The 72,089-nt window shown below is 40.9% G+C and overlaps 5 protein-coding genes across 5 annotated transcripts; 3 read left to right on the top strand and 2 right to left on the bottom strand.

Moving 5' to 3' along the window:
- Positions 1–17,922: 17,922 nt before the first annotated feature.
- On the top strand, positions 17,923–35,631 carry LOC310994527 (von Willebrand factor A domain-containing protein 7-like; the record flags this gene model as incomplete). The annotated part of the gene is made up of 18 exons (XM_083983251.1): positions 17,923–18,140; positions 24,905–25,094; positions 25,817–25,953; positions 26,048–26,192; positions 26,311–26,404; positions 26,589–26,717; positions 30,186–30,372; positions 30,473–30,642; positions 31,222–31,334; positions 31,429–31,545; positions 31,635–31,808; positions 31,901–32,033; positions 32,148–32,300; positions 32,450–32,542; positions 33,536–33,807; positions 33,930–34,063; positions 34,948–35,107; positions 35,251–35,631. The coding sequence occupies exons 2-18, from the start codon at positions 24,912–24,914 to the stop codon at positions 35,629–35,631; spliced, it is 2,775 nt and encodes a 924-aa protein (XP_083839377.1). The 5' UTR covers positions 17,923–18,140; positions 24,905–24,911.
- On the bottom strand, positions 19,899–21,236 carry LOC310993915 (prostaglandin D2 receptor 2-like; the record flags this gene model as incomplete). Its single annotated transcript, XM_083982393.1, has 1 exon — positions 19,899–21,236. One exon carries the CDS (start codon positions 21,234–21,236, stop codon positions 19,899–19,901), a length of 1,338 nt encoding a protein of 445 aa, XP_083838519.1.
- Positions 35,632–40,894: 5,263 nt separating the features above from the next.
- Positions 40,895–47,463, top strand: LOC310989865 (von Willebrand factor A domain-containing protein 7-like; the record flags this gene model as incomplete). The annotated part of the gene is made up of 17 exons (XM_083977017.1): positions 40,895–41,080; positions 41,440–41,576; positions 41,663–41,807; positions 41,920–42,013; positions 42,169–42,297; positions 42,881–43,067; positions 43,166–43,335; positions 43,571–43,683; positions 43,778–43,894; positions 43,984–44,157; positions 44,242–44,374; positions 44,496–44,648; positions 44,798–44,890; positions 45,596–45,867; positions 46,122–46,255; positions 46,773–46,935; positions 47,083–47,463. 17 exons carry the CDS (start codon positions 40,895–40,897, stop codon positions 47,461–47,463), a joined length of 2,781 nt encoding a protein of 926 aa, XP_083833143.1.
- Positions 47,464–47,866: 403 nt separating this feature from the next.
- LOC310990156 (uncharacterized protein) lies at positions 47,867–59,703 on the bottom strand. The gene is made up of 5 exons (XM_083977427.1): positions 59,314–59,703; positions 54,673–54,824; positions 54,511–54,574; positions 51,884–54,396; positions 47,867–51,749 (listed from the first exon to the last, which is right to left on the bottom strand). Exons 1-5 carry the CDS (start codon positions 59,576–59,578, stop codon positions 49,887–49,889), a joined length of 4,857 nt encoding a protein of 1,618 aa, XP_083833553.1. The 5' UTR covers positions 59,579–59,703; the 3' UTR covers positions 47,867–49,886.
- A 304-nt stretch (positions 59,704–60,007) lies between these two features.
- Positions 60,008–69,092, top strand: LOC310993884 (uncharacterized protein). Its single transcript, XM_083982363.1, has 8 exons — positions 60,008–60,731; positions 61,527–61,657; positions 61,808–61,916; positions 62,739–63,896; positions 65,781–66,080; positions 66,164–66,306; positions 66,597–66,693; positions 67,639–69,092. The coding sequence occupies exons 1-8, from the start codon at positions 60,467–60,469 to the stop codon at positions 68,826–68,828; spliced, it is 3,393 nt and encodes a 1,130-aa protein (XP_083838489.1). The 5' UTR covers positions 60,008–60,466; the 3' UTR covers positions 68,829–69,092.
- Positions 69,093–72,089: the final 2,997 nt, after the last annotated feature.

The raw sequence follows: 72,089 nt of genomic DNA, 5'->3' as shown, positions 1-72,089 counted from the left end.
GGGGGGGAAATGGCTAAATTGGTTTTAGGACCTTGTTGCTCAGTCGTAGGCTGTTCCCTCCGACCAGGCACAAACCTACTGTCGGAAATCAAAGTGTATCGTTTTCCTAAGGAAACAAAGCAGCGCAACGCTTGGATTGCGGCACTCCGACGGGACAACTGGAAACCAACGACGAACTCTAGGGTCTGCAGCACCCATTTCGTTACCGGTAAGTTTAAAAAAAAAAACACAACACTGCTAATGATGTAACGGCATAATTTAGTAAGAACTTATGACAAGCCGCATCGGGGCCGAGCAGCCTGCTTAGACCGTGCTAGCCAGCACTAACGTTAGCCAACACAGCTACATTTAGTTAGCAGCTGCTAGCATTGCACACAAGCTTTGCGTCTGTTCTCATTTACGGTGACAAGGCTTCTTAGTATGTCCGGGATTGTAATGTTTGCAAGGTAACACTGTTGCTAACTAGCGCCAGCTAACGATTAGCTACTATGAGTTAGTTACCTATGAAAATAAAGCTGTTAAATAATTAATGCAAGCTACCGATAGCGTTAACTTGAAAATCCTGGGATGTCTGGTGTTATTATTCCAACCACTCACAAACTAACTCATTTTGTTTCAGCCAGTCCCTCCTGCAGGCATTTAACACATTATCCAACATACAGTTCAACTCCTTCATAGACAGTATAATGATGAGTTTAACATTTGAATAGTGCTTGATGGGTTTTCACTCAATGTTTAGAAATGATGCTAAATGTTGTTTATCAAGTTTACCCACAAACAGGTGACATTTTAAAGTATTAAACGTCGTTGTTGTTTAAATATGACAAACAAATTTGGTTGTTGACAGCTTAATAACTAATTTAATATAACAAGGAAGCACAGAAGTACAGATTCATAATAGGTCTATGTGTAGCTGTTGGGTGATGAGAAAGCACCTAGTCCCTTCGTCCCTACATTTTGGAAAAGGTGTAAGACTCTTCATAAATGTATTTAAATTTAAATTTATACTTTCTGTACATTTTGCAGGTAAGCCATCAGATGACCCTCTCCATCCAGACTTTGCTCCTTCAAAGCTGCCTCACAGACATCAGAAAGTTAAGGGAACAGAGAGATACTGGAGGTCAACTAATCGAGCAGCAGCCGCCGCCGCAGCCGCAGCCACCGCCGCAGCAGCCGCTCCTGGTGAAGTGAATTGTGAAGCTGGAAGCTCCAAGAATGAGACATCAGTTGGGACAGATCTTTCTATGAAAGATATTGAAGATCTGTTAAATGAAAATGCTGCTCTGAAACATCAAAACAAAGACCTGGAGATGAAGATAAAAACACACATGCAAGGTGAAATACAGCAGTGGTCTCCTGCATGTGACATAAAAAATGATAGCAAAGTCAAATTCTACACTGGACTTCCTTCTGCTGCAATGTTTTTTACACTGTTGACCTACCTTACAACAGCATGGGCTCCCATAACCTCAGGAGTGACACCAGAAAAACAACTCCTTGCTGTGCTGATGAAATTACGCCTTGGCCTGACTCATCAGGATTTGTCTTACAGATTCAACTGTAGTTGTGGTGCCATATCTGTCATTTTCCATGACTGGCTGCATGTTATGTCAGTACGCTTACATTGTCTAATTAACTGGCCATCTCGAGAACTTGTGAGGAAGAATCTACCAAATCTATTCAGATCAAAGCTCTTCAAAGGTGTAAGATGCATCATCGATTGCAGCGAAATCTTCATACAGCGACCAACATCTCTCAGTGCCAGGGCTGTAACATATTCCCAGTACAAGTCCCACAACACAATAAAATTTCTTATAGGAATAAGTCCAACAGGAGCTGTCACTTTCATCTCCAAAGCTTGGGGTGGGCGTGCAAGTGACAAAGTAATCACACAGAAGTCTGGTTTAATTGACGTCTTAGAGCATGGAGATGTTGTTCTAGCGGATAGAGGATTCAATTTTCCAGAATATTTTGCCACAAAAGGTGTGAGACTCCTAATACCAGCATCGACTCGTGGAAAAACACAACTAACAGGACTTGAGGTATCAATGTCTCGCCAGATGTCACGGGCAAGGATACATGTTGAACGCTGTATTGGCAAACTGAAGACCTTTCACATTTTGAAAAATACATTGCCAATCAGCATGATTAAACGCAGCACATCAGACAGCATGGCCACAATTGATAAAATATTACTGGTTTGTGCTGCTTTGTCAAACCTTGATAAACCCCTTGTCCGTTGAAGGTAACTTGACTGGCCCTTATGTGGGATCTCTGATGTAAACTGTAATGACTGTAACCAAAGTCTTTACAATATAGGACATTCTCTGCTGTAACAATATCACTTGTAATTCAGAACACAACTCAAATGTTTTTGTTTTTTAAACCCTCCTGTCGTCCTTCTGGGTCAAATTGACCCAATCTGTTCCCTCCCTCCTTCTGTCTTTCTTTCCTTTTTCCCTTCCTTCTTTACTCCTATCTATCCCTTTGTCCTTCCTTCCTTCTGTACTTCTTTCCCTTCGTCCCTCCTTCCTTCCTTGACCCAGGAGGACAACAGGAGGGTTAATGTTGTGGTCAACTACGTTTCTGAGAATACAGACCCCATGGACAAAAAAGGTGGGATACTGCTGTCCAACTTTTTTATTCATAGCACAAGTGATAATATGTAAACATTAGTGTATATACAGTACATCGGTCAACAAAGCAATTTAGTTTAAACATTTTATATGTTGTATTTGTGCAATTAGAAATAATGTTAGATAGAGTAAGATAAGATAAATACAATTCAGGTTAATAAATATTTGGATAATCATTTAGGTTTAAATATTAGATGGTGATATGTTTATTTTTATAAATGACCTTACACATTCATAAATGTAACATATACAGATCAAAATGTTAACGTTTCATATTAACAGTAAAAAACAAGTTAATAGTGTAATTCATTGCACTTGAAATGTGTGTATGGATAATTTCAGAGTATTTTGAGGCTTTTTGTTATATGTACATATTTAATTTCTGTTTATGCTGCTTAGGGATCTGTCTGTGTGAGTGTGGTTACCTGAGGAGTAATTTGGTCAGGCAGCATGCATTGCAGCCACACAGTATTTGTACCTCTCTTTTATGAACTCACTTTGTATTTTTCTCTTGCTGGATTAATGTAAGTATCATGGCTTTATTTTTGAAGTAAACTGTGGAACAGAACCAAGAAGATTGTGTTGAGTTTTTATTGTTGTTGTTGTTGTTGTCAATGTCGAGGGATGATTAGAGCACCAATCTAAGGCTTCTTTAATAAGGAACCTACAGATATTTTCAGATACTCCTAGAGAGGCGATTTTAACTTTTCTATAGCATGCAAGTATGTGTCTCATGCAGCGTTCCTTCTCATCTAAAGCTGCCTGCTCCATTACCCTGCCTCAAAAGAAATCCTGTGATGACCTTCACTTTTTACTGACACTGTGAACACAGCCATGCGGTAGATGGACGCCTTTTCAGACCAAGACACTGCAGGTGAAAAACACCCTTGCATGTAGCACACAGTGCAACACTGAGCCTGAGAACTCGTTTGCAGACACATGTTTTTTCAGCCATCTCCCACTGCTTTAGTATACGTTGAGTGCAGATTTCACGGAGGACATGTTGCCTGTAAAATACATCTAATTTTGCCTGTGTTTGCACCCAATACTGCTCAGAAAATGTTATATGCTGAATGTGGCACTGTTTAGTTGTCCAGACAACGAAATACGCTGCTCTTAACTTGCACAGTGCCATTTGTCCCTGTACCTGGGCAAAGTACATGTGGTCCTCTTTTAGTTGCAAGTTCTCATCAAGACAAAAGTCCTTTTTTCCTACTGCCTCAGTTATTGCCACATTGGAATATTTTGATGGGCACTTTATTTCTAAAACTGATGGAGGGCAACATAAGCAGTGGACAATGCCATCAGGGCTAGCTCCAAGGTGTGGGTTTTGAGGATGTACGACCAGGCCAATATCCTTGACAGCGAGTTTATTATGGTTTACACCCTCTAATGTTAAAAATGCCTGTCTGGCGTGTTTTTCGTTGTCTCTGCCCCAAGTAAGTGAAGGTGTGGTCTTGGTTGTTGTGTAACCCATGATATTGGACACAATTGTGCTTTGGGCTGTCTTACATTTTAACACCTGACCAAAGTGACTGGCTGTGATTCTGCCCTTCCTGTGCTCAAACCAGAGAGTACACAATGCCTGCCCAACTGTACTCTCCTGTAGCAGCTGACAGCTAGATGGACTAAACATTGTCGGCAGGTTGAGCATTACTGCATCCAAGTGTTTCTCCAGATCTGCACTAGGGAGATACTCATATTGTACGTCATACAGACGTGTAAGTGGACTCGGTAAGTCATTTTGAAATGTTGCTTCATCAAGCTCTGCCATGCCAGTCCCTGTGTCTGCCTTGTCTGCCTCAGTTGTAGTGTCACTGCTTTCAACCTGCATCAACATATGGGCTGCCTCTGCCTGATCTGCACTCCTGTCCTGCATTCCAGCCTGCTGATACTCTGCCTGCACCTCACCCTCTGATGCAGTATCTGTGTCACTGTCACTCATAATTGTGAAAAAAGCACAATCTGGGGCTTGTTCCTGTAATAACATAAAAAAATGATGCCAAATAAATGGTGAGATAACACCAAATACAATATTGTGATTTATTAGCAGATAATGACAGTTGTTAGTTTAATTGCAATGTCTTACAGGTACCTGCAGGATTTCATTTACCTTCAAAGCTGAAAAGAACTTGCTCGGTGAAACCTGAGCAGGTTCAGCTGATGGTCTGATTGGTCGGTCTTTCGTACTCATAAGTGCCGTTGGTTTAGAGAAATCTATTTCAGTTATTTGTTTAGGCTCGATCTGGAAATACACATATCCTGTATTAGCTTTAACACAACCACATTCCTTTACAGTGATCAAAGTCATTACCAGCTATTTCATCCTTAAGTTAACTTAAAATCAGTCAGACAACTCTGAAATAAGAACAAATAATTTATTGAGCATAAGCATAGCAAGCTGAAGCAGGACATAGGTAGACTATTCTTGAGCATGGATGCAGCACGTTTGGCATCAGGCTCTGTCTCAGTTATTAATTCCCTGAATAATGATGTGCTTTGACAGACATTACTGGAATGAAAGCAGACCCCCCCCCCCACCAGCAGCAGGGGATAATAGAGACAGAGCCCACAAGGGGATGCTGGGGAGTAGGTGGGTTTTTACAATCTATGGGCAGCAGCAGCACAGCAGCAGCAGCAGCAGCAATGTGATAGTGACAACAGCATGTTGACAGAGCAACACTGACAGCAGCAGCATAGCCAAGGATGAGCAGGTAAACTGGAGGGTTTAAATAATGGCTCTATTTGGAAGAGGAGAGCATGTGACTGATCAGCTGATATGGACGCAGCTTGAGTTGTCTGCCTGAACTAGCTTTGCATCATTTTTTTAAGGATGCTATGATGAAAAAGCAAACATTTATTCCACCTTTCTCTTTGTCTGCAACCAGGCACATGGTTCAGACGTCACTGATGGGTTATTTAGTCCCTCTCTCACAGCCTGCTCTACTGCAACCAGGATAGCAGCAACATGACTGCACACTTCACCAAGCCTAAAAAAGCATGACAGGGATCAGCATTTTAATATACAGTGTTGACTGGAAACACACTTTATATTGTTATCATTACTATACTTGCCCTGCCATACAGGTACAGTGACCACTAACGATCTCGCCCTCCTTCTTAGCGATGAACCAAGCCGAGTATGTTTTGCTTACTGTCTGACTGGCCCCAACCTCCCCATAAACGATGTGATAATCTTTATCCGTGAAGGACTGAATTTTCCCCACCTTTCCACTCAGAAAATAGTTGTAAGCATCCAGACTACGGTAAGCTTTCACAGCCTCTCTGCTATAAACACACGCAGTATCGACCAAGTAGTGGTACACGTCTGGGTATGTTACGGTTGGTAACAGCTTACAGTCTTCTCTAAAAAGCCTCCCTCTTTCTGTTTTGTTGAGCGGGTCCGGTAAATTAACATCTGTCGAAACCTTAAGTTTCTCCACATAACGTATTTGCTCAGCTTTCGGCAGACTCAATAAGTATTGACTAGTCATTATCGCGCATCACGTCATAGACGGGCTAACTAGCTAGCGCTGTCATACAAACCGGATGTTTACTAGGACCAGGAAAGTTCGCGCATGCGCAGAACCAATGTTATTGTTTTGACCGTTGAAACGGTCTATAGCGAACACCCAGGATTTTAGGGTTACAAACCATGGGCCTCCCACCCTTGTGTGGGATTCTCAATCCCCCTCCCAGACGACCCAGCCAGACTCCCCGCACCCCGGACTGCCCTCACGCACGGGTCTGCGATCACCAGTTACAGTGTCACGTCGCATGAGCGTCCTTGACAGGCCTAGAGTCCCGGATACAATCCAGGGAAACCAAATCACCTCGGATGGTCCCAGACACTTTCCGAGTGCTCAGGAGCGAAACCTCCCGAGACTTAAACCTCAGACTCATCTCTAGGGTTTTCGGGAATTTCCAAAAATATTCCCCAAAAGAATAACAAAAATCAAACTTACCCAGAGGGGTCCCAAACCCTTCCCAGAGACTGGTTACAGCCTCCACCGTGGTTCACCACGATCTCTTTTCCCAGATTCTCCTTTGCTCTACAGACAATGATCCAGACACAAAGGCCAACTGTCCGTTTTGTTTTAAACCCAATGTGCAGATGTTTGGTCAAACAGGGATCTGCTTTCCCTTTGTTTAGTCGAGGCCTCGCAGTTGTCCTTGTGCCTGGGTTGTCTGAGTCAAAGAACCAGTGTTGTTTTTGGCAGGCATTTTAGATTTAGTCTTAGTCTTAGTCTTTTTGACGAAAATACTTATTAGTTTTAGTCAATTTTAGTCATTTCTATATGTGATAGTTTTAGTCTAGTTTTAGTTGACGAAAACTCAACAAGGTTTTCGTCTAGTTTTAGTCAGTTTTAGTAAAAAAAAAAGTCTTTTAACAAATTAATTCAATAAAGGAATGGTTTTACACATAATGTTTCCACCCAATGGTTTATGGTCTAAGGATTATGCATTAGCCTACACACAGATAAAGTGGTAACAGTAGCCTGGTGCATTCAGTTTTTTTTCTGCTGGATTATATTTAAAATACGTCCATGTATCTTCTGGTCGAGTGACGGCAGGTGTGTTGAGCAGAATGTGCGCTGCATGCCAGGTGGTGGGTGTGACCACACAAGGATGAGATGCAGCAGCGTTGCAGATACTTGTTGATTTTTAATTGACAGGTTATATGCACAATAAGCAGAAATGTCGTGCATTTTGAACGTCTGACCATCCGTCAGCGCCGCGGAGCCGCTGCACCGCTGCACCGTGCCAACCGCGGTCACCGGAGCAGCTGATCACTACCTGCTGCACTCTCCCACTCTGATCACAAGCACCGGGCGTACCGCGGCTCGTCTCAGTAGCGTTGTTCTGTTGTTGACGGAGCCGTTGCTAAATCATGTGAAGCTTAGAGTAATGACAATCCATAATATGGAATTTAGAGGCGATCACAGCCCTACCACTAACATTTTCGTCTGTTCTCGTCTCGTCAACGAAAACTCACACACGTCTCGTCATGTTTTCGTCATCAGAGAGCCATGTTTATCTCGTCACCGTCTCGTTATCGTCATGAAACAAAGGTGTGTCAACGAAAATATTTCGTCATCGTTAACGAAAACAACACTGCAAAGAACTCAAAGCTGAGATAAGTCCAATTTCTCAGTTTTTGTTAAAGTCCTGCCTTCATCACGTCAGGGTCACCATTTGGAGAGTTCCAGTCCTTGAACTCGCGTGTTCGTTTGATGAAGTACGCAGGAGACGTTCAATTACAAAATTTTCCAAAATTTATTTATAAAAGAATCAACTAGGAAAAGAGATCGTGTACAGAGCTCCGGACCAGACTAAGTTTCCCTGACCAACATGCCGCAGCAGCATCAGTTCACGAAGTCTGATGCTGTCTCCTGTCCCTGTCCGGTTTTATAGTTACTGATTACACAAATGCAAGATATGATGTAATTGATGTAATGTGCATCCTCATTGGCTGGAGTCCATACGCCATGACCTCGTGTCTGACCCCAATCTCATGCTTGGCACTGATCAGCTGTTGATAGCTCCTATTAAACAATTGGGACAAGAGAAAGAGAAAAGGACAAGACACGCAACCCCCCGCATTCGTCAGCTTTTCCCTGCGCCAGCTGACTATCACAGTTACACTAGGTACGAAGACCAGATATCCCAATTGTTTATCAAACAACCAGTACACTCAGTCCCTGTGTGTAACTGCTACTTCCCCTGTCATGTGTATGTCATTATCTGGGCTGTAAGAGCAAAACACAGTAATTACGCCAATTATAGAAAAGTTGATTACATGCTTCATTATTAAACTGATTGTCACAAGCTTATATGTCTAAGGCAAATGTCAATATCCCAAACATTATAGCAATATATGATTTTGGGGTAAATATCACAACAATTCCCATGTTGACAGAGATGGTATGCCCGGCAGTAGCCCCCCGTGGTCCTATCAAAATTTCCCAGAGGAGATTTTCTAGTTCAGGATGCAATCTACATATCAACATCAATCAGATGCTTTACATGCTTTCCGGTGTTTAGTAGGAACAAAAATAACAGAGGGAAAATGTTCATGAGAATTTTGAGAGACTATTATAAAGAAATACTCTGGAACAGGATGTGGCCAAGTGTTTTGTAATGACAGCTTTCTGCAGCCAACAGCTTTCCCCACCTCAACTGCTATGCAATCTTTCGCATTGTTTATGCAGGGAAGATTGATTCTATGTTTGTTTCTTTCATCACAGCAGTGAAGGTATGGGAAAATGAACATTAACAGCATACATATAAATAATAATAAACAGAAGGATGAAAATTGCTATATTGCTAATTGGTCTAAGGGGAAGGGGAGTGACAAAACATATGCATGAAGAACAGCTATGACTACATTCCCCAAGCTCTGGGATTTACTAACAAATTTATATAGGAGTAACAAAGTTCAGATAGTGTTAGTCCAACAAAGTGAGGCAGCAACAAACAAGTTTGTGTAATGCCCCAAATACCATTAATCAACTGATGCAACATGTAAATTAAATTGTACCCAGGGGACAAATAAAGTGTTTTTGAATCTGAATGTGCAGAGGCTGGAAATGCTGTTTAGTCAACTCCAAAGGGAATGTTTAAAAACTCAAAGTATGCCTCCCTGTCATGTGTAGGAGTGCTTTCCTTTTGGGGTTTTGGACTGGAATTCCTCATGCTCAAGTGCGCCATGACGGAGAAGTGCTTGTGTTGACAATGTTTGAGCACAGATGAACTGCTCAACTTGCAGTCTTTAACTTAAAGACATCAACATCAAAAAACGGTCTGGCCATGGTCCCTGGTCTCTCTCTCTCTTATTTATTTATTCATTTATTTATTGGCTCAGGACTATGTCAAACAACATTGGCAGCTATCTAACAGTCACATAGACTTAGCTCCATTAATGATATTTACTATCATAATTTTTGTTACCACCAAGACATCTGTAACATTTTTGTAATTGCTCAATGACCAAACGGTAGTGGCTGGGATTTCTATCCGAGCTTAATGAATATCATTCAATGAACTACCTTGATGTAAGATTTTTTTTTTTTTGGTGATATTTTATTTTGTCACACTAGATTGTTATTTATTTTATACTCATTAATGTAATGTTTGGTTCATGGACCCATGTTTTATATTTGAAATGAAAAAAGAAGAAAAATAAATATTGTTTGTTAAGTATATTGTCTTCCATGGGTTTATGAAATTTTATAATGAGAGAGGGAACCTGACATTATCTATCAGCCACCCCCCCCACACACACACACACATGTCAACCCTCACACATGAGGAAATACCTAAGTATATGTAATATCTGACCTTTGTACCTGAACTCTGAAATGCTCTTAAGACCCCCCGTAACAGGACACTCAGGGAGCTTCCTCACAGGCAGTGTTTGGGTCGACCCAGTTGAACTCTAGGCCTGAGTGCGGTGCGGGTGGGCCAGTGTGAACACAGCTGTTCGGATGCACACCACAACACTCCCTTTAGGCCAGTCTCGGTGTAACTTCAGTTGAAACACCCTCAGATCCATGTTGCAAATACGCCTGAGGTGACGCAACCATGACGTCATGTCTTTATCAGAGTCAGAGGGTGCTGAGGTGAGCAACCAGGGCAACACAGCTCATTTCCCACGAACAGATGACACATCTTAGTCTGCTAAAGTAACAACTTCCTTCCCAATGAAAAAGCCAAAGATATGACACATTTCCCATTTTTCTTGGATTGACAGTAGGAAGCACTTCATCATATTCCCCTCAAACAGCAGGCCTCAACTGGATAATTGGCTTCTGTGGATTTTTCAGAAGAACCTGGAGTGCAAGGGAAATCTGGCTAAATGAGTAACCTGGTCTAGGGGAACAGGCAGTAACACTAAGTAGAGCTAGACCAGGGGTAGACAATAAGGGAAATTTGCCGAAGATCACTGGCCCCACCATTCTAACCACTGGCCGAGGACAATAGGTATCGATCCCCATATTAACGAAAAACAACATATCCCAGCCAATTCCTGCGGTCTCGCCATCGAGGCTGGAACTTTCTTATATACCGATATCAATACTAGTAAATTTCCACGATTCTTGACAATTACTCGATACCACGGTTTAAGAAGGACAAAAAAAGTGCTTCTAAATTCATCAGGCTACTTTATTTAATAAATAAATAATTGTTTCACATTAGACTTGTACAGTATTTAGCCTCCACTGTGGTTTAACAATGAAGTAAAAACAGAGTTAAAATGGTAAATATGCCTCAACACAAACATGAAGTTATGTAGTCATTACTTTTATCATCCAAGTAGTTCAGTGATATAACTGTTGTTCTCATTCATTCACGTTTAGGCTGTTTCCACAGATTGGTGCAAAACTGACTCATTGTTTCATTTTCAGCTCAGTTTTGCGTTTACACACGTTTTTTTTTTTTTTTGTTATTATGGTCTAAACGTCACGTGCACCACCGCTGTGGCGCACTCCGAACAGCTGGCGCCCCAGCGCGAGCTCTGGCCCGTGTGTAACGTTCGCGTCGGTCCCGACAGGACTCGACCTGACGCGCTGAGGAGGAGGGAAGTTTCATGGTTAAGAAAAAGGTTTTTATCGGTTCTTGTGATGACCTTCTATCAGCAGCAGTGCGTTCCGCGGGAGTGAGTGAGCGAGCTGCAGCTGCTTGCAGGTGGTGCTGACGTGCCAGGGCACAGTGCTGGCTGCGCACAGAATGTAGATGTCTCTGTCGTTGATCGGGTCGGGATCTCTTAGCACTAATTACCGAGACGATTTGACAGTTAGGATTTAATGTGAAATTAGATTTGTTTATTTACTTGTTATATTTTTTTCAAGGCATTATTTTCACTGGCCCGGTTTGGAACGTACTGGTGGCCCTGACGGTTTGAAAAGTACGTCCGGGCCACCGGGCCATTTATATTGTCGACCCCTGTTAGACAGATCTAAGGATTCAAGAAGTTCATAATTGCAAAAGGTTTATTGCCAACGTAAAGCACAGTGTTACGTCAGGGAGCCCAGTGCTTTAAGTAGGCCAGTACGCGCTGGTACGGAGTACTGGCACTTTTAGATTTAAGCCCCCTTAAACCCCCCTTTTTACAGCATACCAGAACTTCTCATGAGCTCATAGTATACCCTGTCCCGTTCTATTTCTCTCAATTTGTGATAGATATATACTCCTATGGCTATAGTGTGGAGTATGTGCCACATGCCTGTCCATCTACTCACGAGCATAGAAGAGCATTATACGTTTACTTGCAAGGAGGTCTCGCAGAGTCGAGACTGCCGGAAAGGATGTGAAGAAGAAAAAGAGGAAGAGATCTTGCGCAATTTGAACGTCACATCAACCCAAGTGGCAACCAAAGTTTACGTTTGATTCAGTACCAGTTGGTGTTGCCTTGTTCTTCCCCCTATTATTAAGTAGATTCATCCAAGGTTGTGAGCTGTGATGTGCCTTGCAGTCCAAAACTCTGACATTTCTGTTTGACACCAGAATACACTGTTTGCATTTCTGTATAAGATTTTATCAATCAATTATATAAATTTTTTCCTCCTAAGTATGTGTATTTCCAAGTTAAAGGCCCAGTGTGTAATAATTGGCAAAATCTGATTATATTACCCATGAATATATTTGTATCAGTGTATAATCGCTATAAAATATAATTTGTTTGGTTTACTTAGCCTTATAATAATTCTTTCATATATACATATTAGAGCTCAGGTCTTGTTTTAGAGAGTGTTGCTATCTTGCGCCGCCATGTTTGTACGCAGCCCGAATGGAAAATCAAGCCAGCCAGAGAGCACGTTTCGCAAGTTTCGCGTTCATAAATAAACCAACTAAGGGTGTTTTCACACATGTTTAGTGCGCACTCCAAATGTTAAAATGATACATTGTTTAATTTTTCAGTTAGTGCAGTTGCTTTCACACCTGCTTTTCGTCACTCGGGACCAAACTTGGAGAGCGTCATGTCTCCATGACTACCGGTTGAAATCTGGAAGCGCTGATTGATAAAAACTTTCATGATGGAGACTAAAGTAGGGCCAGTTGTTAGTAGCTCTGGTAATTTATTTCTATATTTAGTAGGAGCCCTAGGAGGGGTGCAAATATTCAACCTCTCACTGACACAAGCCACTGTCCTTCACTGCCTGAAATCAGCCACCATAATCCCTGTTCCCAAATCCACCACCATCAGCGGCCTCATTGACTTCAGACCCATCACCCTAAAACCCGTGGTCACTAAGTGCTTTGAGAGGCTGGTCCTAAAGCACATCAAGGACTGCTTCCCATCAGTTTGCCTACAAGACAAACAAATCCACCGAGGACGCCACCTGGAACATCCTTGGACTTCTGTTACAAATACGAATACAAATTAATTTGTCTGTGATCGACCATTCGCAGAAGAGTCTTCTGACAATTTGCAGAAGAGAAGACTCTTTGTAGCTACCTTCAGCCTGATGGCTTTCTTCGTCCTGCAGCGAAGAGAGAGGAGCTGTCCACCACCACTGTTTTCCTTGTCCATCAAGGTGTCATGAAGAGGATGATCCAAGTTATTCAGAATGGCCTCCTCCATCTTTAGTGTTCATCTCTCCACCACATCCCCCAGTGAGTCCATCAGGGAAACGTCATTGAGGTCAGTGCCTCAGGATGTTTGGCCTGTATCCTAGCAACGACTGCATGGAAAACTTTGCATTGAACTTGAGCAGCAGCCATTGGTGGGATGTACCCAATTGTTATGATTTTGAAACAATCTACTTTCTGAGTCCAATATCTCCGGCTCATCACTCTTGATGGGCAGAGAGTCATCAGAGAGACATTTCCCTTGATAATTGACGGCAGAAAGGACCCAGTTCATCTCCACTTCCAGGCCTTTAACCTTTACTAACCCTAGCATGGCAACCACAAAAGCACATCTTCTTCTCAGCTGGAATAGGGTGGCATCCTCCACACTTACTCCATTTTCAGGGAAAGTTAGGATGCTTTTCATCGACTACAGCTCGGCATTCAATACCATCATACCAGACAAGCTGGTCACACTAAACCTCCCTCCTACCACCTGTGCTTGGATTAAGAATTTTCTTTCTAACCATCCACAGTCTGTTAAAGTTGGTGACAAGCTCTTCCATCCTGACTTTTGGAGGCACAAGACTGACCCCCCCTCCTGACCTTGCGGAAAGGGTTTCCACCTTTAAGTTTGTAGGGATCCATATCTCAGAGGATCTATCGTGGTCAGCTGACATAACTGTCCTCGTCAAGAAAGCCCAGCAACGTCTCCCCCTCCGAGGGTCTTGAGATGGAACAAACTGCAGGAAGACCTTCTCATTTCAATTGAGAGAGTTTGCTGGTGTATGCCATGCCATCTGTATGGTATGCTGGCTGCACTGTGACTGACAGGAAGAGACTGCAGAGAGTGATAAGGTCTGCAGAAGAAGTGATCAGCTGTCCACTTCCCTCCCTAGACTATATTGCTAGCTCCCGCTGCCTCTCCAGAGCTACAGAAATTCTCAGTGATCACTTCCATCCAAACCATCACCGGTTCAGCATGCTGCCCTCTGGGAGCAGGTACAGGTCCATCAGGTCCAGGACAAATCATGAACAGTTCCTTCCCCTGAACAGTCATTACTCTAAACACACAGTAACTTAACACAATAATATCCTCAAGAGCTCATGTATGAAATGCAATAACTAATGGTATAGGAGGAAGAAAAATTGCAAACATGAACTACTGTAGGAACCAAGGACATGTCCCATACATAATTCCTCTTGCAGAAGAAGCTTGATTTTAGTATTCCTCTTTATCATCAAAAGTCTCTGCTTCAATGGTCTCATCTTGTTGTTCTTCCTCTTCTTCGCTATCTGCCTCCTGTGTGAGTATGTCAACCAGAGATGGAGGCATTAACATCCTAAATGACCTAGATCTGGTAAATAATATTATATTGTTAACTGTGTTTTTTATGTATCACAATAACATGTATACATTACAAAATGATTTTCACCAGGGATGGGAAAAGAATGAAGATGGAGTACTGTGGAGTATTACGGAGTACTGTGGAGTAGTGTGGAGTAGTGTGGACTGCTAGACCCATAATGCCTCCATCTCTGGTTGACATACTCACACAGGAGGCAGATAGCGAAGAAGAGAAAGAACAACAGATGGAAAAAAAAATGTATGATGATGAAGAGAACTACTAAAATCAAGCTTCCTCTAGAGGAATTCTATAGGGGACATGTCCCTGGTTCCTACAGTAGTTAATGTTTGCAATATTTCTTGCTCCTATGACCATAAGTTATTGCATTTCATACATAGTTACTAAATGGGTACATTTGGTGAAATTACGGTTTAGCACATGTGAATAAATCCTCCAATGTTCATTTCAAAGAGTGATTGAATTATTGCTCATGATAAGCAATAAGCACCATTTGTGCCAATACACTACTTAATGGACTAAAATCACAATTGAATAGGCGGATTGGATGCACAAGCATCTCAGCTATCCAGTCATACCCAATTCATGCAATTCTGTGACTGTTTATGAACCCCCAGTGTGCTAGTCAAATACACCATTTTGTATATAGGCGGAAATGACATATTTGTAGGCTACTGCATGCAAATTACTGCATGGTTCTCCCCCAAAACTGCATTAGATTCACACAAATTAGGTATGTCTGGATAGGGGAGGCCTGTAGGTACCCATATAACCCATTTCCATTCACATACATTTAGGTGACAGGTCAAGGGACCATTTGAAAACATGTTGATGGCTGTTTTTCCCTCACAAAATTTTCATCTGACTTTAAATCATTAGGTTTTTAGCTCACTTCCTGACAAGGTAGCATGACAAACTTGGTCACACTGGAAACCTGAGGTTGTCCCGAATAAATTGATATCTCTATCTTTGGGCTCGCTCAAAATTTGAGCGTGCTACTACAGTCTTTGAAAGACAGTTTTTTTTTTTTTTTTGTATTGAGTAGGTGTTTTCTGTATGTATTTTTTTGTTTTATGTATTAATGTATTTTATGTGTTAATGGTTTGTATTTGTCATTTATTATGATGAAAAGACCCCAGGAAGAATAGCTGCTGCGTGGCAAAAGCTAATGGGGATCTAAATAAACTAAACTAAACTAAACAGTCTGACTGCCATTCCTGGCAACAATTCCACAGGTATCATAGGGGTACTAAAACGTTACAAAAAACACATTTTGGACAGGTTTTGTTCTGGGGATCATCCAAATCTCTATTTTAGAGGTTCCAAGGATGCAAAAAATCCAGACTAGAAAAAAAAATAAGGGGGGTGCACGTGCACCCCTCCTAGGGCTCCTACTAAGAAGCTGCAGCAACAGCATCAACATCCTCACGTGGTTCTGGAACTGAAAGACCAGGTAATAATATTTCCTTTGGTTTAAGGTCAGTCTTAATTAATTATGACTCTAACACAATGTGTTTATGCTCCTCAGGAAACAGACTGTGGCAGTACCTTGATGCCACAGTGCAGGAGACACAGCGCAGCCACAATGTGGTTGCAGATGCTACAGTGGAGGTACAGAGTTATACCTGGCGGAACCCAACATTCTGAGGACGGAGGACCCCCTTAAGTACTGGGAGAGGCAACGCCTAATTTATCCAAACCTCTACAAGCTTGCTATTTATTTCCTCTGCACCCCTGCCTCATCTGTACCCTGCGAAAGGGTGTTCTCCAAAGCAGGAGAAATTGTTTCAAAAAGAAGAAATCGCCTTAAACCAAGCACAGTTGAACAAATCTTGTTCTTAAATAAAAATGGATAAACCCCTGAAGTTGCACAAGCACTTTCATTGCCCTCTTCATGTTTACAAGCACTTTCATTGCCCTCTTCATGTTTACAAGCACTTCCACTGCCACTTACTTTGTTAAAACACTGAAACAAACAGAATAGAAGTGTGTGAAATGAGTGAATATATGAACAATACATGAAATGCATTTATTAGGATCAATTTTTGTCTTTTACTTGTAGTCATTCCTATGGCTTCACTGTTACAACATATCTGGCTGTTAAACAGTCTTTGACCAGCAGGGGGGGTTGAGTGCACATGAGGCCTCGAGAAATGAACCTTTTTGTGAACCATTTAGCTGTGAGGCTAAAGCTTCATCTGCCCATCACTACTTCTTTCTCCTCTTCAGCACCGCTGGGACAGCTTCTTTTCATCTTGTTCTTTTCTTTACTTTTCTCTTCTCTTCTCTACTCTCCTCTTCTTCTCTCGCCAGTCGCCACTTCGCGCCGTTTGTTTTCGTTTTGCTGCTCTCTTCCTGGATCTGTTCTGCACATGCGCAGTAAGATGGACTGATCCATTGTAGTGGAGACTGAAGGGGGGGCCCCGACACACACATAATAAAATAAGCATTCTGCTGACATAGTAGCGAGAGGATTTTAATCAAAAACATAATTAAAGGGACAACGAGGAGTTTCTATTCGGTTCTAAAAAAGTCTCACGTTAATGTGGATGAATCTCCGCTACCCACACTTGTTAATGGGCCCATTTTCGATAAATATATCGTTCTGTCTCTATCGTTATTTTGTTATTATTAGTGGTGGCGGAGATGCTGGTCGAGCCGACCAGCGTTTTTTACTTTCGGTTTCGCAACGAGTCATGAGAATAACGCAGCTGAATCGCCGTTTATGGTCGGAACTACGACGGTATGTGAACCTCTTTGAACCTCTGACTTTAATTCTTGATGAATGAAAACATGAGTCTGTCTTGCGCCGGTCAAAATAATTTTACGGTGCGCGCGGAGGCTCATACGTAAATGTAGTGTGAAAACGCTTCGCTTTTCCAAAACTCCTCGTTGTCCCTTTAATGTGCGCAAATATGCCCGGACATGACATGACTGTTGATTGAACCCAGAACCTCCTTGATGTAATACAGCAGTCCCAACCACCAAACCAAGTTTGGCAACAGAAATATTTCATACGTCCACTGCCCACCCTCAATATATATATATATATATATATATATATATATATATATATATATATATATATATATATATATATATATATATATATATAATACAAATACACAGGCTATACAATACAAATGTCCTCAGTAGAGAATCAAACTGTGGAATGTGCAATTCATATGTGCCCACATCTACTGATTCTTGAGTAATCAGTATGTGCACTTTTATGAAGTTCTGTCGAAGTGCAGAGCTTAGGCAAACCAGATGTGTGGTAAGATACTAACTTCCTCACACCCACTTCCTTTTAGAGCTATCAGAGCAGCAAATTCTCATGTGTTTAAATGTGCGGTAACAAAACAGGAAAGCATTCTTATCAACACTGACATATAAAAGAGTTTCTTGCCGTCAGGTTGATTATATGAAAAGAAAGAGTTAAAGAGTTGAAGGCGTGGCAGCTCTTGAAACCATCCCCATCCACTTTTCAACAGAAAACAACATCTTATCTATCCGGATTCCCTCACGAGTTAGAGCCAAAGCATCTGTTGTTGGAAATCCAGGGGTAAGTACAACACCCAACCTATTTATAAAAGATTCATACTCTAACCACAGCTACAGATCAAGGGATTCATAACTAAGACAACTAACACAGTTATAGATGATCTAAAGCTTTATTCGAGCCTTTTTCAGCACTAGTAAAAAAACATTACAACAGTTTTAAAACACTCCATTACACATTTACTAAAGTTATACAGTTATGTACCTTACACTTTTCTCCACTGCATTGCTTCTAAAGCAAGAGTCACAAACCTCTCTTTAATCTGTTGCCTTACTCATTTTAAATATTTAGTGCAAAGGGCAACTGCTAAAATTGATGTGGCATGGCAAAAAATGCATCACACATTGAGAGACATTAATTTTCTATGCCACCTATCCATGTAGGGTCACTTATGCACGATGTATCACTAACACTACCTGTACCAACATGTTCTCTCCTACCTCCTGCAAGCCAAGTTGTATTTTTTTGGACCAGCTGCCTTGTGTGTTGGCCTCTTCTCATCTGGCTCGTAACATTCCGTTATTATCTCAGAGCGTGGTGAATGTGCAGGTCACAACTTGTCCACGAGAGCGTTTTGGAGTTGTTGGATTGTGTGTTTGATGAGGGAAACCAAGAAATTCCATGAGCCTCCGTAGCGTAGCATTGAGTAGCTTGTGGCTCTGCTCTGCCGTTCTAAAAATAACCTGCTCTGACAATTAAGTGTAACAAACTAAACCCCCAAACTACAGGGATTATGGCAATGGGCCAATTTGCCAAAATATTGAACTATCCCTTTAGGTCTTTGTAGTTTTCTTGCAGGATTAATGTTTCCTTTAGATTCTCCCAATTGCATAGAAATGAACTGCAATGAACGGATAGAGAAAGACATGTATTAGGGCTGAATGGTTGAGAGGAAAAGTGAAACTCAGTCTGACCTGTTTAATACTGCAGTATCTTTATGCCCTGGATCTTCTCTCTCTAATATTCTCTCCAAATTACAACTATGTCCATGGTAATCTCACATTGCTGAGGCTGGCAGTACTACCGAGCCCAGACGTGCCTGCGTGTCTGTGTGTTTGTCCAATTGAGTAATGAGACAGTCATTCAAATTTGATATCAGATATGACCAAATCCAATCACTCAGAAAGGTAGCCAGACATCCAGCAATTCAGATTTAAAGTGGTCCTAGATTACAGCCTGAAAAACACAACCCTACCATGTAGTTTCACATCTGCGTATGCAGTCAGTGCTATACTGCTCTCTGGTGGCCAGCTATTGCAGGGGACAAGCCCTCAGTTTCCAGTAGTGGTTGTCCTCACAGTTTATGGTGTGTTAACAATTAGCACTGTGTACTTGTATCCTTCCATCAGCGTTTGCATAAGATTTTCCTTTCTGATGTTTTATTCAAAAACATTTCAGTCATATACATTTAGAGAGCCATAAGTTGCCACACTACACAGAATTTCACTTGAAAATAAAGGAAGCAGATCATATAGTATGGTAAACATAATGTTGTTTAGAATTTGAAAAAACAGAAAGAAGAAAGTGATCTTCTGAAAGTGTGTACAAAAATTACTTTGCAATGCTTAAAGCTATACCACCAATAAAGCTAGATTGTATCAATGCATACAACTTTTTCCTGTCCCAGATATTGTGTGAAGCCACATATCTTATCTAATGCAGTAAGTCTAAGGCCTTCCTGTGAGTTAGTCTATGACTCCATATGTGTGTAGCCGAGAGCATAAGAACTCTTAAGCATGAAGTTGAAAATCCAGAACGACCTCATTTATGATCCACCTCATTTTTTGATTCAAGTTCAGTTTTCTGAATGTGAGAATCCTCAAGGTCTTCGGATGGGGAAGGTGGCTGGATGTCACGTAATCTACTGGGTGATAATGGACTCTTTGGTGACCCAGGTGTGGTCCCATCTCGACTGTTTCTCCTTCTAATATGAGCTCTTTTATTCTTTCCTGGGCCCATCATTAACGCCCCGTCCTCTTCTACCAGTGTAGCAAAAACTGATCCTAAACTCTGCCTTATTCTCACGCAGAAGTGTGGACAGCTAAAGGCGTACAGAATGGGGTTCAGCACTGGATTCAAGAATGCAATGGTTGTAGCTAGTGGAAGGCTGATCTCCACTAAATTTAGATTTTTTTTCCAGTACTGAGCCGACACTTCAATCATGCAGAAGATGTGATAAGGAGCCCAGCAAATTACAAATGCCGTTATCACAAATGTCACCATTTTGATGAAGCTCTGGGACAGCTGGCCCACATTGCTATGATTTGTTAAAGATGGATAGGAAGCCAGAGACTTTGTGGTTTTAGTGGTTTTAGTGGTCGCAGTTTCTGATCCTCTGTCTTTGTTTGACACGATCAGTGTATCAGTTTGTCTGATGGTGCTCTGCTTCCTCTTCATGCTTCTTTTCCTCAGTGTGAGACCTATTTTGATGTAGCTCCCAGCAATCACCACCAGGGGAAAGAGGAATGCTAGCAGCAACTTGGAGACAGCCGTGGCTGCATGCCTTACTTTGCAATCCCTCTCCAGAGTGGCTTGAGAGGATAAAATCAAGGCAAAATTGTGATAGCACAGATTCCCTCCATCCTGTTTCTTAGTAACTGAACGGAACAGAGTGTAAGGTAAGGTATTAATCGCTGCCCATAGCCAACCCAGTGCACACACCTTCCACGCTCCTGCCACTGATCGATGGTTCTGGCACCACACTGGCTTAACCACAAGAAGAAAGCGGTCCAGTGAAATAGCTGCCAGCAGGAAAGCTGACACAAACATGTTTAAAAAGAAGATGGAAGCTTGTATTTTGCAGAGTGGGTTCCCAAGCTCCCAGCTACTGGAGTGGTAAAGGTATGTGGTGAAAAAAGGGAGTGTCAGGGTGGCTAGGAAGTCAGACATGGCCAGGTTGAGCACCCAGACAGAGGCCACAGTGCGCTGCTTCAGGCGGAAGCCAATGACCCAGAGGATTAAGGCATTCTCCAAAATCCCCAGGCAGGAGAACAGACCATGGAGGCAAACTACTCCCCAGTTGACGTCTTTGCTGTTGTTGTGACTCTGCATGTCCTGTAGCAGGGGACAGAGGAGCTCTCCTCTGGTCGCGTTCAACATTGGTGCTCTGAAAAAAACAACCAAAAAGAAAAGTTGTAGCAGTTGTAACAGAGATCTCAACAGAACACTGATGCTCTCAAGTCTCTTCTTAGGGAAGCTTATTGGCTAAAGATGAAAGAAATAACAAAGACAGTGTCTCCTGGCATTGCTGCTGATGATGGTGATATGACAAGTTGCAGCCTGTAGACAGCGGACAAATCACCACTTTGTACGCACTGTGACTAAAGGAGAAAAGCATCATAGTCATGTAGGTCATTTAACAGTCATTTGCAAATCTGCTATGCTGCCAAAGAAACTGCAAAGAAAACTTTGGTTAAGCCAATTAAGCTGATAATTATGAGAATTAAAACAACAACAACCTTAAAAACTCAGCAACAAGAAAAGTGTTTAGAAAAACCAAAAGTCAGAAACCAACTAAGAAGGCCTGGTCATTAGCATTAATTCAATTTACAGTAAGCTTTGCAGCCAGTGCCACTGTAGCTGGTAAGCTGCCAGAATTGTGAAGGCAGACTTGCTGGGCTGCATACTTGGAGCAACTGACTGTTGCACTGTTTTTACTGCTGTAAGACCTGTTGCCTGAGAAGGTAAAAAAAACATGGCGGTCTTATTTCAAGACTCACAGCAATAAAGAATGAGATACGTTGGTGGGTATCTCAGTCAATAAAACTTCACCCATCCACTGACGGAAGTAATTATTAATGTAATTTTTTTGTTGTACTCTGGTGTTGGATGATATAATTGCATAAAACTGCGTTATCGTTTTGATATGCTTCAGAGTGAAATGCAAGCTGCTGTCATGTGGAACATCTACCATTTGGTCCATTTGTGTCCTTAAATTAAATGTTACCATTGTATTCTTGCATTCATTCAGGTCACTTTAACCTACTGCCGGGATGAGATAAACACAGGGAAGCGTCTACTCATGAACACAGTATCTAATCCAGTATCAATACACGGTGTTAGCTTGACTGTTCCCAATTAAAGTACAAACTGCATAGTAGCCTAATTTATCACAGGTTATTTTTGAGTAAACAGTGACAGGTGAATGCCTTGTGTGTCAGCACCCTTTAATTTAAAACTCAGATTTTGAATATAAACAATATGATAAACAGAGAGATAAGGGAAACAGTGGCCTGAAGGATTAAAGGTCACAACTGCTGGTCAAAACAAGCAGTGCTTTTTAATCATTACTTCCCTTTTTAGGTTACATTTCATGAACTCTGGGCTGTGTGGGAACTCAGTGGGCTGACTTAAGTGCCAAACCAGATGTACATAGTTTTGTAGCATTGCACTTGATGTAGGAATTCATGTTGTTTACTCAGTTAGTTTACTCAGTTGTAGCTGTTCTGCTGTTTTTGTGCTTTTGACATTTAATACACAGCAGATTTGTGTGCTCCTGTATAAATTATAGGCCTACATAGCTAATTATTTCATCTACCTATTTTAGAATGGAGGGTAAACAATATTGAAAATCCCTCCTAGTATAAAACTCCACACAGACCATAAAACACAATCAACATCTCCATAAAGCAACTCAACAGAGAAAAATAAAACAATAAAACCTTAATGAATGTAGGATTTATTGTAGAAGTGAAATTAAACGTCCATAACCAAATTATGAAACAACAATTATTTAAACAGTATTAGAGTTCTTTGTCACAACAAATTTTACTCTGAATTCCTAGAAATCATGATGTGATAGGAGAAGAGACAGTATCTCGTATCAAAATCATTTCTTAAGAACAGGGTAGAAATACAAAACTAACCCTGCTAGCACCTTTTGGAAGTATGTAACCCACACACTGTGACTTAAGTCCAAAGTTACTGTTGTTAATGTTTAAATGTCATATAAATAAAATAGAAAAAAATGTGAAAAAAGTAGGCCTACAACAAGAGCAAATATCCATAACATCAGATAGCATACTGAGATATCTATAGATGGTCATAGATAATGTGATCGTAATCACGTTCAATGATCAGGATGCTGTAAAATTGGTTAATTCACTAGTTCAAGTGACACTCACCTAGATGTTATGTTGCACACACAGAGGAGAATGAAAAGTCACAAATAATTCATAAATTCCCGTTTCTGCTCGCTCCGTCTTGTCACAGGCACTCATCTCTCCAGTTCTGCCACTCTTTACAGCTGTCATGGAGACACCTACTGAATCCCTGCCACGGCCACACCCCCATACAGACACACATTGACATACTTCCTTGTGCTCACCCCTAATTGCTTAGAATTATGATCAGTGAGTGCAAGTGTGAAGATGGAAGCAAATTTGACTCATATTCTCATTCAGACAGGGCAAAGGAAATATCATATGAAAAAGGTTTCTTTTTGTGTAACTGTGTACTGTGAACTGTGTAAAATAACAAGAAAATATGCAGTTACTGAAATGTGATACGTGTGACATCCTTTTATCTTGCATCACCATGCCAAGGCCAGACTCGTATGAACTCGTCCCCCTGACACCTCAGGCTTCCCTGTAATTTCCATGATGAAACACTACATTACTAAAGTGCTGTCTGTGTATGGCCAGACATATTTCTACACAGTCATAATCTGTGTCATTCACCCAAAACTTTCTGATTTCAACCAACGAGGGCAACAACAGGGAAATGTGTAAAAAAGAAAACAGCTTTGCCTCAGGGTTACACACATCTGTGCTGCCATCTGCTGGTGAACAATACCTAAAACACTTCCCCAGTAGGGTACAAAGGTATTGCAAGTTTTATGCCCTCCAACTGGATGAATTGGCCATTATCGCAAATCTCTCAAATCTGTTTTCCTACATACGGTATAAAAATGTTATCAGTGGCTGCAATATAACAGTTTCCCCCTGTTATCATGATCCCATTTTGTCAGCAACAATAAGATAGCATGTACCTTCAATGGAAAGTTATTTATTTATTAGATTACATATCAACCACTTGACACCAGGTTTTTTGCTATTGGTAGTAACAGGCAATGTATCTTCATGACAGGTAACTTGAACGAAAATTTGTAATTTGGCATAGGAAAAAAATAAATAAAAATAATGCAGTTCATTCATATTTGGATTGCAAATGAAACATTACAACAATGATTACAAAAAGCTTACATACCAATAAATAAAGAATTGTTCAATTTCAATTTTTTTCTGGATTCATGTGATATGAAATTGTTTACAGTGCCATATGTGTGATATACATTTGGTGTAAGTGAAAATATTCCAGTTGAAGTTTCCCTTAGAACTATTAGACAGACAAGTTTTCATACATTTTGTTTTTAGTTTTTGCACTTAACACCCCACCTGTAAAAAGGACAACAAAAGCCCTCAATAATGTATTTGTTTTGGAGTTTGACTGGGTTTAAAAAAGAAAATCTCGTTCTCACCTGGATATTCATCAGAATTCAACAAATGTCAAAAAATCAGTCCGTGCTGTATTTAGCCAGTTTTCTCTTATCTCCTCGTTTTCATATTCTACATTTTGTGAAAATTGTCATGTATGAGTTTGATCCTGAGCATTTCCTTCCTACATATTATTTACCCTAAAACAGACTGACACCATTAAAAATGATTTTTGACTGTTTTCGTGCACAAAACAATTAACCAGCTGAATTGAAAAAAAGATGAACAGTGATGTTCCTGATAATTAATAATGTGTAATTTCCTCCCCAGTAGATTCATCATGACTTCAGTGACTGGGTTGGCACTGCTGGGCTTGGCCTTGTTTGCCGGACCCACCGTGGCCTTCATCCCAAACGGGGCTGGGGTGTGTCATGACAGCATTACTGAAACAGCTCTGCTGCAGAAAGTGACTGAGACATGTCGGGCAGTGGCTAAGAAAGCTGGTCATGAGTTCATACCCATGGTAGGTTTGATGGTAAAACCTCTTTTCCAACTTTCACTTCGTAATTGTTCCCTATAGCTGCAGCTGCAGCTGCTGCAGTTCAAACACGCCATGACGCGGTGTATCAGGCGGCCAAGTGACAGGCAGCTTATTTCTCCCGTGTGATATCAAGAAAATAAGACCAAAACCAATAGTCGAAATTGAGTTTTATCAATCAATCAATCAATTGGAGATCACTTTATCTCCCAGCTGTAGCTGCAGCACAATGGTAGCCTGTTGCCTAACTGGCAACCAAAACATAAACATGATTTGCAGGCTGCAAATACAATTTTTAAATATGAATATTATTGTTGTCAGTGAGATCAGTATTTCAAATTAATGTGAATCCTTAGTCTCGTTACATATTGAGGTTTTTTATGATTACTTCCTGTACATTTCTTACATACAGCTCCTTTAATTAAAAAAACATGAAACTTCATGACTTAGCTGTAGAGTATGCTAACAAGAAGAAGAGCAAATAATTTAATTCAAAATCAACTTATCAAACTACTGCTACTGAAACAATGAGAGGGATTTTGTTAGGATAGCTGTTCTCCCCTGTGACTGGACTTGATGCCAAAGGAAGTTAGTGCTCCAAAAGTAGTGGAGACTTTTTGTACAACAGCAATACCAGGTTCCATGGGCTGTTTTGCCATTTCCATATGCGATTATTCTCAATGAAAACTGTTTTTATCTGTCCACAGGGTTCATCTCCTGAGGAGTTGGTGCAGGCCTGTCTGGGACCCACAGCTACAGGAGAGGTGTCAGGTGCCAAATTTCACTCTGCTCTTCAAGAAATCTACACTCAGAATGGACTGGTGGATCGTGACTTTGTCAACAGGTGGGAAAAAGACTAAACAACAGTTATTAAAAAGCAGATATTTGGCCATACACTCATTAAGTTATATATTAAATACTTGTGAAAATTCTGTCAGTGCTCCACACCACTTCAACTCAGAGGAGTTCCTCCAGGGACGTAGCCTAATCACACAGGGGATGGTAGCCATTAAGGCTAACATTCGTAAGGAGAACTTCCAGGCTGCCAGAGAAACACTGGGCAGAGTCCTTCATACTCTACAGGTGAGAGCGCAACTAGGCACATAGAGGGAAAGATGAAATATGAGAAAGCAATTAGTGATGAGTTAATAAGTGAAAATAGAGACTAAATAGATCTGTGTGTGTTTCCATGTGTTTTCAGGATTTCTACAGCCACAGTAACTGGGTGGAGCTGGGATACACTCAGCCATATATCAACCTCATTCACCAATCTCTACCACTGGAAAACCTGGCTGGTGTGTGTGTGTCTGAGCATAATGTCTAGACATTCAATATATTCAAAGATTCAATGAACCTTGAATATATTGAATGAATCTATAATGTCAGATGTACTCCGAACAGCAAATGAGAAGTTATGAAAGACTTGTGAGTCAAAATGCACTGTTCATCCTGTATCATGTTCACACTTTGATTGTGTAGATTTCGACACTCCCACCTGCAGTGACTGTGCCAGTGGAACATGTCCCAATCCCATCCTCCCCAACATCCTGAAAGAGAAGAAGCTCACATCAGGCTACATGAGTATCTTCTCTCCTGCCAAACCTAAAGGTATCAGTAACAAACAGGGCCATATTTGTATGTAAACTGTGTAACCTCTGCTACTATGGGTCTCTCAATTAACAATAACAATGATGCCATTTGATGACATCATGGCATAGTGTGAGACCATGAAAGTTGTTTCCACCACCATTGCTGTAAGACTCAGTGTATATGGTAAAAACACTTAAAGTAGTTTCCCATTTAACATCAATTTCCAATTTAACATTTCCCATTTAAAATAAAAAAACATATTGTCTTTTTTAAACTGCTACAAATATATGATTATCCATGTTAGTCAACATTTTATGGGATTTGCATTACTTGAAAAACCAACAGAAGAAATACGATCAACTTATGCAGTAAGTGACTTTCTGTAGTGTCAAGCAGGTTAAAGAAATATATTTTATATCATTAGATTACTGATGTGTGTAAGACTGCATGTGGACTTAAAACAGAAGTAAGCTGAATTTTTGTGTTAATATAAGTCTTAAAGCAGAAGTAAGTGATATATTTGTGTTAATATAAGTCTTAAATAGTTATATCTTCCGACAGCAATCACTTACATAGAGTGTTTGGACCGAAACACAGGTCTCTCAGTCACTCTGCTCTGCTCTGAGCCGAGGAGAAAACATTTATCGTATCCTACAGTTTTTATCCAATGAGGAGAGAGAACGGCATGCAGGGCTGTGTGTGCAGCCAAGGGACGCCGTGAATGTGGCGACGTAGGGACGAGGACTGTTATGGTGCGTTCAAGGAAACTCGTAACTCGTGTTTTTCCGACCTGTGAAGTCATACCAGTTCAATCTGGTACGAGTTCACGGGTCGAAAGTTACGAGTGGCCGTTATAGTGCACTTTCACAGGTAAAACAGGTCGGAAAAACACAAGTGCTCTATGGCAAAATTTCCAACATACTTCTCTGACAGTGGGAAAACATTTACTGATCCACTTGAGATTGCCTGTAAGTTCAATGATTTCTTTGTAAATGTAGGTGCCTCTCTTGCTAAAAAAATTAAAAACCCAGGTGGTAGCCCCCTGGACCATATTGATGGTTGTTTTCCCCCTTTTGAGCATTTTGATCGTCCTAAGAGCAGCGAGATCCAAGATTTAATTGACAAGATGAAACCAACTGCTGCAGGACATGATGAAGTTAGAACAACTCTTGTGAAAGAGATCAAAACCATTATTATAAATCCATTAACATTTATATTCTCCTTATCTTTAGAAACAGGTGTAGTACCGAATGATCTCAAAGTAGCAAAAGTCATCCCTGTTTTCAAGTCAGACGACCCAAGTACATTCACTAACTATCGCCCAATTTCAATATTACCCTGTTTGTCAAAAATCCTTGAAAAATTAGTCTACAAAAGGATTTTGCACCATATAAATACAAATAATATACTATACAACCATCAATATGGCTTCCGTAAAAATCACTCTGCATACATGGCTCTATTAGATCTTGTTGATAAGATTTCTACAGCATTGGATAACAATGAATATGCTATAGGAATCTTCCTTGACCTGTCAAAAGCTTTTGATACGGTCAACCACGCCATACTATTGTCAAAGCTACACAGATATGGTTTTCAGGGTAATGTCTTCCTATGGTTAAAAAGTTATATTACTGACAGACAACAATATGTATATGTAAACAATTGTAAGTCCAACATTGCTACGTTGACATGTGGTGTGGCCCAAGGCTCAGTACTTGGCCCTTTACTATTTTTACTTTATATCAATGACCTAGCATCAGTATCAAATACCATTTTTCCCATCTTATTTGCGGATGATACAAACTTTGTTCTTTCCAGCAAGCACTTTAAAACTCTAATAAATGAGGCCAACACTGGCCTCCTAGCCTTTTCCAAATGGTTCAAATTAAATAAACTATCCATAAATATTAAAAAAACGAATTTTATCCTATTTTCAGGTAGAAAAAAGTGTGATCCGAAAGAAGCAAAGCTCTTAATCGAGGGAATTGAAATCAATAGAGTATCCTCTGCTCGCTTTCTAGGTGTCACAGTGGATGAACAATGTAACTGGAAAGAACGAATTGATTGTGTTGCAAAAAAAGTATCAAAATCTGTAGGAATCATTAGAAAAATCAGTTCATTCCTCAACAGATCCACCTTACTTACATTATACTACAGTTTAATATATCCATATCTAACATACTGCAATCTTGTCTGGGCTAACACCTATCCTACCAATCTCCATAAGCTCCATCTACTTCAGAAACGCTTCGTTAGAACCGCCACAAACTCAAATTTCAGAGCTCCATCCTCCCCACTATTTGCCAAATTGAAAATCTCAACCATATTTGATATTAATATCTTGCAAATCAGTATCTTCATTTACAAAGCAATGCACCAAAGTTTTTGTTTATTTATTTATTTAGTGCTGTTATCATCACTACTACTTTTATTTTTACTACCAACATATTCCCTGTTCTTTTTCATCTTTTTCCTTCCTTTCTTTTTTAATTTTATTTTCTATCTATACCTTGCACAAGGTATGCGATTATTATTTCTTGACTGTGCTTCAATTATGTGTTAGATCAAGGTGAGGTCATGTTATAAGCCTTTCAGGTTTCAGACCTCACCTGCACATTTATTTTTCATATCTTTCTTACTAGTAAGAGAGATAAGTAAATGTTTTGTTTTATTTTTTATGTGCAAATAAATAAAAGTCTAAAAAAAAGTGGGTTGCCTGAAACGCTACAAAGTCGTAAGTTGTGACTTGAAGCTGTAATTTACGGTTTCAAAAGCCTACCTGGAACGCAGCATTAGCCAAAACGACCGGATCGCTTACTTCTGCTTTAAATAGTTATATCTTCCGACGGCAATCACTTACATAGAGTGTTTGGTCTGAAACACGGGTCTCACAGTCACTCTGCTCTGCTGTAAGCCGAGGAGAAAACTTTCCTTGTATCCTACAAGTTTTATCCAATGAGGAGAGAGAACGGCATGAAGGGCTGTGTGTGCAGCCAAGGGATGCGCGTGAATGTGGTGACGTAGGAATAGATCCATGACGAGTGCGGGGGCTGCTAACTCCATCGGCTGACAAGAAGTTATGGTGCGTTCAAGGCAACCCGTAACTCGTGTTTTTCCGACCTGTGAAGTCGTACCAGTTCGATCTGGTATGAGTTCACGGGTCGGAAGTTACGAGTGGCCGTTATAGTGCACTTTCACAGGCAACAGGTCGGAGAAACGCGAGTTACGGGTTGCCTGGAACGCTACAAAGTCGTAAGTCGTGACTTGAAGCCGTAACTTACGGTTTCAAAAGCCTGCCTGGAACGCAGCATTAGCCAAAACGACCGGATCGCTTACTTCTGCTTTAAATAATTATTTGATATCAGCATTTTCCATCTCAAATCATGTTAATTTACACAATTTTTTTTTGTAAATCAAAAGGTGCAAATATAATCTAATTTAAAAAATGACCCAGTTTGAGCTGCCCCCTCTGTCCTCTGCCAGGTAAATGCAGCCATGGAGGTGAGACTGACCTGACTAGCTCAGAGATTCCTCGTGGTGGCATCAGCAAAGATGAGCGTCGCTCTGACAATTCGGCTTTCCATGATGCTGCTGTGACTGCAGCCACCGCTGCAAGTCTACAGCTACTGGAGGACATCCGCTCAGCTGCTGGTAACAATGACTTTCTGAGGTATGACGGCCAGATGGGAAAAATACCTACTTGCTGTACTGGACTTGCTGTGTCTGAAAATTGATGGGGTCAAGTAACAGTTCTTTTTTTTCTCTCCCAGAATGATGGGTATTGCTCGCTCATCTGTTGTGTGCTTTGTTATTGACACCACTGGCAGTATGTCTGATGACATTGTTGAAGCCAGGAGTGTTGTTTACGAAATAATTGACAGCAAAAAAGGAACACAAGATGAGCCCTCTGAGTACATCCTGGTGCCCTTCAATGACCCCGGTATGAACCATTGTACTACCAGTCATGTATAGGAAATCATTAGTACTTTGACAGTTGAATAATGCCATAGCATGTTATTAATTCTCGTTGAGATGAGAAACAAATGCACACCATAGTTCTTGTAGAGGTGTTGGTGATGGAATATGTAAGGAAGGAAAGATAAATGGTGCACACTCAGCTCCAAGTCTTACCAGAGCTGAGGTAGAGGTGTCAAGGATGACGTCTGTTGCCTGGGGCAGCTGTGCCTTGGTCACCTGGATGGCCTGGCCTCCAGAGGCCTGGGCCAAATCCTTGTAGTCATCAAAACTAGCACTTTGGAAACAAGGATTTGGAAATTTATTTGACAACGTTTCGGCCAGTACGTTGTCAAATGAATTTCTTACACTTGTGTGTGCGGCATTTCTCTTTCCTTCCATATATTTAATTCTCCACAGCAGAGTTGTTTCACTGTAGCCTATTGTAAATACATTCTAAAATATATAAGGCAAATTGTGTTACTGTGAATTTACTGCACACAGTCACAGTGGTTCTGTAGAATTAAAAGTGAGAAAAACGTTTTTTTTTTGTTTGTTTATGTAGAATTTGGTCCAATGACCAGGACAACAGCCCCTGACAAGATGAAAACAGAAATCTCTAAACTCAAAGCAAATGGAGGGGGAGATGCACCTGAGATGAGTCTGTCAGGACTTCAGGTAAACCAGTATGATACTGTCATATTGTAAGTGGAATGGTTGTTGAGATATTTTTATGGTTGATTAAAGACCATGGTGATCCTTGTTTCCACAGCTGGCTCTCACTGGTGCCCCAGGCTCCTCCCACATCTTTGTTTTCACTGATGCCACAGCCAAAGACATCGCCCTCAAAGACACCATTTTTGCTCTCATCAGGAGCACCAAGTCAATTGTAAATACTGATCAACACCAGTGATTATCTATGTCCACTCAATTTGTTTATGTATATATAACTTTAACAGATCAAACTAATTTCCACAGGTGTCATTCTTCATAACCGATCCCACAGCAAGGCGTCGTCGTTCCCTCCAAAGAGCTAGCTTTGATGACTACAAGGATCTGGCTCTGGCCTCTGGAGGCCAGGCCATCCAGGTGACCAAGGCACAGCTGCCTCAGGCAACAGACGTCATCCTTGACACCTCTACCTCAGCTCTGGTAAGACTCAGCAGGTGTTTGGTGGTTGGACCAGTTTGAAGAATCAAAAGTGTTCTTCTCTTGCTCTCTAACCCCGACCTTCACTGCATTAGGTTACAGTTCTTCAGCGAGCAAGGAACCCTGGGAAGGAGGAGACCTTCTCCTTTGTGCTGGATGAATCTCTTCACAATGTCACCATATACATCACAGGAACATCCATTACTTTCACACTGACCAACCCTGCAGGTAGCAGTCCAGTCTCGAAGCAATGTTTTAAAAATGTGTTTAAGTCTTTCCATCTTTCTTATACATAGACTCTTGTCTCTTTATGATGAATAATACATGGTTAAAAACATCCAGGTGTGAGCCAGAGCAACACTGAGGCCACTGGTAAACTGGGAACCATTCAGACAGTGGGCAACCTGAGAAGAATTCGTCTCAATGCTGACAAGCAGACAGGAATGTGGAAGATCAACATTAAGTCCACCCAACCATTCACTCTTAAAGTCACAGGTCAGACACTGTACATGTATTAATTAGACAGGAACTTCCTGTTCAAACAAGCTGTTGACATTGCATCCTCTTGTCCTTGGCTTGATCTGTACAAACTGCACATTTATTCTCTCTACAGTCACAATATCAGTGTGTGCTTGTGTTTCCAGGTCAGAGTACCATTACATTTATCTATGACTTTGTGGAAAGCTTCAAGGGACCTCACCCAGGATTTGCAGTGATTAGTGGGCGTCCAAAAGCAGGTACTATAATAATCAGTTTCAGTGTTTCAGGTCAGATGTAGGCTACATTTGATATTTTCTGGACATGTCCTCCAAATTTTGCTTTGCTGTTTACACAATATTTCATTTCAGAATGTTAAACATCCAAGTTAGCAGAGGTGGGTAGTAAACGCGCTACATTTTCTCTGTTACATTTACTTGAGTAACTTTTTGGAAAACGGTACTTGTAAGAGTAGTTTTAATGCAGCATACATTCCATACATTTTTACTTTTACTTGAGTACTTCTGTGAAGAAGTGGTACTTTTACATTGAGCAACATTCCGCTTGCTACTTGCTACTAATTTTTATCGATCCAATGCACAGTCTGTTTGTTTGTTTTGACGAAGATACTTCCAACAGAGGCGCTGTCACATGACTGCGTTTCACCAATTAAATGTAACCACAACAACGTTTGACTATGTTTCACCAATCAGACAGAGCCAAGCAGTCACATGACCCCACACAAAATCTCTGCGGTAAACAGGGCGGCCACTCAGATTTGAGAAAACACACTGCGGTTAGTAGATGTGTTCTGACTGTGAATAGGATGATGTCAGCACTGTTATGTGAGGGATGATGCCTGTCACTGTCCGATTTGCATCCCTGCCTAATTTGTGTAACAGTTAAACAGACTATTGCTTTAAAAAAAACAAAAAACTTTCTCAGTATTTTAAATTTACAGAACTTTAAGCAGACGTACGCAAATCGGGCAGAGCCCTAATGAAGTTTGTCCAAGTGGAGTTGCCGTACGCAGCTGTCCAAGATGGCGGCCCGTTCATGCATGAGCAAACTTGCCGATACCCAAATTGGGCAGCGACGCAAATCAGGCAGTGACAGTGCCTGTATAGTATTGATTGGTTTTGCATACAACAACATATTTAAGTAATTGTGCATGGCCCATGCAAGAGATGATCTTTGAATGAATTTTACACTCATTCCTGTCCCTACTTTTCTTCTCTTCTCTGGAAACCCAGGCCAGCCAGCTTCCTTGAGGGTCAGAGTAATGGGAAGTAGAGGTCCGTCCTCAATGACTGTTGGAAGCTTTGGCCTCGTGGCTGTATCTGGTCCTGAAACTATGAGCAATAGCACAGTGACTGACATGGGTAGGGGATCTTTTCTGGTGACTGTTGACACGGTCCCTGAAGGAGAGTTTGTTGTCATTCTGAAAGGAACAGACAAAGTGTCAAACACTGAATTTCAGAGGCAGTCTACCACCCAGATGTCAGTCTCCAAAGTGAATATCCAGGTCTGTATCTACATAAGGGAATATAATGAAGATTTTCAGCATTGTCTTTTTGAAGTATAAGAAAAACATTTCTCTTCTTCACCTTTTTCTTTCCCTTGTTCTTTCTTCCAATTTCTCTTCAGGCTGTGGTGGACCACAGTGTGGAGCCAGGACAGGAATTCAGGCTCCCCTTTAGTGTAATGACCCAGGGCTCTGGTGGTCAGTACCAAATCAGTGCTAGAAATGACAGAAACTTCCCCATGAAATACCCAGAAAGGTGAGAAGCAACTAAAAATAATATTCACAACTGCTTTGTTCCGATTCAGCAACCAAACCGATACAATTGTTGCATTCTGTTTTGGGGGCCACTTGTATTTACACACAGTAGCAGTTCCAAACGGTCCAAAGTTGTAAACAAATGCCATGCACTAACAAACTCTTCTCTTATTGATCAGAAATTAAAAATAAATAAATAAAATCCATGAAGGAGAGGTCTCAACAGGGTTGAAAATTGAAATCCGACATGGTCTGAACCACGGTTGAAGCTCAGACCCGACCGAATCCGAGTCCTTTGTCTAGCCTATATTTTTGGCCCTAATCCGACCCGAACACGGCAAAAAAAAAAAAAAAGAAGAAGCCGACTGGAGTGATCCCAGACCAGAACTCGGCCTGAATTAGCGTGTCTGGTGTGGGAAAATACTACCTCTCACAGAGCAGATGCTCTTTGAATGCCTTTCTGTATTACCTTTATTACAACTGAAGGCTGTAAATGTGTGCTAGTGTACCTGGAGTGTGTGTGGAGGACATGTTTGCCTAATATTTCTCATGCACTGTTAAACATGGCACAAAATTACTTCTTTTTTTTTCTGGGAGAGCATGATAAGGGGGTCCACAGAAAGAATAGCCCAGGGGCCCATGCCTCATCCTCCACTGCCCATGGGTACTCAGTATGCTATGTTGAACCCACAGTGGGTAAAATTTGAACCCCATCCAGTGTGTTGGGCTGTATAACCTGAGTGGAGTAAATTTGGAACTCATTTGGAATAAAGGTTGTAGGCTATTACAGATACTGCACGCTTTCAATTTTCAATCTAATCAAATTTGTGAATTGTACACAGTTACTGTTACTAAGAAGGGTAATTTGTTCTGTTCTCTTGACAGCATCACCCTGACAACCGGATTATATTCTAATAATTCATTGACCATTACGCCACCTGCCAACACACCATCAGGCACTGATGTCACTCTGACTTTGGAAGCCAAGTCGTCCAGTGGCGCCGACACCAATTACGTTGTTCTGAGAATGTCTGTTGTTACAAAGGTAACCAGTTACATCCTACACACTGCTGGAAGGAGTGAAATAAAGTTTTTGGACATTCCAAGTTATACAAGTATCATACATAACTAAAGTTCCCTTGATGATCCCTAGATGTATCCCTTTGCTTTTTTCTGTTCTCTTTCCAGATTACAGATTTTGTTCCTCCTTTGTGTGAAGTGGTGAGTGTGCTGGCTGATGATTGCCCTCACGATGTGTCTCAGTGTGGACCTTTCCAGTGGGAGCTCTCGGCCAACCTTACTGATGGAAACGGCACTGGGATTGAGAGAATCTCGCTGCAACAGGGTGATGGAACCCTCTCATACACATCTCTGAGTGTTCCTGGTGTCCAGGCGAAATACAATGCCTCCTGCTGCTCTCAGATTGTTGAGTTTGTAGCTGTGGATAAAGTTGGCAATGTGGGAAAATGCTACCAATCAATTGTTCGTTCAGGTGGCCCACCTGCCTCAACTCTGTCATTGTCACTGTTGCTTTGCCTGCTAGTGTCTGCTTTTGTAATGCAACCTTGAATGTAGCACCAGGCACAGTGTTAATAATGCTAAATTACTCAGAACAATGTGGTCATCATAACAACTGTGGTGATGGTCATCTTACAGCAGAAGTAAGCGGAATGTTTGTGTTAATATAAGTCTTAAATAGTTATATCTTCCGACAGCAATCATATAGAGTGTTTGGTCCGAAACACGGGTCTGTCAGTCACTCTGCTCTGCTGTAAGCCGAGGAGAAAACGTTCCTTGTATCCTACAACCTTTATCCAATGAGGAGAGAGAACGGCATAAAGGGGCGGTCCTCTCTGTGTGTGCAGCCAAGGGATGCTCGTGAATGTGGTGACGTAGGGACGAGGGCGGGGACTGCTAACTCCATCGGCTGACAAGAAGTTAGCCAAAACGACCGGATCGCTTACTTCTGCTTTAAGGCCAGATGTCCAGTTTAAAATGTGAGCACTGATTAACAACAAATTTACTTAAAGCAGAAGTAAGCGATCCGGTCGTTTTGGCTAATGCTGCGTTCCAGGCAGGCTTTTGAAACCGTAAATTACAGCTTCAAGTCACAACTTACGATTTTGTAGCGTTCCAGGCAACCCACTCGTGTTATTCCGACCTGTTTTACCTGTGAAAGTCACTATAACGGCCACTCGTAACTTCCGACCCGTGAACTCGCACCAGATCGAACTGGTACGACTTCACAGGTCGGAAAAACACGAGTTACGAGTTTCCTTGAACGCACCATAACAACCTTCGTCCCTACGTCACCACATTCACGGCGTCACTTGGCTGCACACACAGCCCTGCATGCTGTTCTCTCTCCTCATTGGATAAAAACTGTAGGATACGATAAATGTTTTCTCCTCGGCTCAGAGCAGAGCAGAGTGACTGACAGACCCGTGTTTCGGTCCAAACACTCTATGTAAGTGATTGCTGTCGGAAGATATAACTATTTAAGACTTATATTAACACAAATATATCACTTACTTCTGCTTTAAATGGACAACAAGGAGTTTCTCCATTGGCAGAACGAAAAATTCAGTGACAATAAAAAAGTCTCATATTAATGTGGATGAATCTACATTACCCACACTTGTTAATGGGCCCATTTTCGATAAATATATTGTTTTGTCTCTATCGTTATTTTGTTATTATTAGTGGTGGCGGAAATGCTGGGCGAGCCGACCAGCATTTCCTTACTTTCGGTTTTGCGGCGAGTCATGAGAATAACGCCGCCGAATCGCCGTTTATGGTCGGAACTATGACGGTATCTGATCGTCTTCGAACCTCTGACTTTAATTCTTGATGAATGAAAACACGAGTCTGTCTTGCGCCGGTCAAAGAATTTCACGGTGCGCGCGGAGGCTCATAAATGTAGTGTGAAAACGCTTCGCTTTTCCAAAACTCCTTGTCCCTTTAATTGTCGAAAATAAAATGTTTACAATAAGAACCATTAGGTTGTACCTAACGTTTGAATATCTTTTTGTGGGATTTTCTTCTTTAGCAATAGAGATCTTGTTTTGGACATGGGTGAACATATTTGGCTTTACAGGCTCTGAACAGCTAACCCAGAACTACTCTTGGGTCTTAAATACATCAGAGCATAAACAGAGCATAATTATTCTCCCTTCACATTTATTATGAAAAATATACATACCCAATTAAGACAAACAATTTGACACAATAGTATGTTAAACTTATGCCAGACTTTGAATATGCTGCACATCATCACAACTGTCTGCTGAGGTTATGCTCTAATGCTTGAAGATGACCCATCTTCTTAAGATGTGTTTAAACACAACAGGTTTATGTATTTATGTTATAAAAGCTAAAATTAGAGTGGCTAACCCTATACAGTCCTCGATGCAGTCGGCCCCGGTTTGAATCCTGCATCGGGCGGCCCTTTACTGCATGTTTTTTACCCTATTTCCTGTCTCTCTCTACTATACTATCAAATAAAGGCAAAAATGCCAAAAATATATTTAAAAAAAAGAAAACAACACCAATCATATTTACACTGACACGACTCCCAGTCAGCATTCAATCGACTTATACTGTGTGGCGTTTGAATACAATTTGGTTCTTTTGGTTTATTTTTACACCTTGTGCATCCACAACCCCTCACCTCACCACTGATCACTGATGTATACTCAAAGTTGCCCCTTGCTGTACCTTTAATAAATGTATATATACTTTAACTGGTCTGGCACTGTGTGGTCCTCCCTATTTGGTTATGCTTTGTAACAAACTGGGCATAACAATGTCATGCACTACTGTATTACCCGTTTCGGGACAATGAAGATTAACTTGACTTGAAATTTTGGCTTTAATTGACAGGACAGTTTAGAGTGACTGGGAGAAACTGGGGAGACAGAGAGGGGAATGACATGCAGCAAAGGGCAACTGGGGTAATTGAACTGGGGCCACTGCAGTGAGGACTATTGCCTCTGTATATGGTACACCTGCTCCATCCATTGAGCTATCCGATGCTGTTGCACTGTTCCTATTCCTAATTAGACATATTGCCTAAGATGGAAGAAAATGGCCTCTTAACTACTTTGTAACGCTTGAAAAAAGAGTAAACAGCCATTGCAACGCATGTATTGCTGTTTTACACCTGCCAACAATATATTCCAGCTCCTGGTCTTGTCGTGAAAGGGGGTTTCTGCCTCAAAATGGCTTTATGCCACTCACCAGAGTCATATTTAGATGATTTGAGGTTAATCACTACTTTTTATGACTTGAAAAAATAGTAAAGGGTCATTGCAACACATATATTGCAGTTCTACACCTACCAAAATTGATTCCAGCTCCTGGTGTTGCAGTAAAATGAGTTTTCTGCCTCATAATGACACTCACCAAAGTCACATTTTAAAGATTGGACATTAAAGGTAGGGTTGGAGAAAAAACGGTACACACATCAAAAGTCCAAGCCCATTTCCTCAGACTTCTCTCTGAAGCCACGCCTCCAGAGCACAGGAACACACAACGCTTGTTCAGTGTTGAGTTCACATCAAGGTGAAGCCGTGAAGGTGTTGCCCTCGCGGTGCGATCCAATATAATCCCAATATGAGCGACGTGGCTTTCCACAATATTTCCGCGTGTCAGCATCGCTAATGTTCCTCCAGCTTTTTCTCATGGCTTATTCACGTGAAAGAAAACACCTAACATCATAATAACCACCAAGCATCAAACTCAAAGCTACATTGCCATCTATCATACTGGAATGTGGTACACTGGGTCACTGGCATTGCCTTTTCTGCAGTTGTAACTCATTGAAGACTCTGATTGCGCACGCGATTAGTGCACGAAGAGCGGAATGTGAGGGACAGAGGGACAGAGACAGCACCGATTGACACATCAAGATACAATTGACTTGAATTTCGTGTTGGATGCTGTTTTTACAGGATTGTCCGCCCACAGGTGACTGACTTTTTTCATTTTTGTGAAAAAGCTTTTAATTAATTACATAGATATATTAGCAAAGTCTCAAAAGCAAAACTACTTGTATATGTTATTTATTCATTATAACTCATCATAAATATGCTTTGAGTATGTCACATATAGCTGTTTGATGAACTACATCGTGGTTTATAATTTGCCATTTGAAATGTGAAATCTTACATTTAGTTTTCTTGGCCAGGTCACCCTTGAAAATGAGATCTCGATCTCAACGGGTCTTTTTTACCTGGTTAAATAAAGGCTAAATACCTAAAAAAAATAGTTGCATAAAAGGGCACAGTATTCTCTCTAAAAGGGTAAAAAGAAGAAAGCAGAAGAAAAAGGAAGTAGGCTACTCAAATAGCTCAGGATAAATCATGGCCTAATTCATGTTCCACCAGTTTCCTGTTTGAAAACTCAATGGTTACAATAAATGTCCAGACAGCTTTTATAGCTGGTGGACCTTTGAGTTTATGATTGTGATTAAACCTGCACTCATCAATTTGTTTTTATAAGTGAATGAATGACAATGTGTACGTGAGAAATGTCAAACTCTGAGCTGAACAGTTAAGACTGTAATCCATCCCAGCACCTTAGCAAGCTTTGACTGAGTCCTGTAAGTCCTGGATACAGGTCCAAAATCCAGTCCTCCACCTCTAACTTGAAAGGAGGGAATAATGCATCAAGTTGACTTGCCTTTGTTTGAACTAGTTTATGTTGCAAGAACCGTGTATTTATTTGCAGAATCAAACATGACTTATCTCAGAATGTAGCATTGCACACCAGTTAGTTAAGGTGTGTCTTCAGTTATGGCCACATTTACACCACTTTTAAATGGGGTCAGATGATGATAACTAGGTTTTTATGAGGGAATAAACTTGCAGTCATGATTACAACCGAGTGTGACGGATAGGGATGTGGATGAAGATAGCATGCATACACACACGGCACACGCACACAAACACACATTCTGTTTCTGTTTGCATGTCCATGTCTCCACCCATAATCACATACAGATAATGGGCAGTGTATATATTGAGCTGTTGGGGGCTGCATGTCACACTCTGTTGAGTGGCTGGAGTCATCAACTGAGAATAATCAAGGTATGATTGTATTTCAGCCTTTAATTTTGTTAATTTATTTGACAAGCTACTTACATTGTTTATAAAACATTTTTCTAAACTTTTAGAAACTGATAAAAAAGGAATGATATGAGATTGTTTACAGTTCCGTGTGTGATATACATTTGCTGTAAAGTTATATTCCTGTTGAAGTTTTTTTTGTGTTTGTTGCTGTTTTTATTTGATAAAATTAATCAAAGTAATTATTCATCACTTAACAAATGCTGCTATGTAGGAGTTGGAACCCAGATTTTGGTTCACTTGATATGTAATGACTTTTCATTCAGTGAAAAAAAAAGGGGGGGGGTTTGGAGTTTGTATTGAATATTAAAGTCACTTGACCTATGGTCTCATGACCTCTGGACCTATGGAGGTTCACTTCTGTACACTGTGCGATCTGGCTGGGTTTTAAAAAAGAAAATCTCAATTTCTGGATGAAAGCAACTGGAAGTTTGAACGAAAACAACAGACAAACGTCCTAAAAATCAGCCTATTCTGTATAGTACTAATTTTCTATTATCTTCTCATTTATGTAGTGTCTTATAGTAAATTCTGTAGAAAATGTCCTCTCTACACAGCATTTACCTTAAAACAGACTGACATTGGATTTAAAATGATTCTTGACTGTTTTCTTACACAAATCTATTGAACCACTGAATTGAAAAAAAAAAATTAAGATTACCAGTGATTTTCCTGATACCTTTTTCTCCCCCAGGAGATTCATCATGACTTCAGTGATTGGAGTAGCACTGCTGGGCTTGGCCTTGTTTGCAGGACCCACCATGGCCTTTGTCCCTATCGGGGGTGGGGCGTCCACTCATGTCAGCATTACTGGAACAGCCCTATTGCAAAAAGTGACGGAGACATGTCGGGCAGTGGCTGAGGCAGCGGGCCATGAGTTCAAGCCGACAGTAGGTTTGATGATAAAAAATGTGCAAGACATCATAAACCTAATCTCACAACATGAAGAAACACACATACACCCACATCAAGCCATATTTGTGTGTATTTTAAATAACTAAATGACTTAGATGTCGAGTATATTGATAAGAAGAAAACAAAAATGTTATGTAATAGCTAAATTTTATTACTGGTGGATAAAATGAGAATAGCTGTTCTCCCCCATGCCCAGGATTGATGCTAATTTAGTACTCCAGGGAAAGCAGTGGTGGCTTTATTGTACAACAGCAATGATGGGCCGTTTTTTTTTTCTTCATTTCCATACTGTTTGTGACTATTCTCAATGAAAACTGTTTTTATCTGTCCACAGGGTTCCTCTCCTGAGGAGTTGGTGCAGGCCTGTCTGGGACCCACGGCTACAGGAGAGGTGTCAGGTGCCAAATTTCACTCTGCTCTTCAGGAAATCTACACTCAGAATGGACTGGTGGATCGTGACTTTGTCAACAGGTGGGAGAAAGGCTAAACAACAGTTATTAAAAAGCAGATATTTGTCCATACACTCACCAAGTTAATACTTGTGAAAATTCTGTCAGTGCTCCACACCACTTCAACTCAGAGGAGTTCCTACAGGGACGTAGCCTAATCACACAGGGGGTGGTAGCCATTAAGGCTAACATTCGTAAGGAGAACTTCCAGGCTGCCAGAGAAACACTGGGCAGAGTCCTTCATACTCTACAGGTGAGAGAGCATTGGCAAATAGAGAGAAAGATTAAATATGAGAGAGGAATTAGTGAGCTAATAGAGGAAATAGAGACTAAATAGATCTGTGTGTGTTTCCATGTGTTTTCAGGATTTCTACAGCCACAGTAACTGGGTTGAGCTAGGATACACTGAGCCATATATCAACCTCATACGCCCAGATCTGCCACTGGAAAACCTGGCAGGTATGCGTGTCTGAGCAAATATAAAGTTCTCACAATTTTACATGGGTTTACTGATACACTCACAAACTCACAATCAGCAACTCAGACGTTATGAAAGACTTGAGAGTCAGAATGCACTGTTCATCCTGTATCATGTTCACACTTTGATTGTGTAGATTTCGACACTCCCACCTGCAATGACTGTGCCAGTGGAACATGTCCCAATCCCATCCTCCCCAACATCCTGAAAGAGAAGAAGCTCACATCAGGCTACATGAGTATCTTCTCTCCTGCCAAACCTAAAGGTATCAGTAACAAATTTTGATATTAAATGAATAAACCCTATTCAGATACACAGGGCCATATTATATGTAAACTGTGTAATGTATGCTACTATGTGTCTCAGTAATGGTAACTGACTTTCTGTGGTGTAAAGAAGGTTAAACAAATAATATTTCATATGATTAGAATTAGAATATTGACATGTTTGTGAGTGCCACAGAGGTTGCTGCTGGGGTTGCCATCTCTGTCAACAGAGCTTATCAGACAGACACGTGTCAGCTTGAGGAGCTGTCTGTGTATTTGTGTGTGTGTGTGAGAGAGGGAAAGTCATAGCACATGTTTTGATAGATAAGTAGCCTGGGTACTCTTAAAGCTGTAGGAAGAGTAGTACATTGAAAATTGACACAGAAGATGAAAAATTAGAAGAAATGTGCAGGATAACATTAGTGTCTTAGTGTGTTAGCCTCGTGGCACTAATTAAGTAATGCATTGATATCAGCTTGTCACCGCGAACCTTATGAATTATTATTTCACCATTAAAGGTGTAACTATAATATCGTTCTAAAAAATGACGCAGTTCGATCTGCCCCCTCTGTCCTCTGCCAGGTAAATGCAGCCATGGAGGTGTGACTGACCTGACTAGCTCAGAGATTCCTCGTGGTGGCATCAGCAAAGATGAGCGTCGCTCTGACAATGTGGCCTTCCACAATGCTGCTGTGACTGCAGCCACCGCTGCAAGTCTACAGCTACTGGAGGACATCCGCTCAGCTGCTGGTAACAATGACTTTCTGAGGTATGACGGCCAGATGAAGTGAAAAATACCTACTTGCTGTACAATCTGAAAATTGAACCATGGGATAAAAATGACCATTCTTTCTTTTTCTCTTCCAGAATGATGGGGATTGCTCGCTCATCTGTTGTGTGCTTTGTTATTGACACCACTGGCAGTATGTCTGATGACATTGATGAAGCCAGGAGTGTTGTTTATGAAATAATTGACAGCAAAAAAGGAACACAAGATGAGCCCTCTGAGTACATCCTGGTGCCCTTCAATGACCCCGGTATGAACCCTTCTACTCTACCAGCTATTAGGAAATCATTAGTACTTTGACTGATGGATAACGCCATAGCATGTTAGATTTTTAATTCTTCACTGCAGAGTTGTAATACTAGTCATATCATATTGTAAATACTTTCTAAAATATCTATGGACAAATTGTGTTTCTGTAAAACTGCACGCAGTCACAGTGGTTCTGCAGGATTAAAAGTGAAAAACTTTTTGTTTTGTTTATGTAGAATTTGGACCAATGATCAGGACAACAGACCCTGACAAGATGAAAACAGAAATCTCTAAACTCAAAGCAAATGGAGGGGGAGATGCACCTGAGATGAGTCTGTCAGGACTTCAGGTAAACCAGTATGATACTGTCATATTGTAAGTGGAATGGTTGTTGAGATATTTTTATGGTTGATTAAAGACCATGGTGATCCTTGTTTCCCCAGCTGGCTCTCACTGGTGCCCCAGGCTCCTCCCACATCTATGTTTTCACTGATGCCACAGCCAAAGACATCGCCCTCAAAGACACCATTTTTGCTCTCATCAGGAGCACCAAGTCAATTGTAAATACTGATCAACACCAGTGATTATCTATGTCCACTCAATTTGTTTATGTATATATAACTTTAACAGATCAAACTAATTTCCACAGGTGTCATTCTTCATAACCGATCCCACAGCAAGGCGTCGTCGTTCCCTTGAAAGAGCTAGCTTTGATGACTACAAGGATCTGGCTCTGGCCTCTGGAGGCCAGGCCATCCAGGTGACCAAGGCACAGCTGCCTCAGGCAACAGACGTCATCCTTGACACCTCTACCTCAGCTCTGGTAAGACTCAGCAGGGGTTGGACCAGTTTGAAGAATCAAAAGTGTTCTTCTCTTGCTCTCTAACCCCGACCTTCACTGCATTAGATTGCAGTTCTTCAGCTAGCAAGGAACCCTGGGAAGGAGGAGACTTTCTCCTTTGCGCTGGATGAATCTCTTCAAAACATCACCATATACATCACAGGAACATCCATTACTTTCACACTGACCAACCCTGCAGGTAGCAGTCCAGTCATGAAGCAATGTTGTAAAAATGTGTTGAAGTCTTTCCTGATGTTCATCTTTCTCAGACTTAGACTTTTGTCTCTTTATGATGAATAATAAATGGTGAAAATCTCCAGGTGTGAGCCAGAGCAACACTGAGGCCACTGGTAAACTGGGAACCATTCAGACAGTGGGCAACCTGAGAAGAATCCGTCTCAATGCTAACAAGCAGACAGGAATGTGGAAGATCAACATTAAGTCCACCCAACCATACACTCTTAAAGTCACAGGTCAGACACTGTACATGTATTAATTGGACAGGAACTTCCTGTTCAAACAAGCTGTTGACATTGTGCCCTTCTGTCTGTGGCTTGATCTGTACAAGCTGCACATTTATTCTCTCTGCAGTCACAATATCAGTGTGTGCTTGTGTTTCCAGGTCAGAGTACCATTACATTTATCTATGACTTTGTGGAAAGCTTCAAGGGACCTCACCCAGGATTTGCAGTGATCAGTGGGCGTCCAAAAGCAGGTACTATAATTATCAGTTTCAGTGTTTCAGGTCAGTTGTATTGATATGTTCTGGATATTTTCTTCAAATTTTGTTTTGGTGTTTACACAATATTTCACACGTTAGTCACTATGTATTATCCAGTATGTATTTACAGCAACATCTAGTGGTCAAGGGTATTTATTGCTCAACCATACCTATTATTATCCAGGACTAGTAAACCTATTAGCATCAGTCCATCACCCAACACAAAATAAATAAAATACTCAGATGACACAGCCATACCAGGAAATCAAATATTATTACCTGCTATTCTGTGTGAAGTGCTCTCTGATGAATTCCTTGAAAAACTCGAACGTGTATATTAGATTGTTGTTTGACCATCTGAAGCTAAATGTATTAATACATTATTTAATAGCCACAGTCTTACCAGCCATTCTTATGCACAGCGCGTTACTGTCTAGATCGACACCAACATGAATATGAGCTCCATGCTCCATTATGTTAATTGCGGGGACGTTGTTGTAGTACTCCTAAACTGTATGACCAATAAGGAAACAACATCTGCGGCTACGTGACTTTTATTTACAATTAATTTTTGGACCCTTTGAGTTTGGCCTTTGTGAACACAAACCGGTCCAATTGAAATATTGCAACAATGTAACATCCTTGAGAACCCACCCGTATACTCATTCCTGTCCCTTCTTCTCTCCTCTGGAAACCCAGGCCAGCCAGCCTCCTTGATGGTCACAGTTATGGGAAGTAGAGGTCCGTCCTCAATGACTGTTGGAAGCATTGGCCTCGTGACTGTGTCTGGTCCTGAAACTATGAGCAATAGCACAGTGACTGACATGGGTAGCGGATCTTTTCTGGTGACTGTTGACAAGGTCCCTGAAGGAGAGTTTGTTGTCATTCTGAAAGGAACAGACAAAGTGTCAAACACTGAATTTCAGAGGCAGTCCACCACCCAGATGTCAGTCTCCAAAGTGAATATCCAGGTCTGTATCTTCACACCCTCCTCACAACCTGTGAATCCATTTGTGCAGCTTCTATTTGATGATCAATAACAGAAACTAAGGGGTATCAAATAAATAAGATTACTGAATGTAAATGCTCACATAAATCCAGTTTACTTAGAGGCATTTAAGGGAAAATATGAGGATTTTCAGTGTTGTCTTTTTGAAGTATAAGAAAGACATTTATCTTCTTCACCTTTTTCTTTCCCTTCTTCTTTCTTCCAACTTCTCTTCAGGCTGTGGTGGACCGCAGTGTGGAGCCAGGACAGAAATTCAGGCTCCCCTTTAGTGTAATGACCCAGGGCTCTGGTGGTCAGTACCAAATCAGTGCTAGAAATGACAGAAACTTCCCCATGGAATACCCTAAAAGGTAAGAAGGAACTAAAATGAATTCCTTTATTACATCTGTACAGATTTGAGAAAATGCTGTTTCTCACAGAGCACAGGTCAATGAGAAGAAATGGAAAACATAATGAACGCATAATGAACTGAAACATATTTATGTAATTTGAAACAGGTTAGTTTAGCTTGGTGCAAACACTGGTAACTCAGGAAAAACTAGCCTGGATTAGCTTTGATGTGATGGTAACTAAATCCACCAGCACCTCTAAAGCTATATTAAGTTTGAACAGGAACAAAAACCAAAGTGCAAACAATATTAGGTACCCAGTTCTTCAACATTTAACACCAACGCTACTGAACCCACTAGGAACCCAGAGTGGGTCAAATTTGAACCCCATCTAGTGTGTTGGGGCAAAGTAAAACCTGAGTGGAGTAAATGTACAATTCATTTGGAATAAAGACTAGGATTTTACTGCATGCTTTTGAATTTTAATAATACACAGTTACTATACTAAGAAGGGTATTTTTTTCTGTTCTCTTGACAGCATCACCCTGACAACTGGATTATATTCTAATAATTCACTGACCATTACGCCACCTGCCAACACACCATCAGGCACTGATGCCACTCTGACTTTGGAAGCCAAATCAAAAACCAGTGCTGCTGACACCAATTACATTGTTCTGAGAATGTCTGTTGTTAAAAAGGTAACCAGTCACATCCTGGATTGGAGGGAGTGAAATAAAGTTTTTGGACATTTCTGCTAATGTTATACAGCTATCATACATATCTGAAGTTCCCTTTGCTGTGCTACATGCATAAATGTATCCCTTTGTTTTTCCTGTTCTTTTCAGATTACAGATTTTGTTCCTCCTTTGTGTGAAGTGGTGAGTGTGCTGGCTGATGATTGCCCTCACGATGTGTCTCAGTGTGGACCTTTCCAGTGGGAGCTCTCGGCCAACCTTACTGATGGAAACGGCACTGGGATTGCGAGAATCTTGCTGCAACAGGGTGATGGAACCCTCTCATACACATCTCTGAGTGTTCCTGGTGTCCAGGCGAAATACAATGCCTCCTGCTGCTCTCAGATTGTTGAGTTTGTAGCTGTGGATGAAGTTGGCAATGTGGGAAAATGCTACCAATCAATTGTTCGTTCAGGTGGCCCACCTGCCTCAACTCTGTCATTGTCACTGTTGTTTTGCCTGCTAGTGTCTGCTTTTGTAATGCAACCTTGAGGTAGCACCAGGCACAGTGTTTTAAATTATTTACACTAAATTATAATATAATCATAACAGAGTGAAACTGTGGTGATCTTAAAATGTTAGCACTGCACTGATTAAACAAATGATGGCTGTATACTTCATTGTCAGAAATAAAATGTGTGCAATAAGAACCATTAGGTTGTACCTAACGCTGGGATATCTTTTTGTGTGTGATATTTTCTAATTTAGCAACAGAAATCTTGTTTAGGACATGGGTGAACATATTTGGCTCTACAGGCTCCTAACAGCACAAGGCAGAGCTGCTCTCAGGTCTTAAATAAATCAGGGCATAAACAGAGCATAATTACTTTCCCTTCACATTTATTATGAAAAATATACATGCAACATAAATGATCATGGGACATATTTACACATTTTACATTTTTAAGTAATAACCATTTCACCCATTGCTTAAAGCTTCCTTTTCAAGTGTTTTGTGTTATCCATGCTAAAGTCTGCATGGAGCACTCGGGCCATTGTAACTTATCCCCCATCGGTTCTCAGTGACATAAATGATCCGAAAATATCAAAATCAAGAAGAAAACACAAGATTCACTCAAAAAAAACAACAAAAAAAACAATCGTGGCATTTACTCTGGCAAAGAAAATACATATTTTCTTAAAGCAGAAGTAAGCGATCCGGTCGTTTTGGCTAACTTCCTGTCAGCAGATAGTTAGCAGTACCTGCCCTCGTCCCTACGTCACCACATTCATGCGCATCCCTTGGCTGCACACACAGAGAGGACCGCCCCTTTATGACGTTCTCTCTACAAGGAAGGACACAAGGAAAGTTTTCTCCTTGGCTTACAGCAGAGCAGAGTGACTGACAGACCCGTGTTTCGGAACAAACACTCTATATAAGTGATTGCTGTTGGAATTTAAGACTTATATTAACACAAACATTCTGCTTACTTCTGCTTTAATTCAACAATAAGGAACTATATACTATATCTTGGGATTTAGAATTATAAAGTGTTCGTCCATGTTATTCCAGAAATATTTGAATGTAATTAACAATTTAATTCAAGACAATGTGTACATCTTTCAGACAAAAAAAGGTGTGTGTGTGTATGTGCACATCATAACTATCTGCTGAGGTTGTGCTCTAATGCTTACAGGTGACCCATCTTCTGTGTCTTTAAACCGAACACACATATTTATGTTATAAAAGCAAAACTTAAAGGCAGCAAGGTGTAGTCAAAGTGAAATAAACATGATGTGAAGCTGCTGAAGCTGACATGATCTAGGCAAAGAGGAACATGAGTCTGGAGCTCAAATCAGTCTTGTCTAAAGGTACACAACACACATACACACACACACTACACTACAGGTAAATTCCAATAGTCATTCTGTGAGATGAAAATGTCCTTCAGATTCACTATGTGAAAGCACATTTACAATCTTTGCCTTGCATGGCTATTATTGCACAAATATTACATCTAATGTCATTTTAACAATGAAAAAAAAAAGCTGTATAAATTAACTAAATAGCATAAACAACTCAAAACTATCGACATTTTTACTGTTAAATGACTATTAACAATTCAGTAAAAAAAAAAAAAATCAAAACATTTACTTCAAAAGAATATCATACAACTGGGAATACACAACAGGGGATTTTCGCTAAGTAGCATTATCAATTGAATAACAAATCTTTTATCAAAACATTTGCAATTATTTTTCTGCTAATTAATAATTGCAGATCCACAATAAATAATTTTAATTTGTTGAAACATGTCTTCTGAAAATATTCTGATGAACCAAATAAAAAACATTTCAGTTTGATGTCTCCTGTCCACAGGTGTTGGCACCTAAATCCATGTCTAACAAAAATGATGAATGCCTATTATTCTTGCTATGTAGTAATGTGCTCAAAAAAAAAAGAAAGAATTATTAATTAAAATAAATTATAATTATTTTTCCTTAACACAGAGGGAAAACTGTTTTACACCTTCCACTATTAGCAGGTTTAAAATGTACATTACTATTATTATTCATTTGGACTTCTAACATGTGTCATTCATGTCTTCACCTTTCTCTTTACTCTGGCAGGTGCACACTGTGACTTGCTAGGCAACAACTGGACGACGACAACTGGATGTGACCTTGCAAAGCTAATGGCCTTGTGGCTCCAGCTCAATACTTACACACAGAAATGTCAACACTAGAGGACCTTAAATCTAACCCCTTGCAAGAAAGCAAATAAGTATTATCCGAATTGTGGAACAATTCAAATAAAATAAAACAATAAAAGAATGGGGTGCAATTCTCTATTTACACTTGTTTTAGATATCCAAAGTGTGAAAGAAAAAATATCAAAAACATATTCTTCCATTACAGAACGTAGTATCATACACTATAAAAAATCTTCACATGATGGCATCTCTGACCCTTTCTTATTGTATTTTATGTACATTTTTCACATGCTTTTTCAGGTGGCCTGACTGTTTGAAGTGCTTGGGGCAATGTGGGCAGGAATGTGGTTTCTCCCCCGTGTGGATATACTTGTGCCTTTTCAGGTTATTTAAATCTAAAAATCCTTTTCCACAGTATGGGCACCAGTGTCTCTTTTCCCCATTATGCCACCTCAAATGTACATTTAGTTCTACTCTCCTTGTGAATTTTTTTTCACAGAGGTTGCAGTGGAATGGTTTCTCTCCTGTGTGGATCCTGATGTGGGCTTCCACATCTCGCTTTGTGAAGAATCCTTTGTTGCAGACCTGGCAGACAAAAGGTTTAATCTTGCTATGCACCATCTGCAGGTGTTTGGTGAGGCCAAAACGGTAGACAAATCCCTTGCCACACTGTTGGCAGTTATGGATCCTACCATTGCGGTGCACCCGGCCATGGCGTTTAAGACCCTTGGAGTCTGGGAAGCTTTTCCCACACAGTGTGCATGAAAAAGGTCGTCGTCCTGTATGAAGACTTACATGACTCTCAAGGGCAGCACTGCTGCTGAGGACTCGGCCACACTCCCCACACTGATGTTTTAGCAGACGCCCACCAATAACTGACAGGGGCTGTAATGGTGATACAATAGGTGGTGCTTTGACAGGTATGGGGCTAAGGGTATGGCTGGGGGGATAAACTACTTTAAGATTCTGGGATTTTGGTGATCTTGTCAGCTTTGGTCTCTTTCCACCTGCCGATGGTGTTTTACTGGCTGGAATTCTTGGTGGAATCCACACAGCTTTAGTTGTTAATTTTTTCACAGCCTCACAGCCAGCCTGGTTCTCTGCTAACCGACTTGTTTTAGTTCCACTTTGCAGTTTGGATAGATTTGACTTTTTCATTTTAGCTATGCTTTTGGCTTTTGCTGCTTTAGCTAACTTTTTAGCATTCAGCAGTCTTGTACTCTTTTTAGGGGTAGTGCCATCTTGAACTAACCCGAGTTTTTTAGCATGGGGGGATTCTGCAGTTTGTCTAGGACTGACACCTTGTTTAGACAATTTAGAACACGTAACAACTGGGGAACAGGTTTCACTCTTTGCTATAACAGTATTTGTGGTTCTCTTCCTAGGACTAAAAGCACTGGATTCCCTTTTAATCTTTTTAATGCTAGAATTGTCTTGAGTAATCGTAGACCTTTTACGGTTGAGAGAAATCAATTCTGGGGAAGATAATCTAGGGTTTGTACAAGTTCCAACTGATCTAGATGTGCTAGAAGAAACAGCAGAAGATTTGTGATGACCAGATTCTCTTGTTGAACTCAACCTTTTGGGACTCACAGAAGTGGATTTAGTCTGCTTAAGGCTAACACTATCACTTGTCAACCCTGCACTCTTAGGGCTCAGAGAACTGGATGTAGATTTAGTACTTTTAGTTCCTGCACAATCTCTACCTAAATAAGCCCGTCTCGGTGAAGATTCAGTAGTAGATCTGCTAGTTGGTTCACTAACACTTCTCTTTGGTCTGACAGCATCTTTACATAGTCCAGTTCTTCTTGAACCAATAGAAGTGGAGCCATTGGTAGTCTTATTAAGAGTTGTGAAATCTTCAACCATGCCTGGCTTTTTAGAGGAAATGGGAGTGACTTCATTGACTTTGCCTGGATCTGATACGAGTTTGTTAGGGCTTACAGTACTGGTATCTGTTTCTGTGCTTGCCTCTGGATTTGTCTTAGTTCTTCTAGCTTGTGAGTGACTTTTGAGGTGACTTCGGAGTCGGGCTACAAGTGAGTTTTCCTCTAGCCGCTTCTTACCACCAGTGCAGGTTTCTGAACTAGAAGCTCTTTTATCTGCACAGTCATTAGGAGAAGCCTACAAGAAGGAAAAAAGAAAAATATGTTCAGCAAAATTAATTTATACAACAAACTTTTTTTTGCAGATTCTGCATAATTAATAGATGATGATCATCAACATTATTTACAACACTATTTTCTTGCATGCATTACCTTCTCTGGGCCTTGAACTACAGGTAACACTGCCAGCTGTGCCAGGAACTGGGTTTTAGTAATCTGTAAACCAGGGTCAGGTGTGTCCTTGGGTGTGATGGAGGTTAGCTGTATGGGGGTAGATGGTTGTTTGTCCTCTGTGTTGGCTTCATTGGGTTGTACACAATCTTGGTCTGTATTGCTGATTTCTTCCTCCATGAAATTAGAAGCTGAAGGTTCAGTTTTGCTGACAGCTTCTGCCGATTTCTCCGGTGCCATCACCATGGTTGGTGGCTCTTCCAAAACGGCACGTGTTTCAGAGGATGACAATGCCATCTCTTGAAAATTATTTTGCTCCTCTGATATTTGAGAGGTATCTTCAGATACAAATTTGTCATTTAAACTAGGACAAATGTTGGTGGATACAACTGGCATCTCTGGTGGCGGTGTTGATATGACCATAGATGATACTTGCACTTGTGTTCCCTCATTTAAAAGGGTCGGAGTTTCAAAACATCTATTTGGAAGTTCACTTGAGACCAGCACTGATTCTTTCATTGATACTGAAAATGGCAGCTTGGTTAATCTGACCATTGGAGAGAGTTTTTGTTGCGTTGGGGAAACCAGGCCTGGCTGTATCCCAGCTGGAACAGACATTTTTAAACTGGAACAAGTTTCTGTGGGTTCATTTGTTGTTTCAGAAACAGATGAAGTTTGTTTAGGGGATTTGGAGTGGTAATCTGCATTTGCAAGGGTTTTTGCAACCACAGAAGCTGTTAACTCTTGTGTCAAAGACATCATTGGTATTGATGACACTTTAACCGCCGCAGCTGGTTTTGCTGATGCCTGCTCTCTTGTAAGAAGAATTGTCCTGGATACCACAGGTGGCACATATCTTGGAACTGTAATTCTCATTTTTTGGGGTGGAAGAACCCCGAGTTGCTGGTCTGTTGATTTTGACAGAACAATGGGAAGCATATTTCTAGAGGAAACGTGTATTGTTTTCTGAGGGCAAAGGGAAGGTGTTGTGTGGGGTATGGCTGCAGGTGGAGGTAAAATGTGATTCTGTGGAGCCACAATTGTTGACATAAAAGTAGGAAGCTTGGATGGGGACAGTGATGCAATTTTATGATGTATTAACGAGGGCACCAATCTTGGCACAACAATTATTTTATGAGGTCCAACATTGCTCGTTTCACTTGGTGCTGGATATGTTTTCAGAAGATGGGGATGGTGCTGCTGTGACTGTGGGTTTGTTTGACCTGCAGCAGTAGATGATGGCAATGGTCTTGTAACAGTATCCAAATAGTGAGTGACAATGTGTTGTGGTTTTAATACATCTTCCATGTGGGCTTGAGCTTTATTGGTTTGGGTGGAATTTGTAACTTTAGGGCAAACCCCAAGTATCTTTATCATTTGTTGCGGCTGTGCAGCAGACCCTGTTAAGAATAGACTGCCTGAAGCTTGAAGAGTTTGAACTGGAAGCTGAACCTTCTTTAGAGGCTCAGCTAGAATCTCATCCACGGTTTGTAAGGTATACCCATGGGGAGCTGGCGGGCTTTGGGGTGGTTCTGCTGTTCTCTTCGGGGAGTAGAGAGATCCATTCTCCTCTGATGACCGATTCATTGCTTCAACTAGTAACATGGCATCCTGGAGAGTTACAGATGTGCGGCGTGGTCTGTGATGGTCTGATTGTTCTTGTTGCGACTTTTCTGATGTGGAGTTCACCGTTTCACTTGCAGATGAAACCTCAGTGTATGGAGCCAGTTGTTGAGTTTCACCTGTTTTTTCTTTTTCAGCAGAATATCCCATAGTCAACGATGATGTGGAAATTGGCAAAGAACCAATCTTACTGTTCCCCACATCTCTCATAGCAGTGTTCACTCTCTCCTTCTCTGATAGTGTGATAATGGATGAAGTGTTTGTAAGTTTAACTGGTAGTGCTTGTGGGCACTCAGCCCCAACCTTTTCCATTACTGTAGGGTAATTTACCTCGTCTTGCAAGGTTGCAACAACAGTGGCTGGTGACTCGAGTACATCTTTCACTGGCTCTTGTAAATTTTTTCTTTTCTTTGGTGGCCGTCCTCTTCTACGGGATACTGGCCCGGAACTGGCTTCTACAATTCCATCTTTTAATTCCTCATGTGCTACTTTGTTTTGTTGTGTGGGCCCTTCAAATGGTTCTCCAGGTTCTGCATGCACATCGGCTAGTTCATTGACCACCGTGTCTACCTCTCTTTGACATTGTTCGGGGGCCACTGATGGCTGTTGCTTTTCGACTGCTTCAACCACAGATAGTTCCTCAGCAGTCATCACTGGTTGTTCTTCTGATGATACAAGTCCTCCCTCTGTATTGTCTTCACTGTGCTTTGGTCCAGATGATTGATCCTGGGCTCCTTGTGAGCTTTCATCCATTGCCAAACGGGGTAGTTCAAGGTCTGCTTCATATTTTTCAGGCATTTCTCCAGTTGAATGTTCCTGGTCAATGAGAGGTCCTTCATTTTCAGTTCCACAGGTAGCAGTCTGTGGTAAACCTGATAGAGATGTCATGGAAGAAACATGAGAAGAAATAAAAAGCTCAGATTTTTGAGTGGTGAATAAGATAAGATTACATTTTAGGAACTGTCAAGTACGTTTTAATTTCTCACCTGCATTAGACACTTCCCCACAGGAAGTCAAGACAAACTGCAAAGAAGAATCATCATAAGAGTCCTGTGTGGGAGTGAAACATATTTCAGTGCCAAAGTGACAACAAAAACATACATTTGTCTACTAGATACACACGCCTCCTGTTTGACAAATATAAATACCGTTTGAGAATTTCCCTCCCCATGGATCCCATAGTTGTGCTCTCGCAAACCGTAGTCCTTTTCTTCATAACTTTGCTGTGGTTGGTTTTGCAGGGATGAATTTCTCGGTGGTTGACACTGCTCCACCAGCATGGTACGAAAAGGGACAAGGTCTGTAATATTAACAAAAAGAAAACATGTTGAAAGGTGATTCGTCTTCTATGAGAATGAACACAACATTACTGGGTTATGGCTGATGGTAGGAGAAAGCAAGCAGTTTGAAGATGTCACCCTTCACTTCAAAAAAATCATTTGTCAATAAATCAAACTGAAAAAACAAACTTAAATACCACATTATGGTTTAACAGACATCTGCATGCTCAGCTGATGTAGAAGAGGTGCTCATGGCCGCAGTATAACAGTTCTTAGCGACACAAAGATGTAATACATTTAATACTTTTTACTATTTTAGGCTACTTTTTAAAAATAATAATAGAGTATCATAGCTTCATTGAACAAAGTGGTGATGATGATTTTGCTCTTCTTCATCGCCAAAGTTCAGAATAACACAAGGAGACTCTGTAACGATAACTGGAAGCAAGAACAAATCCCCTGATGTGATTTGATTGATTGACTTTGATTAGAGCAATAATCCACATACTGATCAATATTATAAATACATCACAAACATTTCAGCTAGGATGCCTCATTTACCTCATGTACCTTTCTCTCCTCTTTGCAGCACGGTAAGTCCAACATAAATTGACCTTTCATTTTCTGAGTCACATAATAATTTGTTCAGACACGTTATAGTCTTTTCTTGCAGTGATGTGATATTGTTACATTTCACCTGGTTGAATATTAGGCCATTTTATTGACCTTTTCTCACATTGTGTTGAGAACTTTATTCATGTTTCGGACAATGTTATAATTATAATTAATTTAACAGCTCCGGTCAGTGTCTGTAGCTGGAGAGGAAAACCCAGGCTTAACTGAGCTTTTTGATAACCAGTGTTGTAGAACATGTTCTCAGGATGGCCGAACTTAAAGGGGAACTCCGTTTTTTGACACCATAATTACACCTATAAATAAGGTTATTTATAGGTGTAATTATGCTCATATACTCACTCAGACACTTGTAGTGCAGCTTGGAGTCCTTCGGACGTTATTTAGATCCAACCGATCATGACCGCAGCGCACGTGGGCCACGGTAATGTAGCCTCTACACAGGACATTATCTGCCACGAAACTCGCTCATTTCACCTACATAGGGGCGGCAGTGGCTCAGGTGGTAGAGCGGGTCGTCCAATGATCAGAGGGTTGGCGGTTCGAATCCCGCTCTGTCCCGGTTGCTGCCGTAGTGTCCTTGGGCAAGACACCTTACCCGCCTTGATCCCGATGGGTCGTGGTTCGCGCCTTGCATGGCAGCTTCCGCCATCAGTGTGTGTGAATGTGTGTGTGAACGGATGAATGTGATGTACTGTAAAGCGCTTTGGGTATCGTTCAGGTATAGTAAAGCGCTATATAAATACAAGACCATTTACCATTTTGTCATGAATGGCCAGTGTTATCGTCATGTCAGTTCAGCTACTGTCGTCACCCGGGGATGACGTCATAGACATGCGCCGCAAAAACCCAGCTGATTTACTTGTTTTTTTACTTGGTCGGCCATAATACATCCATGTGTGCAACATGGCAGAATACAGTATTTATCTGACGTAGAGGTGTCGGACGACGACTTTGAGTATGATGGGTGTCCTTACCGTTTTGAGCCATAATACACTGACGAGGAGCTCCGTGAAAGGAGGATGCGGAGGCAGAGAGCCGAACAGCTGGCCCAAGAACAAGAAACCGCTGCACGACCATGAATAGCTGCGAACTGGTGGTGCTCTTGTGCACACTGCTCACCGATGGCAACAGAAGAGGAATGTATTTGCTGCTCAGAGTGGGACTTGAGACCAGGGGATACACGTATTGATGTCTCCATAAATATACTGTATGTCTGACTACTCCGGAGGCTTCGTGGGAATAAAGTCATCTGGAGCGAAGTGAGCACTGCAGACCCGATGACTCGCCCACCTCAATTGTTCCACTTCAATATTCGTATCCATTTTGAGCGCAACAAGCCAGAGCTTTAGTAACTCCGGGTAGTCCAAAGGAAGCCTGTGGAAGCTGAACTTTGACTAACTATTCATTTTGTTGGGACAAAGTGGAAATACACAATGGCGAACCATGTTTGTAGCAGTGCAGCCGACTCAGCCGAGCGTAAAACAGCATGGTCAATCAGCTGAGTTTTTGTGGCGCATGTCTATGACGCCATCCCCGGGTGACGACAATAAGGTAGCTGTACTGACATGATGATAACACTGGCCATTCATGACAAAATGTAGGTGAAATGAGCGAGTTTCGCGGCAGATAATGTCCTATGTAGAGGCTGTATTGCCGTGGCCCCCGTGTGCTGCGGTCATGATCGGTTGGATCTAAATAACGTCCGAAGGACTCCAAGCTGCACTACAAGTGTCTGTGTGAGTATATGAGCATATTACACCTATAAATAAGGTCCAGGTGTAAAAAAACCGGAGTTCCCCTTTAAATTCGGCTAACCCAGATAACAGTTAGGATAAATGTTACCCTGGGTATGTTAAACTTGCTTCGTGGTGCAGTTCACCAAATTCAAATTCCAGATCACAGTTACAGTGGGTTTGCTTGTGAATCTAACATGACCTGTGCCTAGTGTATGATATTTGACAAGCACAGGGAAAAGATAAAAGTGCCTCCACCCCCGCCCCTACACATCAGTTATGAAAGCCAGTGCCACCAACGTTCCCTAGACTGGATGTGAGATTGTCTATGTCTGTGTCATTGATAATGAAGGACTATCTAATGTCCTAGTTGCTCATATTGAGGTTGAACACACTCATGCAGAAGATAAGGGGTGTGGGAGTCTGTGGCTCTTTCTGTTTCCATACAATGATAATGAGCTAAAATGCTCAAGAGGTTTACTGCAATAGTCTAATATTTACAAGAAGAGAAACTTAGAAATAAACAGAGCAAGTTATCCATACAAAAAGGGGGTATTTTAGTGTTGCAGCAGTATTATAAAAATAAAAGACAAACCCTCACAAAGAAATTGAGAAATTGTTTCAATTGTTGAATAAATACTTAACTATATATAATACAATGAAAATTGTTTTTAATGTAAGGGAAATATTAAAATAAATTAAAATTGCCAGCCTAGGTCCAAAATGCAATGCAATGCAGTGCAATTTAATGCAATATTATTTGTATAGTCCATTTTTTTCAAACAGTGTGTCTCAAAGGGCTTTACACAGCATCATAACAACATCCTCTGCCATTAGACCCTCACATCGACTGGGGAAAAACTCCCAGGAAAATCCTTTTAACAGGGAAAAAATTGGAGAAACCTCAGGGGTTAGCCTGAGCAGGGACAGGCAGATGTGCAACAGATGTTGTATACAGAGCATTAAGATGGGGGCAGCAGCCTTTGGGGGAGATTTTGCTGCTGTTACTCAGAGGGTTAACACTCTATGACACACAGGTGGGTTTTAGTCTCATATCTGCATACACAGTAATTCCAAAAATGAATTATCTCATAACAAGGAATCCTAGGTTCTATTCAATCCAGAAATGTGGAGCAGAGGATGTTGAGTGTCAATATCATTGTCTCTATGATTGGTCAAGCAGTATGACCTGCTGCGCTGCATCTGGAATAAAGCCAACTCAATGAGAACGCTAAAAGGACTGGATGCTGATACTGGAGGCACAGTCAGTGCAGCCAGTGAGGTGAAAGGGGCGAGAACGATAATGTCCAGAGCTATGAACAGCTTACAGTCAGCACCGAGCAGAAGTTCCCAAGTGGAACAAAATGAGTCTATCAGTGGGAGAGCTAGGCTACTCCGATCCACTGGGAGGCAGTAATGCACAATGCAGTCAAATGTTATTAAAAACAAATGTGTATAATTTTGGTTTAGGTTTTCCCACATCAAAATACTCTCCTTACCCTCTTTGGAAGAAATCTGGGTAAGATGACCACTCAATACACAATGCTTTGAGTACGTTAACACAATGTAGCCTATGTCTGTGTACAACAATGGTTTGTCTTTTATACATAATAGCCAACATTGTTTGATAAATAAATATCCCTGATAAATTAATACATTTGGAAACCTGCCTAATCCCTGACCTGAAATCTATGGAGGGCCGCAATGTGACGGTTTCATCATTCCAATTCACCAGACGTAACACATGGGCTACAGCTAAACTGTATGATGCAGGTTCACTATTGTGACAAATCAGTTATTGCCGTTTTGTCCACTTTTGTTTTCATTGCCACCTATTTCTGCTCTCTTTTACACATGTTATTCTCAAGTGATCTGGCGGAGAATAAACCTGTCAGCATTTTAGTCATCCCTTACACAACCACCACATCCTGATCGCTTCCGCTAGCATTGTACGGTTTCCCTCCTATTTCAGATCCCACGCTGAATGATATGACTGGGATGGGCGTATAACAATAGATCGAAAGGGCCATCTTCATACGTGCAATGGTGCGCGAGACCACGCAGAATATTGTCTCAAAACACAACAGGCCATCGACAGATAATATTATTGAAATTGTGTACAAATGTTTACCACACTCACCACATTGAACAGCTGTGTCACGTTTCTCAGAGCGGTCGCTCAGCCGCGGAGGGGGCTCGCTTTCCACCGTGGTCGTTTGGCTTTTACCGTTCTCAAACTGGCTACATCGCGTCTTTAGGTCCTCGTTCTCCTTCTTGATCCTGGATATTTCTGCCTTCAGCTCATCGACCATAGTTTCGAAAAGTTTAGTGGTCTCTGCGACAGCGCTCTTAAGCATACTCTCCATAACGGAGGCATACTTGCTTTGAAAATCGTCCGCTGACATTTTTGGGGTTATTATTTACCGTTTGTCCGACTTTGGTGAGAGAATCCACTTTTAGCAGATTTAGCTACTGTAGCGTTGTTCAAACCGTGGTATTAGGAGCTGCTTCAACATGGCTCCTTCCTAGACACAGCGCGGTCTCTACTTTGTGTGACGCACATCGCCTGAAAGAAGGAGGAGGAGGGGGCTGAGCTAAATATCCGATGGGGCGCTCACAGCTTTGCCTGTGATTTAAATATTTGCCGGTTTGATAAGAAAACAATAATGTGGTACTCATATATCAGTACCTTATTATAATATGAGTTGGAGCTGCGCCGTTCTTGGCTAAAATGCGTTATTCTCTACAAGAAAGAAAGCCGTTAAAGGATGAGACGGTTAAGATTGTCCCACCTCGCTACCCGTATTTTAAATCTCGGAAGTGCTGTTGTTTACGGAATCTGGAGGAAATGCGATAGCTTAACGGAAACAAATTGTAACGTGAGTTTACAGCTTAACCCAATAGTTTTACTTGTGTTTCTTCAATTTTTTTTATTGCAAAACACATAAAACCAGATGCATGATGAATATGGGAAGTTATTTTTTTCAGCAATTCCTTAACAGAGGGTCGTAATCAAAACCAATGCATTAGGCTAGTTAGCTAACGCTGACGGTACGACCCTCGAGTTCAACGTTACTTGATATTAGGTTCGGTGTGGTGGGAGTAGCAGCTACGCCTTAAATTTGGGCCATCAAACGCATGTTTAAATCATGTTTAACGCCAAGAGTCGAGTTTAGGAAAGTGGCGGAGGGAGACCGTCATTGGCTGTGGACAAATTTCACCCCACGGCCTTAAAGTGCCGGTGGAAACGTGCCTTATCTCCAATAAACCACAGTTTGGACACTGTTGTGAAAATGGCTGAGACTATAGTAACGTTTCAGTCCCAACTTTCTGGTGTAATGGAGACGGTCTTCAAGGCAGCGATGTATGAGATAACACGGCTGGTAGAGGACAGCTTTTTGGAGGAGGTGACAAGATGCAGGGAGCAGGTCGAGTACCTGAAGAGGCGACTGAAGTGGTCTGAGAACCGACGCAAGGACAGAGATGGAGACAAACGGGGAAAATGTGTGGACTGCGGGAAAGTCTCGGTGCCTGGTGAGGAGAAATCCAGAGCTGAGGGTGAGTATGTCTGGAGCTGCGCATCCAAAGTTAGCAACCACTCATTGTGCCATATGGAGGATTAAATACCAGCTTTATAATAATGGACACTATCAGATTCACTCCATAACATAACTTATCTGTGCAACTATTTGACAATTGTTACAATTGGTACATCAAAGGTGCTCCACTAAAGTTTTAAAGTTTCCGGAGGTTATTTGGAAGTCAGAGGTGTTTTTCGTTAGTATAACAAGAAGTCATATTTTCTGGTCAGTTCAGTATTTTTCTTCTCTCCAAGTCCATGTGTTCTATTTTTCGTTCAATAACTTTTTGTTGGTTTCAAATACACTTGTATTGCTTCATATCATGTTACTGAAAGTATGAGTCAAATTCACCTGACGGAAATTGGCTAAAAAGGCCGAGTAGTACATGATCAATGTGATCAATGAATGCATATATTGAGCAGGATCTTAACATCAGATGTGAGAATCCTACTTAAATATGTGCTGTGTCAGAAAGGCTGGCATCAAATTAATGAAAAATTATACTTTGTGTTTGATAGATTTCAAAGATGTAGGCTAATTGTTTACTTACACACTGGCTACATTGTGTACAATTGTGTTCATACTTCTGTCTGCTACTGACCAAAAAAATCATCAGTGCTTAAAACACCTTAAAGTGATACTCCACCAAAGTCACATCCATGATGCAGACGATTTAGAACATACCAAGCCATACCACCTTTTGAAGTTCTTCGAATTCAAAATAGATCAGTCTTATTTTCCAATTAAAAAAAATTAACCTTTTCTGTCACAGAGAAAAGCCTGAAACAAGAGGGCATGCTGCAAGAAGAAATAAATAACTCCCATGGCTCTGATGAAGAGACACCTGATCTTGAAGCTCAAGAGGTGAAACCAGGGGCTCAGGGTGTCATGAGGGCTACACAGGTAGAGGACACAATGATAGCAGACTTCTCTTTAAAACACTATTGTTTTACATTAATTATGCCTATTGATCGAATGTCAAACTTATGTTTTTTTATTGAGGTGTTTGAGGCCAAACCTTCTGTTAATACTGTCATTCTTCTTGTCTGCCAGTCTTCAGGTGTGCAAAGTGAAAAGTTGGACAGGCTGCTCAAGGAGGAAGCGCTTGGCATCACGCCAGAAACCAATGAGTCCCAAGAAAGATGGAGAGTCAATTTGGATGGTCAGTTTGTATGCACATACTAAATACTAAGTCTGAATGAGTCTAAGTTTTGTAGTGGACAGTAACCACACTTCTTGGGATAGTTTCTGTAGTTAAATGCTAGCCATGGAAAGTTGCACCAGCAGTTCTTCTCCTCAACTATAGAAGAGAAACAGAGCATTGACAAGGGAAGATTAAAGACAGTTGATAAGATAATAATTACTTTATTAATTCCCAAATGGAAATATATGCTGTTTGTCTATGTGTAAGACTGCAAGCAAAGTCACAATGTGCTCTTGAATCAATGGATACTTAATAGTACACTGTAGCATAACAAGCTTCTTGATAGTCCTGCTACACAACTGCCTTGAGAATGTATATTCTAACAAGGAGACTTTTGCAAAATGCAGTGAAAATTAAGAAAATATTTAGTTCCAAAATGTAAAAATATCAATACTTTTACATAATAATGATTTTAAATGGAATGTTTGGTCTGTTGCCTTCAGTGATTAACATTCCTTTTTGCACACCAATATGAAGGTTGACAAATTTTACATGAAAAACAAATCATCTTTAATTATAACATTTTAATAAAAATATAAGAGGCATTCAAATGTAAAAGAACCTTCAATATAAAAGTCTCCTACCCCACATGGGTGGTACCAGTATATACTACTACATAATTAGAAAGGCACATGATTACTCCATATCTACTGGTTAATGGTAAATGTATAAAGTGACTCACATTATCAACACTGGTGTAACATTTACTGTCAGTGGGCATATGATATGTTGTGTCATTGTAGTCATACCCATTGTTCTTCTCCTCCTTTCACTGGTCAGAAACAGACACATCAGGTATGCCGGGGACCAGCAGTCATGACCAGAAGATCCCAAAATGCCATGTGAACTGGGAAAGTGGCTTTGATCAAGGGCCAGAAACAGGTCAACATGGACACTCAAGTGACCAGTCTGAACCACTTTTCCAGAACAGATATGGTATGGAAGGCTTGAGTGGCTTTGACAAGACTGGCTATGGCAATGCCAGCATGATAGAAATGGACAACTTAGATGGGCTGCAAGGGTCACCATCCCACCTCGGTGATGACCTGAGTTACATGGGGCACTATGAGGGGAATGTAGAAGCACCTGAAAGATCGGAGCATCAAACATATCAAATAGATGCCACACGGAATAGAAGAGATTTGGCCAGTTCTCCCACAGGCTCACCCTCAAAGACTAACATTGATGTAAGTGGAGAGTTCAGTTGTTTATTGATCAATGAGGAAGGGTATCTACAGGATCAGAGTATCTTGTATCCTGGACATGTCTCTGGTGACTTAGGGGGCCGATTGAGCTTCCGGGGCCATGGGCCTCGAACTGACCCTTCTTTAGATAGCACAGAAGATATGTATAGTGCCTCAGATACATACAGTGACCCCTTAAACTTGGGGGAGAGGTTGCAGCATCAGGCAGCAGGAAGAGGAGGAAGGAGACACACTTGTAACCAGTGCTCCATGTCTTTCCCTGATTCTGCATCTCTCAAGGCTCACAAGCAGACACATAAAGGCAGTGGACAAGGGCCACCATACTCCTGCACTCAGTGTGGAAAGACCTTCGCTCAAGTCTGTAACCTCAAAGTCCACCAGCGGATTCACTCTGGGCAGGGGCTTCAGCTCTGCAGCCAGTGCGGAAAAGGTTTCCCTTCTTTCTCTGACCTAAAGACACATAAATGTGGCCAAACAGGTGAAAAACCGTACTGCTGTACTGTATGTGGGAACAAGTTCAGCCGTCTCTGGAATCTGAAGTTACACCGGAGAATTCACACACAGGAAAAACCTCATCGTTGCACTATGTGTGATAAGAGCTTCACGCGAGCGGACATACTGAAAGTTCACCAGCGTACCCACACAGGGGAAAGACCGTACTGCTGCGCTGTCTGCGGCCTCAGCTTCAAACGCCTGGATCATCTAAAATCACATCAGCGCAAACACATGACAGATCTATAAAACGAGAAGGGGAGTTGTGGAAAGAACATCAGATTATTTAAGATTTTATGTTATATTAAGAGGTTCAAAATCTTACACTTTTATTTGAAAGTCAAAGTTGACATTACAACAACAATAAGTCATATTTGCTGGTCATTTCAATATTTTTCTTCTCTCCAAATTCATGTCTTCTATTTTTCATTCAAGAACCTTTTGTTGGTATCGAATACACTTTTATTGCTTATCATGTTACTGAAAGAAGTGATTCAAACTCACCTGACAGAAATTGGCTAAAAAGGTTGAGTACATTATCACTGTGATTACATTACAGATTCACAACTAAAAATGAATTAATGCTGTATTCTTTCATTGTTTTCTTATTGCTTACGTTACCATGTCTGTAAATACTTTCTGTAAATAAAACAAATGAGGCCAAATTCATAATCTAACACACTGTTGTTCAAACTGTTTTTTTTTTTAATTATTAAATCAATGAGCTTAATGAGTATTAAATACCTAATAATTTTTTTGAACTATGTTGAACTAAGTTTATGTTTTGGCCATTAAACAATGAGTCTTGAATTCACTCATTGTTTTCTTTTGGCACTGTAGGATATAGAATTGACGCTCATGTCACTTTCAGTCTCTACCCATTACCCATACAGTGCTGAGGTGGTTTAGTTTTTAACAGTAAGTAATGCCTATATAATGCCTATAAACTCAGTGAAATGACTCCCAAGTGGCAAAAGGACAAACTTGAAAATGCCAATATTAAAGAAACTCACAATCACAAGTACAGAAAATATTATCTCTATAATGCATTAGGCCAGCATACTTCTATCTATCTATCTATCTATCTATCTATCTATCTATCTATCTATCTATCTATCTATCTATCTATCTATCTATCTATCTATCTATCTATCTATCTATCTATCCCATAGGGAATAATAAAGTCAACAACAACAACAAAGGATTAAGTTAACATAACTATACATTCGTAAGACAATGGATGTGAATTGAGTTTGATGCAAATAATTAAAATGAAAAAGACTGATGCTTTTAGTTTAAAAAACAATTGAAGGAAATTACATGATTTCTATGGCATTCATAGATACACATAAGAAAAAGTATACAATGTCACTCTTTAGCCTTCTTTTGATTTATTTCATTGTAGGGCAAATGTGATCGTATGGGACCATACTATTTTCAAATTTGCTAAAAAGAAAAAACAAAAGTTCCTGTGCTGGAAATGGTCTAAAAGTGGTTTTGGCGCAGCCTATGGGTTTCACTTTAATGAAACGCGTTTTGTTATTCACAGATTTAACATAACGGGCCACCGTACTACGCCGTGTGAGACGTCACGAGCAAAAACAAGGTCCACAAGCGATTGTTTAACAACTAGCTTGCTCGGTTAAATGATAAATACAACACGAATTTGGTTGCGTGGAATACATCCACACGGCCACGCTTGAAATAGCCTGGCGCGTTAGCTTCGACTATGGTTTATATAATCCGTGACTGTGTACGATTTGTTTGCGGTTTGATGTCGTTAACGGTGGTGAGGATACGAATTCTGCCGTTACGCTCGAGCTAAGGAGTTACAATAAGTGGCTAGCTGACAGTTGGAGTTGACGTGAAGGTAATTCACGACAGTAAACAACAGGCGACATTTACACAGGCCAACAGTTATTGCTTCCTGAGTATCTCTTACATCACATTAGACGAAATAGCCACAAAACAACGCGTAGTCTTGGGTTGAGATTTCGCTGCGATAATAGCGTACAACGTAAACAACATGTGGTAGAATTTTAAAAGGAGAACACTTCCTTTATTTTACTCCACAAACACGTGCGGTTCCGTTTTGTAAAGTTGCCAGACAAGGGACACCGTTAAGAGGCTGTCATGTCGGACCTGGATACTCTCATAGTCACATTTCAGACACAGCTGTCGGATGTGATGGAGACTGTGGTGAAGACAGCCATGTTTGAGGTCACCAGGCTGGTGAAGGATGGCTTCTTCGAGGAGGTGAAGCGCAGGAGCCAGGAGGCGACGTCACTGAGGTTGCAGCTTCAGTGGGCTGAGAAGAAATTAATCGGTCAAGGTGGGGAAGAAGGGGAAAAGAGGGGGAGGTGTGTCGACTGTGCTAAGATGGATGTGGAACTGTCCAATGACACAACAGAAGATCAGCACAACAGTAAGACACGACAAATGAGATGAGTGTTGAAGTAGTTAGGGGAATGTCTGATGTTACTACAGTAAAATGTTTCTGCCTTCTAGATGTGTTGAGGAGCTGTGATGTGAAAACAGAGGACACTTTTGCTGAAAGATGGACAGAAGACCACAGACAGGAAATCGAACCAAAGGAACCGCTGAAGGCAGACAATCCTGCTGCCTCTCAGAGCCCTGAGAGGGAACCACAGGTGGGTGACAATAGGGCCGACCTTCACTTATTCAAAAATTGTGATAATGCGTAATGTAAGATCAATTTCATGGTTAAAGAGACATGCATTTGACATCAGCCCTGAAGATTAAAAGGTATCTGTGTGCATATATATGTGGGGTTGTGAGGGTCAGGTTTTCTTGATTTTCTTTGTTGTTGTTTTTCGCCTCTGTGAGGCACTTTGTGCTACTTAAATGCATGAAAAGTGCCATACAAATAAGGATTGATTTGATCTGCTTTGATTTGAATGATGTGCTTTGGTTTGTTCAGGCCTCAGAAGAGGAGGATGCAATGGAAGACAAGGATGAGATTGATAAGCTGCCTCTTTCATCCTCACATTTGAGAGGATGGAGCAGCACTCTTGATGGTGAGTGTTGTAAATATATTGATTTAACACTGTACTCACTCACTTATTGTAGTGTTGTTATTGTAGTTATTATCATAGATATTTATACCCACATCTTCTTACCATCTCCCATCCCAAATATACATAAAACAAAAAGAAACCTTTAAATGAATAAGGTTTAATGGGTGTTGAATTTGAAAAGTCCCTCAGTCAGCTCTTACGGTAGCAAATAAGTAATGAAAACAACTTTTTTCCAGATCCAATTTTTCATTTCATATTTTCTACACGTCCCACTGTGCCACTTGTCACCTGCATGTGGACTTGCACACTTACACACCACTACTACTTAAAGAGGAACTATGCAAGATTTTTTACCTTAACTATGCTACATTTTTACCTTAATTAAACAGCTTCGAAGCAATTGTTATGGTCAAATAAATGACTTGTAACTTGACTCGAGGAGAATGGAGGCTCTCTGCCTTTCACTTAGTGTCTCTTTGCCGAAAACCATCATTACAAGATCAGTCCCACCTACCCAGTGTACCAGCTCTAGTCTTGGCGGCACCGCAACACAAACACGCCCCCGTAACCCTACACAAATATACACATTACGATTTGTGTTTATATGTTTATTTGTGATAAATAACGTTATCCACAGCTCCATAGATTGCTTTCTCACCAGCTTCCTTGAAAACAAATGCACATGGCCGGGAGGAAGGTTAGCAACATAGCAGAAAAGTGACTGGACTTGCATAGTTCCCCTTTAACTGTTGTAAATGAATAGAGTTAGTTCAGCTTCTCATATAGGAAGCTTTAGTTGGTTCAAAACTATTTCAGAGCATGGGATATTGTGAATTGGGCGAATCTCATTAGTGACAGCAACAAACTTTCTTCTTAGGCAATAATGTACTTCTTGAAATAGGCTGTAGAAGTCATTAATGAACCCCCTTTATTCTCATTTTCTAGGCGAGACAGGTCGTGAATCTCACAGCATCACTGAGATGACAGAGACACAAACAAAACAGACTCAAGAAAACAGCGAGGGATTACTGAGGAATATCATTAAACAAGGCCCACAGATACCTGCTGCGTATGGTTTTCCTGAAGAACAGGAGGAAACAGACATGGCTACAGATCCATGTCACGTCTCATCTTTGGAAATGGACACTGGTTGGGCTGGACTTCTGCAGAATCACAGATTGGGCACGGTAAAGGATCACGATCCGACCAAAACTAGAAGTTCTCTGAAGTGTACAGAACATGAAGTGCCAGACTCTGTTACAGCAGACGCTCACACTCAGGGCAGAGATCACATTTCAACCTCGGGATCCCCCAAGGCAAGACTGCAAAACAGCGAGGTGTTTGGTGTGACAATAAAGCAGGAGGTTATTGTTGACTCTGATGGGTGTGAGGATACTGAGCACATGGAAAAGAAAGAAATGGTCAAGTCTGGCATGGCGTCTTTCTCGCGCTCGGTAAAACAGCACAGACTGAGTTTGGAGGCACGCAAACAGAACCATATTTCCAATAAGGCCACTGTGCAGGACATTATGAAGCTGCATTCCAAAATGGGTACAGGCCTCAGATTGCAAGCTGCTATACAACACCTCCACCGACCAGTGAAAAAACACCCTCACACCCTCTTGAACAGTACCACCGCAGCACTGTCTGCAGCTCAAACTCGGGTCGAAAACTTAAATCCCCTCGGCAAAATTCCCTCCACGTCCAAAGCTGCTCCACCTCCTCCGCTCTCAGTGCAGCGAGTTCACCTGGGTGACAAACACGCTGCGGCGCTAATCCGAACTGGTGCCCCCTGGGCCAACATCAGATCCCAACATCAGTCTGCGAACTCCCATCATGCCACCCCGGCGCCTCTTTCAGACTCTCACGCCGGACCCAGGCACCTCCTGCGCTGCGGCCAGTGCGGAAAGTGCTTCCCTCACCCCAGCAACTTGAAGGCTCACCTGCAGACTCACACAGGTGAGCGGCCTTTCTGCTGCTCCCTCTGTGGTCGCAGCTTCACCAAGCTGAGCAACCTCAAAGCCCACCGACGGGTTCACACCGGAGAGAGACCGTATTGCTGCGTGGCCTGTGGCAAACGCTTCACTCAGAAATGTAACCTGAAACGTCACCAGAGGATCCATTTGGATGTATGATGACGGACAGTGGGTGGCAAAGAGACACGTTTGATGTGTTTGTTTGGTTTAGATTAAGATGCTGCAGTGTTTATCTTGCTGTGCAACACGGTTTGCTGTGCTGCATCGCAAAAGTGCTTTTTGCGTACCTGTCTCTTCAAGTGATTGTCCCGCGTTCTACTGTGCATTCCAGAGAGGTTCATCTAGTAACTTCTGAAGGTGTTTTAATGTTATTAAAGGACAACAAGTATTGTGTTGTAAAGTGTATCATGCGCAAAGATAGGTCAGTTGTCACATTGGGTCAATAAAATTCTATTTATTCTGTGAACACTAATTCTTTTATTTAATCAATTGTACCATGACTGTGAGCACAGAAGCATTCACTTAAGCTGCGTTCACACCAGACCTTTTGTATTTCGAACGAGCAACGAGTTTACATGTTAAGTCAATGTAAACGAGCGTTGGAGCGTTTAATCGCCCAGGCAAAAAAACGCTGGGGCTCGGAGCGACAGCGACGGAGCGTTTTTTCGCTCAAGTCGCTCGAGATGAGAAATCCCAACTCTCCGGCCGTCAGTTGCTCGTCGCTCAGCGCTGATTGGCTGCTGTAATCCCGGTGGTGCCTGTGTAAACAGAGACACATGGCAGTGGGCATGACGTCATCAAAGCGAAAATGCGAGTCTGTGGCTCTGTGCCAAATTGACGAGCGTCTGCACCTGAGCGACGGAGCATTTTTTCGGAGCGATACGAGCGACAGCGACAAAAACAAAAGGTCCGGCGTGAACGCACCTTAACCATACATTATTTGACTGGTAAAAAGAACTAGAAAAAGATAGCATTTCCTGCAGAAAATGCGTGTGAATGCTGCAAGCAGCTGAACGCTGTTGCTGAATGAGCTGAAGAAATTGTTAAAACAATGCTGAGTTAGCTGAAGAAACTGCTAAAGCAATGTTGAAAAGGCATTATAGCTGAGGAAAAAGCTCAGAAAACTAAATCTTGTATTTTTAGTGGTGGATGGCATTAAAAGGGTTAAAAAGAGCCAAAACGTTTAAGAGGCAAAATACAATGTAGTACAAAATTACAAAATTCAATTTAAGTGTTTTACATTGAAAATGTGAAATTGCTACAGTACAACTGAAAAAAGTTAAAGTCTACTCAAATACTGTTGGAAACTGACAGCAGAAGAACATTTTAAGAAAAAGAAATGGTTAAAGTGTTAAAAGAAATGTAAACACACAAGTAAGAAAATAACAAAGTCACTGAATGGTGAGAAATGTCACTGAAAATATTTGTAATAGTTTAATAGTTTCAATCAGCCAACATGTAGCAAACAACAGATATCATGGTTTTGAACAGTGAAACAATCAATGGAACATACAAACAAAATATACATTAATCATAATCTATTTCTTAAAAAAAAAAAAAAGGGAACTGTGAAACATAAACATAACATGAACATCCATTAGTCAACACAGTCAGCTTTGTGCAGTTAAAAAAATTGAACAGCTTTTGACACAAGGGGTTGTAAAAGTTAGTTCACAGAGAAAACTATTTGAGAGAAACAAGTTATAGTGACATCAAAATGGCTTTTGTGCAAACCATACAGCACATGGTGAGCTCACCTGTGTCTAATATAGGAGGTAGTCAGTTTGGTTAAAATCATGTAGGTTGAGATTAAAAAGATTAAATGAAAAGGAAATGGTGAAATAATAATAATAATAAAAACCAAACAAATCAAAGAAACATGTATTGGAATACAGTTAACAGAAAAAAGGTATGATACAGTGATAAAGTAATGTGCTAGTCAAATGGAAATACTGAGTATGTTTTTCAAGGAGTTATCTCATCAATCAACCATCATTAAACATGAAGAAAAGCCAAAAGTTGTCCTCTTTCGTAATATTTTTAGAGGGACTTTTGATGCATTTCTTTACTGATATTACTTGAATTGTCGAAGATTAGTTTGAGATAAACTAACATTTAAGTCTCAGATTAATAAATATATAGGCTAGTTATTATAAACAGACAGCATGAAAACAGTTGTTGATCAAATATTAATAAAGATGAAGCCAAATTGGAGGATTAGAACTTGTAGCCGAACTAGGATGCTGAATGACATGAAATTGAAAAACAAAAAAAAACATGAATTGTTTAAGATAAGTATACAAAAATGTGCAAAATATACATTTAAAAATGAAACATGTGATACTCCTAAAATGGTTGAGAAATGGACTGAATTGTTGGAATTAATGAGAGAAAGTTAAATTCCTTCACAGTAAAATGTAAGAGTTGAGGGGTGGAAAAGCTGAAAGTCAGTACATGAAGAAGCTCCAAATCCAGAGAACAAACTCAAATGTAGAAGATAAATAAATAGTTGGAGATGTTGGTGATTAATGAGCCAGATCATCTTTCTTTAAGCACTGATATGGAGGAGCTGTAATCACATAGGTTACCTGTGTGTGTGTGTGTGTGTGTGTGTGTGTGTGTGTGTGTGTGTGTGTGTGTGTGTGTGTGTGTGTGTGTGTGTGTGTGTGTGTGTGTGTGTGTGTGTGTGGGAGGGGGGGTTAAGGTGGATATGGGGCATGCTAAACATCTCTGTGTCCCCCACTTTCCTTGTTGTTAGTGTAGTTTTACAGTAACTACAGTATCTTAATAGTAATGCATTCTATTCAAGCTAGTCAAATTTCATGGCTAAATATCAAAGGGGCACAGTGCATCAGTACACCAATGACAGTAAGTCCATAGAGATAGAGATAAATAAAGGATGGATAAAGAGATAAATCAGAAATACAGTGGCTTACAGGCTTGTTCAGCCACATGACCCAAGGCTTTTCACATGTTGTTTAGATAGGGCTAAAGTCTTTAGTCATGAACAGTTATAATAATTACTTCATGACTCCAACCCCAGTGGAGCTTGACTGACATTCATGCCATCAAAATCTAAAATTCAGCTGTGTGTTGATATTCAACAGATGATATTTAAATTAAAACCAAGTCAAAGACTTAGGTGAGAAGACTAGCACAAGAACAATCACATCATTGGATGTGGTCCATGTGAAGAAGTTAACTTTGGTTTCACACATTTAACTTGTGTGTTATGATTCATGTCTTTACACTGGGATTTCCATTAGCCCTAGGCTAAGTGCACACATGTGAAGAACCTTTCACCTACCAGCTGAAACCCCACAGTAGTGTTTTTTAAATATAGTAAGTATTTACTCTTCTAGTTCAGTTAGCTGTTACATACTGCAACTGAACTACTGTACAGTAACTGACCTGTTTCCC

This window comes from Trachurus trachurus (assembly GCF_905171665.1).
Source record: "Trachurus trachurus genome assembly, chromosome: 1".
NCBI lineage: Eukaryota > Metazoa > Chordata > Actinopteri > Carangiformes > Carangidae > Trachurus > Trachurus trachurus.
Note: the sequence above shows the minus strand (reverse complement) of the source record. Positions and strands in the feature narration are given on the sequence as shown.

Coding starts and splice junctions, on each gene's coding strand:
- LOC310990156 (XM_083977427.1), bottom strand. CDS start 59,578: ATGTCAGCGGACGATTTTCAAAGCAAGTATGCCTCCGTTATGGAGAGT. Junction 54,575..54,672: donor GGGAGGGAAATTCTCAAACG/GTATTTATATTT, acceptor ACTCCCACACAG/GACTCTTATGATGATTCTTC. Junction 54,397..54,510: donor TGGGGAAGTGTCTAATGCAG/GTGAGAAATTAA, acceptor CATCTCTATCAG/GTTTACCACAGACTGCTACC.
- LOC310993884 (XM_083982363.1), top strand. CDS start 60,467: ATGGCTGAGACTATAGTAACGTTTCAGTCCCAACTTTCTGGTGTAATG. Junction 63,897..65,780: donor TCAGCGCAAACACATGACAG/ATCTATAAAACG, acceptor GACACCGTTAAG/AGGCTGTCATGTCGGACCTG. Junction 66,081..66,163: donor AACAGAAGATCAGCACAACA/GTAAGACACGAC, acceptor TCTGCCTTCTAG/ATGTGTTGAGGAGCTGTGAT.